The 70,071-nt window shown below is 40.7% G+C and overlaps 1 protein-coding gene across 1 annotated transcript; it reads left to right on the forward strand.

Annotated features, from left to right (window-relative positions):
* The first annotated feature begins 246 nt into the window (after nucleotides 1-246).
* Nucleotides 247-48,001, forward strand: impg2a (interphotoreceptor matrix proteoglycan 2a). Its single transcript, XM_061879844.1, has 22 exons — nucleotides 247-488; nucleotides 565-795; nucleotides 4,772-4,938; nucleotides 6,450-6,475; nucleotides 6,571-6,603; nucleotides 7,940-7,986; nucleotides 8,068-8,108; nucleotides 8,212-8,367; nucleotides 10,225-10,283; nucleotides 10,399-10,419; nucleotides 17,573-17,781; nucleotides 18,546-18,589; nucleotides 26,362-26,560; nucleotides 26,718-27,328; nucleotides 27,390-27,653; nucleotides 27,722-27,941; nucleotides 29,965-30,175; nucleotides 33,215-33,403; nucleotides 38,824-39,025; nucleotides 39,105-39,184; nucleotides 39,318-39,369; nucleotides 46,867-48,001. Exons 1-21 carry the CDS (start codon nucleotides 422-424, stop codon nucleotides 39,358-39,360), a joined length of 3,120 nt encoding a protein of 1,039 aa, XP_061735828.1. The 5' UTR covers nucleotides 247-421; the 3' UTR covers nucleotides 39,361-39,369; nucleotides 46,867-48,001.
* The last annotated feature ends 22,070 nt before the right edge of the window (nucleotides 48,002-70,071 follow it).

Genomic DNA, 70,071 nt, shown 5'->3' on the forward strand with positions numbered 1-70,071 from the left:
AAGTTTAGTGTAATACATATTTACATATTTGACAACAGTTTCAGGTTTGCACCCACTGCAAGAAGCTGGATGTATATGTCCACTGCAGAGGACGCTGGTTGTCAGGAGAACATGAATGGAGGACAAAGCAGTGAAAAAGCTTTTTGTCTAGGTTCACTTCCCTTGCTGGCGAGCTTGTCTAAAAGGCTTTACGGCTAAATGGGATTAGCGCGTTCAAAAATCCAGCCATCTGCCCGGGCAGCTTGACCCAGGAGGCGTCTTTTCAGCATCATGTCACAGGAGGGACTCTGTCTTCACAGGGCAAACTGGTCATCCTTTTGTTTTAGGGTTCCTCCTTGTTCTCCTGCACCTGGAGGGTTGTGAACTATGCACACTTGGAAGGTGTCTTTGCAAAGTTCAAGGATCTAAACAAGGATTTAAAATGTTGTCACGGAGATGTCTTCTATTCTTCTTTAGCGTGGTGGTCATCTTCTTGGAGCTGAGGACAGGTAAGGCCAGTTCTAGCCCAGACCTCTTCTGGTTCTCATCATCTGAAATGTTTTTGTTTCCGATCCGTCCTAATAGAAGCGACGCTGGAAGGGTCCTCCATGGGTCCGCTGGATCTCCCTCACAGCGAGGAAGCGGCGTCCTTCCGGCGAGTCGTCCGTTTGTCCGACATCAAAGTGTCCCGAGGAAGCCGCGTGGCGCTGACCCGACGCAAACGGAACGTCCTTTTCCCCAGCGGAGTCAAGCTGTGTGCGCAGGAGACTGCTAAGCAGGCCGTCGCCAACCATCTCAGCTTCTTCCATCTGAGAGGTCCGTTTGTTGCCATCATAATAACATATAACTTAGTAGGATAGATGTAAAACGTTACTTAATAGGGGTGTGGGAAAAAATTGATTCGGATACGTATCGAATTGAATACGTGGTGCAATTCAGAATCGATTCTCATTTAAAAAAAAAATATATATATATTTTTTTCATCAATCCAACAAATCACTACACAGCAATACCATAACAATGCAAACCAATTCCAAAACCAAACCTGACCCAGCAACACTCAGAACTGCAATAAACAGAGCAATTGAGAGGAGACACAAACACAACACAGAACAAACCAAAAGTATTTAAACAAAAATGAATATCATCAACAACAGTATAAATATTAGTTATAATTTCAGCACAGCAGTGACTAAAAATCTCTTATTTACATTATCATTAGACATTTGTAAAAATAAAAAAAAAGAACAATAGTGTCAGTGGCTTACACTTGCATCGCATCTCATAAGCTTGACAACACACTGTGTCCAATATTTTCACTAAGATAAAATAAGTCTTATTTTTGGTTTGTTTTATAGTTAAATCAAATTTACATTATTGCAATCAGTTGATAAAACATTGTCCTTTAAAATTATAATATATATATATTTTTTAAATTACCATTTTGCTAGCATTTTAGCAGACTGGGGTAGATCCTGCTGAAATCCTATGTATTGAATGAATACAGAATCGTTTTGAATCGGAAAAATATCGTTTGTGAATCGAGAATCGCGTTCAATCGGAAAAATCGATATATAATCTAATCGTGACCCCAAAAATCGATATTGAATCGAATCGTGGGACACCCAAAGATTCGCAGCCCTATTACTTAGTACAGATCAGTGATCCTCAAACTAGTACACGTACCACTGGTGGTACGCAAAAGAATCACTTAAATATTTCAACACAGTGTTACTGTTCAAACTGAGTGTAATGTTACAGTGGCCAACAATAGTAAATATAATTGTAAAATAAAAGCTCAGCCTTGTTTTAATGAATACTTAGGCCTGCTACACTACTGTATTTTAATGTTTGTCATTATTGTCGGAGAGTGTGTTTTATGAGGTGGTACTTGGTGAAAAAAAAGTTGAGAACCTCCGGGGTAGACATAAAACATAAAACTTCTTTTGGAATAAAACAGTAAAGTATACATTGATTTATAATAATAATCATAATACATAATATAAAAAAGAAAATAACAATATATTATAGACCTGATGGCATGGTGTCCTGAAGGGGACAATTCTAATTGACATGACATCCGTCTGCAAGTACAATTTAAAAAGTTACAATACAAGCAGAGCCCTCTTGTAATATAGAGGATCTTTGACTTGTGATTTTACAGCAGATCCTTAAAAACAGCAGATTACACTTGTCACTGTGTCACATACAGGGTCTTTGACTAGCTGTTTTAGCAGTAGGTCCCCAAAAACAGCAGAGCAAATCCTGTTTCATAGTGGATCTTTGACCTACATATTTGCAGTAGGTCTTCAAAAACAGCAAAGCAAACCCTGTCTCAAAAAGGATCTTTGACTCACAAATTTGCAGAAGGTGTTTAAAAACAGCAAAGCAAACCCTGTCTCATAGAGGATCTGTGACTCACAAATTTGCAGTAGGTCTTCAAAAACAGCAAAGCAACTCCTGTCTCTTAGAGGATCTTTGACTCACATATTTGCAGTAGGTCTTTAAAAACAGCAGGGCGCTCGTGTCGTTTCATCAGGAGAGTCCTAAAAACAGAGGAGTAATCGTGTCACATGTAGGATCTTTAAATCGCAAAAGATTCCTAATAAAAAGCACAAAGCTCCTGTCATGTCGAGGATCTTTGACTTGTGTTTTTGCAGCTGGTCCTTAAAACACGCCTTTTGCTTTTGTCTCATAAAGGATATTTGACTGGCGTTTTTGGAGTAAGTAATTTTTGCAATACATTTCCATGAACAACTGCGCACTTTTGCTAAATAGAAGATCTTTGACTAGCATTGTTGTAGTACATCCTAAAATACAGCAGAGTGCACCTTTCACATGCTGGGTCTTTGACTCGCTGTTTTAGAAGTAGGTTCCCCCCAAAAAGGCAAAAACACTAATCAAAAGCAGATAAAGGATCTTTGACTCACATATTTGCAGTAGGTCTTTAAAAACAGCAGCCTGTCATTTCATCAGAAGAATAATCCTGTCACAAGCAGGATCTTTGACTAGCATTTTTGCAATAGATTCTTAAAAACAGAAGAAAACTCCTGTCACATACAGGATCATTGACCTGAGTTTTTGCAGTAGATTTTTAAAAACAGAAGAAAGTTTCTGTCACATACATGATTTTTGACTTGTGTTTTTGCATTAGATTCTTAAAAACTGAAGAAAACTCCTGTCACATACAGGATCTTTGACTTGAGTTTTTGCATTAAATTCTTAAAAACAGAAGAAAGCTTCTGTCACATAGAGGATCTTTGACTAGCATTTTTGCAATAGGTTCTTAAAACAGTGGAATGATCTTGTCACATACAGGATCTTTGACTTGTGTTTTTGCAGTAGATTCTTAAAAACAGAAAAAAGCTCCCGATATTTGACTAGTGTTTTTGGAGTAAGTAGTTTTTGCAGTAAATTTCTAAAACGGCGCGCTCCTGTTTCTTAAAGGATCTTTGTCTAGCATTGTTGCAGTAGATCCTAAAAACAGCAGAATGCACCCGCCACATGCACAGTCTTTGACTTACTGTTTTTACAGTAGGTTTTCAATAACAGCAAATCATCCGTGTCTCATACCGAATCTTTGACTCACATGTTTGCAGTAGGTTTTTAAAAACAGCAGGGTGCTCCTGTCACTTCATCAGTCAATTTCTAAAACCAAAAGAATAATCCTTTCAAATCAATCTTTGACTAGAATTTTTGCATTAAATTCGTAAAAATAGAATAGTTATCTTGTTGTATACAGGATCTTTGAGTTCTGTGTTTGCAGATTGGTGCTTAAAAACAGCATTGTGCTTTTGTCACATACAGGATTTTCGACTGGCATTTTTGCAGGATGTCATTTTTCAGTAGATTTCTTAAAACAACAGCGCACCCCTGTTATGTATATTGTTGGAATATATCCTAAAAAACTGTAAGGCACCTGCCACATGCACAATCTTTGACTAGCTGCTTTAGCAATAGGTCCTTTAAAAATAGCATATAGGATCTTTGACGAGCGTTTTTTTGGGGTTCGTCTTGCCAAAAAGAGAGGAATGCCCCTGTCACATACAGGATCTTTGAATAGCACTTTCGCAGTATGTCCTTAAAAAAAGCCGGGTGCTCCTGTCGCATACATGGTCTTTGACTATTGTTTTTCTAGTAGGTCTTTAAAACCAGCAAGCACTCCTGTCTTATACAGGATCTTTGACTCACTTCTTTCCAGTAGGTCTTTAAAAACAGAAATATGCTCTAGTCACATACAGGATTTTCGACTAGTGTTTTTGGAATTAGTCATTTTCGCACTAGATTCTTAAAAAGGTCAGAAAGCTCCTGTCATATAGAGGACCTTTGACTGGTGTTTTTGCAGTAGGTCTTCCATCCATCCATCCATCCATCCATTTTCTATCGCTTGTCCCTTTTGGGGTGTCGGGGGTTGCTGGAGCCTATCTCAATTGCATTCGGGTGGAAGGCAGTGTACACCCTGGACAAGTCGCCACCTCATCACAGGGCCAACACAGATAGACAACATTCACACATTAACATTCACACACGAGGGCCAATTTAGTGTTGCCAATCATCCTATCCCCAGGTGCATGTTTTTTGGAGGGAACCCACGCAGTCACGGGGAGAACATGCAAACTCCTTACAGAAAGATCCCGAGCCCGGGATTAAACTCAGGACTACGCAGGACCTTCGTATTGTGAGGCACATGCACTAACCCCTGTGTCACACAGAGGATCTTTTACTGGTGTTTTTGCAATAGGTCCCAACAAACAGCAGATTTACCTGCCAACCTTTGACTCTTGGGTTCCAGTGTGCCAGGAGACCGTGTGGGAAGCTTTCAAAATTTTCTGGGAGCGCCTCCCTGAGCAAGAGGAGTACCAGAGCTGGATGAACCAATGCCAGGAGGGGGAGGTCACGGCACAAGACATCGGTACATACTTCAGCCAATCAGAGGAGCACCAGACGCTGGTCAAGAAGGTGTGTTATTGTTATTAAAAAAAATAACTCACCATCTACTATAAATGTTTGTGGAAATATTTGACCACTGTTTTGCGTTATTCTGCGGACTAATGAATGAAATCATAAACTGCCATCAACAACTTCAATGGTCTGTGCATATTTGACAAAGTCAGTCGGATGTGTCATTTTCTCGAAGCTAACTAAGAACGTGTCGTGGAAATCTTTCACACTGTTTTGCTGGATTTTGCTAAAGTGTTGACTAAAGTTTCGTGAAAATCTATTCTGAAGTTTTTACCTATTCTGCTGACTAACAAGCTAACCACAACAAAGTTCCATGGAAATCTTTGCGTGATTCCACTAAGTAAGTAATCAAACAGTTGAATCTGATCACATGACTTCACATTTTATTGGTCTGTGCATTTTTAAAAAGATACGTTGGCTCTGTTGATATTATTTAATCGTTCTGCTGAACAAATAACCAGCCCCTGTGAAGGTTTTTACTCACTAAATGGTTTCTTGAAAATCTATAATGAAGACATTGCACAATCCTTCTAAACCACAACAAGATGATTGGCAAATGGATGGATGGATGGATGTTTAACAATGTTTTTATAAATTTCATTCTAACATTTTTTGTGTGATTCTGGTAAGCACCCACCAAACTACTTATTAAATAGTTTTGGAAAAATCGGTTAAGTTGTTGTGGTTAACTAACCACAACAAAGTTTTTGTCTAATTCTGCTTACAGCTCATGACAAAAGTTATTTGACTTATGTGCTGAAGTTTTTAGTTACTTTGCGGAACTACGCAGGCCTACACTTTGTGTGAATCTGTTATGAAAATTTGGCATAAATATGCTAACTATAGACAATAAAACATGGGCATCTATTCCGAAGTGTTTGCCTATTTCTGCTAACAACCCATAACAAAATGTATTCGAATCTCTTTTGAAGTTTTGCGATTCTGCAAACTGACCAACGTTTTGCAGTATTTAATTTTAATGTTTTTGCTTAATTTGGTGTAAAAACCTAACCACACAAAATTTCATTACAATCAGTTTTTTCCCCAACCAAACTATGTATTACATGTAAAAAAAAGTGGTGTGCTAAAGTGCTTAGCAGACCAAGCAGGCAAACAGCCTATTAGACGGTCTAGCTGTCATGCATCTATCCTGCACCTCTGTTGTGTGTCCCTTTGGATGTTTCCTTGGACACCCTCTTGGATGTTTCCTTGGACATCCTCTTGGATGTTTCCTTGGACACCCTCTTGGATGTTTCCTTGGACATCCTCTTGGATGTTTCCTTGGACATCCTCTTGGATGTTTCCTTGGACATCCTCTTGGATGTTTCCTTGGACATCCTCTTGGATGTTTCCTTGGCATCCCCTTGGATGTCCCCTTGGACGTCCCCTTTGATTTCCCCTTGAACTAATTCAATCCTCTTGCTGCTTCATCTTGGCTCAAGCACAAAAGCCAACTCAGCGGGTGGCTAATGCCTGTGCTAACCTTTCTTTCTACTTTCTATTTGCAGAAAATGTCACTGCCAGGCTTGAAAGGGTAAACGATAGCCTTTATCAAACTCAATCTTGTGGTATTCGATAGTATCCAATCACCATCTGTTGATTTTTTTTGTACCCTCCAATGACGTATAGCGAGCCCACCAGGCCAGGGCAGCATACCTGCAGGTAAGGTCACATGACTTCTGCTTTGTGCCATACTGCTGTAGTTCCTCAAATAGTGGCCTTTGCTCTAATAGACCCCATACCTCAATTAATTTAGAAAAAAACAGACACCTCACCTCAAATAAATGCATAGACCCTCTATACCTTTACTATGGTCACATATTTCAAATTAATTTGTCCAAACAAACATGTGTATTGATTATCAGGTACTGATTAGAATATTTTTTTAAATTTAAACAAGTAGTTTTTAAACTGACATTTTAAAGCATTTTGACTTAAAAATATTGTATCCACCTCAGTGTCATTGAGTACTTAGGAAAGCACGATAGAAATGTAATTTATTAAAATTATCATTATACATCCATCCATTTTTCTACCGCTTATCCCTTTCGGGGTCGCGGGGTATGCTGGAGCTTATCTCAGCTTGTATTAAAAATGTAGTATGTAATGTTTTACTTTTGTAAAATGATAACTGTAACAATATTAACATTAGTCATTTCATCAAATCTAAAAACTGTCTAATTTTCAAATCACATAAGAAATATTTAATAATTAGATTTACTTTTGACTTTGTTTATAATAAATAATAAATGATAAATGGGTTGTACTTGTATAGCGCTTTTCTACCTTCAAAGGTACTCAAAGCGCTTTGACACTACTTCCACATTTACCCATTCACACACACATTCACACACTGATGTGCAAGGCGCTAACCAGCACCCATCAGGAGCAAGGGTGAAGTGTCTTGCTCAGGACACAATGGACGTGACGAGGTTGATACTAGTTATGGATTAAACCAGGGACACTCGGGGTGCGCACTGCCCCTCTACTACTGCGCCACGGCGTCCCGTTTATGCATTTTGTCTTTAAATATTTTTTATTTATAAAATTCCAGGTCTTTCAAGACAAGCGCTATAGAAATGGGATGTATTTGTATTACATTTTGACAAAATATGTATAATTTTCATATTTTATAAGTAGAAATATTAATTTAACAAATGTAATTTTTACCTTTATTTATACACTATATAATATAAAAGCTGTGAAATTATTAAATCAATTATTAAATAACTGTTATTTAATGATTAATAATGTATAATAGTATTATTAATAAATATATATTAATAAAATATATGTAATTCTTAAATGGAATTAAATATATATTTTTGACATTATTTGTGATTTTTTTTTAATTAATAGGATATTACATCATTACAAAAGTACAAATTATATTTAATTAATACCTGGTACACAAAACAAAAGTTAAGTAATTTTAAGTGGAACCCCCCCTGCAAAATGTTAGGTAATTAACAGTTTTTACATGTTTGTTGCTTTCCAGCACTTTAGCGCCGAGTACGACCAACACTTCCAAAGCTCCTAATGAAGGTGACTTCCATTCTAACTTATTAAATGTCCAATATTATATGTTAAAGATTAACACGTACATTTTATTGTGCCTAAACTCAGCAGAGAAAGTGGAGGAAGCGACTGTTGTTCCACAAGTTGAGGTGCGTCTACACACAACAAAAATATACTTTATTTTTAAAAATGTATTAGTAAACAAATGTATTAAATACTTCACTTTTTTTATGTTATCTGTGCAAACCACAGCTGGAGAACGACATTCCTGTTGAGCCTCTGACTCCGGCCATGTTGGAGCAGGTGGTGGAACTGAGCATCCTCCTGACGGGCGTCATGTACGACCGCGACCTCGACGACCCCGACTCGCTACGCCATCAGACGTTCAGCAGGCAGCTGGCACAGAAGGTTCTGCCACTTCACTCGTTTCTATATTGCCTGTATTCATTACGCCTTAAAATTGACGGTACAGTCTGTTAGTATGCCGTTATTAACACTCCCGACGAGCTAGCAAGGAAAAAGCTTGTGCTAACAGCAACATGGCAATAGCAACATTGACAATGGCACTGACATACTCCTATTTATCATCCAGTCAAATAACTATAATAAATAAATAATAAAATATGATAAAATACATTTGTTTTTATACATGTACATAAGAGGTGTGAAGCTCGTTTTAGATCGAGGCCACATGGAGAAAAATCTACTCCCAAGTGGGCCAGACTGGTAAAATCACGGCACGATAATTTCAAAATAAAGACAACTTCAGATTTTATTTGTTTAAAAATAGAACAAGTACATTCTGAAAATGTAGAAATCATAATGTTGTGTTGTTTTTTTTACACTTACATGTTGCGGTTAATAGTATTCTATCTTTATTTGTCGTTATTTATACTTTCTGAAAATATGATGCGATAATGTTAATCAATCTATCAAGATAAAAAAATAATATCAAAATCAAATTAGAGTATCTTATTTTTGTATTTTGCTCATTTTCCTCAACTGGCGCGCTAACAAGTAGTTTATTATTATTATTTTTCCCCTATATAGCATCATTTACACAGATACAAAGAATTGCCACTGCGACATCTAGTGGACACATTCACAACAGCAGTTTCTTTCATTCAAAAATTTTGGCTCATTTTCATACTTAGCAAACTCATCCCGCGGGCCGGGTAAAACCCTTTTCGCGGGCCTGATCCGGCCTGGGGCCTTACGTTTGACACTCCCTGATCTACTCATTAATATGAATCTGTTTCTTTACAACATCTCAAGCCTTATTTTATTAAGTAATTAAAGTTAAAAGTCAACAAATTTATGATTTTTTTTGAGACCATGAGTCAAAAGTAATATTAAAATATCAAATAATGATATAAATATACACAATTCCATAATTAAAGCATATTATGTAAAATGTTAAATATCTACAAGGAATATATTTTGATCCCCAAAAATTTAATACTACTCAGTGGCCTAGTGGTTAGGGTGTCCGCCCTGAGAACGGTAGGTTGTGAGTTCAAATCCTGGCTGAGTCATACCAAATACTATAAAAATGGGACCCATTGCCTCCCTGCGTGGCACTCAGCATCAAGGGTTGGAAATGGGGGTTAAATCTCCATAAATGATTCCCGGGTGCTGCACTGCTGCTGCCCACTGCTTTCCTCACTTCCCAGGGAGTGATCAAGGGGATGGGTCAAATGATGAGGACAAATTTCACCACAGCTAGTGTGTGTGTGACAATCATTGGTACTTTAACTTTAATACCTTTTTCTTTTTTAATAATATAATCATACAAGGTAGATTCAGAAAAAATACAATTAAATATAATAAAGACAATTGTCTTGTTAAAAAAATATAAACTATTTTAATCAACATAAAAGATGGATATATAAATACAAATTGTAATTATATTTGATTGTAAATAAAAAATAATACCTTATTTCATTTGAACTGTAAGATTGTCTTTTGTGTTCTATGTTAGTCAAGTTAATACATATGTTTTAAACTGTTTTCTTCAGAAAAATTCATATAATTATGATGTGATATTAGCTTAATATACTTGGATATATCTTTCATTGTCCGTTTCAAATGAGTGTCATCTAGCTGTAAAGTTCTCCTGATTTTTACTGCTCTACCCTGATTGGCGAAGAGAAACCCTTTTATTCTACCTTCCAGCTATGTAGCCATATTGGTCCTTTGACCTCTAAGTTGTCTGTTTTGTATGTCATTAAATGTACTAAATGAGTAATGAGTGTGTCTTTGCAGATTGAAGATGCACTAGCGGGACTTCCTGGATTTAAGAGTGTGTCTGTGACGGATTTCAGGTCAGTTTCTCTCACGTGGCTTAATTTAATCCTTTCCACTGGAAGTTTGCCATCTTTCTACTCAATACATACATACGTGACTAACTATCCCCTTCTTTTCTTTGTTTTTATGAAGGCCTCACAAGGATGGACAAGCGTGAGTTGCCCTTCTTTAACCTAAAATGCCTGTAAAGGAAAATGACTTGTTGTATTTATGCTTGTGTGTAGTTGTGAGGGCGGGCGGGCACGTGCCACAGGCGTCTCGCTTGCTGCCTGTGTTAATGGTGTTAGCAGGGGTCACTCACCTTTTAAGGTGGATCAGCAAGTGGGGGGTCTCGGGACTAGGATGATTACTGGAGCTTTGCAGGAGCTCACTGGGAGAAAGAAAAAAGTGGATGAGTTCAAAAAAGATGTGCTGCTTCATCAAAATAGCAACTTCTATTTTTTTCCCTTAGCGAGTAACGGAAATAATCTGTTCCAGGGTCAAACTGTGGTCATCGCAGAACCTTAAACTGAACAGCCAAATATTTTCTTATACTTATATATAGCATTTATAACCATACTTGCCAACGCTCCCGATTTTCCCGGGAGACTCACAAATTTCAGTGACCCTCCCGCAAATCTCCCGAGGCAACCATTCTCCCGATTTCCAACCAGACAACAATATTGGGGGCGTGCCTTAAAGGCACTGCCTTTTGCATCCTCTACAACTTGCCGTCACGTCTGCTTTTCCTCCATACAGACAGCCCAGTCACACAATATATGCGGCTTTGACACACAAAAGTGAATTCAAAGCATACTTGGTCAACAGCCATACAGGTCACACTGAGGGTGGCCATGTAATCAACTTTAACACTGTTACAAATATGCGCCACAATGTGAACCCACACCAAACAAGAATGACGAACACATTTCGGGAGAACATCTGCACCGTAACACAACAGAACAAAATACCAATATAAGATGATAGTTAATATGTGTTATTAACATACTTATCATCCTTGACATATCCGAATTCGGGAAATGGAGGGAAGCTGGGGTTGAGGTGGGTGGGGTATGGTGGTAGCAGTGGTGTATATTGTCGAGTCCCGGAAGAGATAGTGCTGCAAGGAGTTCTGGGTGTTTAGATAGATAGTACTTTATTGATTCCTTCAGGAGAGTTTCCTCAGGAAGATTTTAATTTGTTCTGTTGTTTTTATGTTGTGTTACGGTGTGGATGTTCTAGTTAAATGTGTTTTTTTCATTCTTGTTTAGTGTGGGTTCACAGTGTGCCGCTATATTTAATAGTGTTAAAGTTGTTAATACGGCCACCCTCAGTGTGACCTGTATGGCTGTTGACCAAGTATGCCTTGCATAGACATTAGGTGACTGGGCTGGCACGCAAAGGGAGTGCCTTTAAGATTTATTTTTTAATATATTAATTATTATTTTTATTTTTATTTTATTTTGTTATTATTATTTTTTTCCCCCCATCTCCCTCAGGGGGGTGGAAACTCGACAGGGTGGTTGCTGGTTGTTCCTTCTCTATCGTTAGGGTCCCTGCTGGTGGGGTTGGGTTGTGTCCGCGGCCCTGCACTGGGTGGTCCTGTGGCGGCCGACTTGGGTGGGGTGGCCTGGTGTGGGCCGCGCCGTGCTCTCCGGGGGTGGGGCCCTTGGTGCTGGTGGGCCGGGGGCGGTCTTCCCGTCCGGTTGCAGGGAGTTTTTGGTTCCCCCGGGCGGGGCGTCCCGCCCTTCTGCCCGTGTGGGAGTTGGTCTCAAGCTGGCTTGGGGTATGGCCATCCGCTGCTTCTCTCATGCCCTGTCCTCTGCCGGGCGCGTCTGTCTGCGGCCTGCTGCTGGTTCTTCCGGGCGGCACGGTGGGCTTCCCGTCGTTGGCCGGCCTGGCTGCGTGGGGCCGGTGGTCACTGGTTCCCTGGGCGCCTCACCTGCTGTCTGGGTTGGGCTCTCTGGGCGGCTGGGGCCGTACTCTGGCTCCCACGCACACTGGGAGTCAAATATATTGTACATACAAACACACAAATACTCACACACACACACCGTTATTCATACATACAAACATAGGTACCTACGCTTCCACATACATACACATTTGTACACGCACATTCACGGTAGAAACGTACACATACTGTACATAAACATTCACTGTACAAACATACATATACACATACTGTACATATACAAGTACATATACATACATACACTCATGCACATAATCACGTTTCATCAAACATATATTAACGTTGTTGCCCGAGGGGAAACTGGGTAACACATGGCACACTTACAAAGCTTAACCCATTGTTACTAAAACAATTTACAAGATTAATATAGGTTGCCTCTCTCTCTCGCCCGCCATCTTTTTTTTCTCTCTAGTTATCATTATGTATATGTATTGTTGCATTTGAACAACTGTATTGTTGATAATAGAGGTAAACTATTGGTATTGTTTATGATCAATAGCACTTTTTCTATTAGTATTTGTATTGCTCCAGTTGTAGTGTAAAAATGCTCATTGTCATTTCTACATTATTGTCATTTCTACATTATTATTTATTTCGCTCACTGCTTCTTTGCTATCACTTTTACGCTCATTTTTGTACATATCCTGTGTGCTGGTGTTGTTCTATAGTTTTTGTTTTTGTTGTTATTGTTGTTTTTGTCTATCCCCACATTTTCCCCTTCTGTCTTCCTTTTTTTCTTTTTCTATCCCCTCCTGCTCCGGTCCAGCTGCACCAAATGATAATATAAATACATTTAATAAAGTTAAATTCAAATAAGGCAACAAGAGAAGTATCCTACACTTCTCTTTTGTAAAGTAAATCTGAACAGCGGATATGGGCATCTACATCAACTATATGATTTGCCTGAGAAGCTGGACAGGATAAAAAAAAAGAAGAAAAAAAAAAAGGTTTATTGGCACTCTGTACTCGCTCTACGTCCATGTACACAGCAGCATTTTAAAAAGTCATACATTTTACATTTAAAATCCGACAATTCTCGATATTACATTTTAAAGCGTTTATCGGCCGATAATATTGGCAGTCCCTAGCGCTAACCTAGAAATCCCAAACTTCAGTTAAAAAAATATTGCCGGGGGCTGGGCTGTATGTAGATGTATGTGTATGTGTATATATATATATATATATATATATATATATATATATATATATATATATATATATATATATATATATATATATATATAATAAAATCCCCTGAAGAGCAGGGAAACCTGCGAATCAGGCTTGTGGGGATGAAATAGGTCAGGAAAAAACGCAGAGTATATTCCACTCTACCCCGGTATTGAGCACTGTATAACGGATAAACCACAGAAACTGTATACCGGGGTATATATATACAGTCATGGTCAAAAGTTTACATACACTTGTGAAGGACATAATGTCATGGCTGTCTTGAGTTTCACAAAAAAATAAGAGTTGTATAAATAATTGGAAACTCAAGACAGCCATGTTCTTCACAGGTGTATGTAAACTTTTGACCATGACTGTATATTCTGAGCGCGATGATGTCACAAGGCTAGGAGACACCGAGAGTAACAAGCGGTAGAAAATTGATTAGAAAGGATAGATTTAAAAAAAATAATAATTCAACTTGGGACTTTCTGTGGGCTGGATTTTGGAACCTGGTGGGCCGCAGTCAATCTACTAACCAGCTGACTTTAGCAGTGGCATAAAAATGCTCACAAATAACAAAGGGTTTACCAGTTTAGCTGCAACTAGTGCTAGCATTTAACGTCAAAAGCCGCTCCAAAATACTCCATCTCACACTTAATAGCGTGTTAGCCAGTCAATCTGCGGCTAGTGCTTGCAGCTAATGTTAGCATTGTATGACAACCCACTAGCCAGACAACCAGTCTAATTTTAGCATCGACACTGAAATACTCTTTTGCAAAGCTAACCTGTGTCTAGCGGTAGAAGATAACATTAGCATTGGTACTGAAATCTCACAGCTAACATCACACTACAATGAAGTGATTTAGGTGGACCCAGACTTAAAAAACTTGACAAACTTATTCGGGTGTTACCATTTAGTGGTCAATTGTACGAAAATGTACACAGTGGGACAGGAGTTAGTGCATGTGCCTCACAATACAAAGGTCCTGAGTAGTACTGGGTTCAACCCCGGACCCGGGATCTTTCTGCGTGGAGTTTGAATGTTCTCCCCGTGACTGCGTGGGTTCCCTCCGGGTACTCCGGGTTCATCCCACCTCCAAAGACATGCACCTGGGGATAGGTTGATTGGCAACACTTAATTGGCCCTAGTGTGTGAATGTGAGTGTGAATGTTGTCTGTCTATCTGTGTTGGCTCTGCAATGAGGTGGCGACTTGTCAGGGTGTACGCCGCCTTCCGGCCGAATGCAGTTGAGATAAGCGCCAGCACTCCCCGCGACCCCGAAAGGCACAAGCGGTATAACATAGATGGATGGATGGATGTACTTTACTGTACAATATACTAATAAAAGTTTCAATTATTCAAAAGAAAAAAATATATATATTTGCTGACTATTCACGATTCAGTCAGACTCTGCAGCATCACGTGGACATCGGAGGCGGTACCTCTGGATTGGCAGACCGGGGTGGTGCTTCCTCTCTATGAGAAGGGGGACCGGAGGGTGTGTTCCAACTATCGTGGGATCACACTCCTCAGCCTTCCCGGTAAGGTTTATTCAGGTGTACTGGAGAGGAGGCTACGCCGGATAGTCGAACCTCGGATTCAGGAGGAACAGTGTGGTTTTCGTCCTGGTCGTGGAACTGTGGACCAGCTCTATACTCTCGGCAGGGTTCTTGAGGGTGCATGGGAGTTTGCCCAACCAGTCTACATGTGCTTTGTGGACTTGGAGAAGGCATTCGACCGTGTCCCTCGGGAAGTCCTGTGGGGAGTGCTCAGAGAGTATGGGGTATCGGACTGTCTTATTGTGGCGGTCCGCTCCCTGTACGATCAGTGCCAGAGCTTGGTCCGCAATGCCGGCAGTAAGTTGAACACATTTCCAGTGAGGGTTGGACTCCGCCAAGGCTGTCCTTTGTCACCGATTCTGTTCATAACTTTTATGGACAGAATTTCTAGGCGCAGTCAAGGCGTTGAGGGGTTCCGGTTTGGTGACCGCAGGATTAGGTCTCTGCTTTTTGCAGATGATGTGGTCCTGATGGCTTCATCTGACCGGGATCTTCAGCCCTCACTGGATCGGTTCGCAGCCGAGTGTGAAGCGACCGGAATGAGAATCAGCACCTCCAAGTCCGAGTCCATGGTTCTCGCCCGGAAAAGGGTGGAATGCCATCTCCGGGTTGGGGAGGAGACCCTGCCCCAAGTGGAGGAGTTCAAGTACCTAGGAGTCTTGTTCACGAGTGAGGGAAGAGTGGATCGTGAGATCGACAGGCGGATCGGTGCGGCGTCTTCAGTAATGCGGACTTTGTACCGATCCGTTGTGGTGAAGAAGGAGCTGAGCCGGAAGGCAAAGCTCTCAATTTACCGGTCGATCTACGTTCCTATCCTCACCTATGGTCATGAGCTTTGGGTCATGACTGAAAGGATAAGATCACGGGTACAAGCGGCCGAGTTTCCTCCGCCGGGTGGCCGGGCTCTCCCTTAGAGATAGGGTGAGAAGCTCTGCCATCCGGGAGGAGCTCAAAGTAAAGCCGCTGCTCCTTCACATCGAGAGGAGCCAGATGAGGTTGTTCGGGCATCTGGTCAGGATGCCACCCGAACGCCTCCCTAGGGAGGTGTTAAGGGGACGTCCAACCGGTAGGAGGCCACGGGGAAGACCCAGGCTGGCCTGGGAACGCCTCGGGATCCCCCGGGAAGAGCTAGACGAAGTGGCTGGGGAGAGGGAAGTCTGGGTTTCCCTGCTTAGGCTGTTGCCCCCGCGACCCGACCTCGGATAAGCGGAAGAAGATGGATGGATGGATATTCACGATTCAATTTGATTCCCATTCTTGGAGTGACGATTTGATTCAGAATCGATTCTTGATTCAAACAGATTCTTGTGATATATATTTTTTTTAAATATTTTTTAAAAAACCTTTTGAAAACAGGTTCCAAAAACTCCTCTTGGTTGCTGATTTATGACATATACAGAAACCTATTTGTTTATTCAAACGCATGATTGTGGTTAGCAATAGCAGCTAATGTTAGTAGTAGCAGCAGTCGCTAACATTAGCACTAAAATAGTACATCTTACATCTCCTAAGGCACTAATCTGTAGAAATGTCAGTCTTACAACTCATGATTCAAATTGATTCAGATTCTTGGGATGACTATTTGAATAAGAATCAATTCTCAATTCACATCGGTTCTTGCAATACATTATTTGGCATACATAAGAAAAAAAACATTTGTCAAACAGGTTATTAAAGCTAATCTTGGATGCTGACATATGACATATACGCTTGGAGAGTATAAGCACACAGATGAAAAATGTCTTTTAAAAATCGATTATACATTTAAAAATGATTTATGATAAATTCCAATCTCAATTCAGATGTTAATAGATTTTTCCCTGCCACCCTACAAAACACTCATTCCGCCCAATTTTAGCAGTGACACAACTAACCTATCTTTAGCGGTAGCAGTTAACATTAGCTTCCATCCATCCATTTTCTACCGCTTGTCCTATTCGGGGTCGCGGGGGGTTGCTGGGGCCTATCTCAGCTGCATCCGGTCGGAAGGCGGGGTACACCCTGAACAAGTCACCACCTCAACGCAGGGCCAACACATATAGACAGACAACATTCACACACTGTAGCACCAAATTACTCATACCAAAAACAATGAGGTGCTAACCATTCAACCTGCCAAAAAATAAAATAAATCCCAGGTAACTTGTGATTAGTGTTAGCCGCTAACATTAGCATAGAAATAGTCTTAGTCTAGTCATAGTACTGCTATTGGCTGTAAAATGCCCCTAGCTAACATTGTTTCTAGCAGTTAACAATTCTTTTGGCAGTTAATGCCTCACGCTGAAAGTGTGCTAGCGGTTAGTGTTTCTTTTGGCAGGGAAATGCTCGAACGGTGAGCTAGCAGCTAACATTGCTACTGGCAGTGAAATGCTTACAGCTAAAACATACACACGGGGCGCAAAGACAAATATTTAACCTTCAGCTGTGGTGTTGTAATCTTACAGAGAAGAAAAGAGTGAAAAGTAGCTCTTAGTGCTTCCAAAATAATGCTTTTGTACTGTAATAAGTGCCCCCAGGGGGCAGCAGTGGCTCAGTCTGTAAGAGGCCTGGATGCAAGGAGGAGTTCTAAAAATCAAATTTAATTTCAGTAGCTTATCTTTGCACCTTTTGTTCCCCCAGGCTGGAAGGCATCATCGTGGACTACGCCGTCACTTTGGTGGTGGACAGCGCGGGCGTGAGCGGTGATCAACTGGACTACCTGACCCTCCAGTCCAACCAGGTGGAGAACTCCTACCGCGAGGTCAAAGAGCACCCGACTTTGGTCTACGCCATCAGCGAGCTGAAGACCTTTGTCACTGAGGACCTCCTGAAGGATGCCTTGGAGAGCGGTGTGTATTGTTGATGGTGACATCACCGTGTGGGCGTAGCGGCGGCAGCCTCCAACACAAACCTTCACGTGTCATCTCTCAGAGGCTCGGCAGACGCCGCCGTGACGACGCTTGAGAAAACATCTCTAATGCGCTCATCTGTTTCTTATTTGTCTGCTCTCGCACATTTTATTCAAAGAAAAGTGGGGCATATTTAATGAACAGTGGTTGGTTTGAGGACTGTGTGTGACCTAACTGCGGTTTTAGTCCCCGTCTTTGACCCAAGGACATGAAATTAGAGATTCTGATTTATTTTTGCATCTTCTATTTGACAGCAAGGTAGCACATCTGTCGGCTAAGTAGGTTTGCCTCCTCTCTTCGGCTCCGAGCCACGTCTTTTCATCAACTTTGACGGAAGCAATAACACCCAAGAGATTTATCCGTGACCTCGACTCAGGGGGAGAGAACCTGCGCGCTCAGTCGTATGCCCATGAGACGCTCGCATGAATTATAGGCTCGGACGTGCCGGATTAATAGCTATCATATGGTCTGACGAGCGGCTCAGAAGAGCGTAGGGTTTGGGCGGCGCGACGGCCTTGTCTCGCAGAGGCTGATGTGCTCTGCAGATTTTGCGGGTATTTCGAAGGTGACGCTGTCAGGACGGAGGGCTTTCCAGCGCCGTGACGTTAAACATGTCGTGTCGGTTCTGATTCGAAACGGCCACATTGGTGCTTTTTTTAAGTGTCAGCTTGTATTAATGATGGTTCCTCTTGCTGGTTCCACAGTGTCTGAGATCCCGGAGACGGTCCATGCTGCAGGAGAAACATCGGTGAGTGGTCACGAGCACACTACACTCATAACTATGTTGTGGCGCCCCCTGTGGTAGTCAAAATACTTTCTAAGCCATTTCCCCATACATTTAGGACAGAGGTGTCAAACTCATATTAGATCGGGGGCCACTTGGAGAAAAATCTACTCCCAAGTGTGCCTGACTGGTAAAATCACGGCACGATAACTTAAAAATAATGACAACTTCATTCTGAAAATGTACAAATCATAATGATATGTTTTTATTTTTTAAACTTAAATGTTGCGGTGAATTGTATTCTATCTTTATTTGTCGTTATTAATACTTTATGGATAAATTATGTGACGATGTTCATCAGTCAGTTGGTGTTCCTTATCAATCTATCAAGAAAAAAAAAAATACCAAAATCAAATTACAGGATGTTATTTATGTAGTTTGCTCAATTTCCTCAACTGGTACACTAACATCATGTAGTTTATTCATTTTTAACATATGTAGTATCATCTGTAAAGATACCAATAATTGCTATTGCAACATCTAGTGGACACATTTAGAACAGTAGTTTTGTACATTCAAAAATTTCGGCTCATTTTCATACATTTCAAACTCATTTAGCGGGCCGAATAAAACCTGTTCGTGGGCCGGATTACACCCCTGATTTAAGACAAATATCCTCCAATATTTGTTAGATAAATGGTCAATGACTTATGGAATGCTAATTTCTAAATTGTTTAGCTTGAAGGCGGCCATTTTTTTTGCTCAAACTGTACACACGTGTTTGTCAGTCCCCGAAATGTACGTGCCAAATTTGGTGGTGATTTGGATAAACACCATAAAGTTAAACTGTAGGTACATCAGGTTTATTTTTGGTACAGATTGAATCCCACTGGTCCTATTGGGCACAGATTCACATAATTCCTGGGTGGGGCGTGACATCACATACATTGGTTTTGCTAATGACATGCTACTGATTAGTATTTGCAATTTTACATGGCGATTTCAACACCTTCTAAATTGTTAATGAAAGCTACAAATAAACTGCGCGTTACAATCAAACAGCTAGTGCGAAATAAGTGCAATAATTACATTATTAACACTTTTTAGGGCGCAACAAAACAACAAAAATTTAACTGATTGGCCACCGAACCAGAAACTATTTTCTACTTCCGCCTAACATTTTGGACTTGCAACTGTAATCGACACTCAGCAATGTGATAATAATCAGCAAATTTTTAATTGTTGCAATAAAAAAAATGCTTTATTATCAAAAACAATTATAAACACACACAAAAATACCAAAAATTGATACTGTTTCCCCAGAACCGGGAATTGTTAGCGTATTGGTTCAAATGTCAAAGGTAACGAGGTTGTTTTGTAGAACATATTAAGTTGTGTAAGAAATTACAAGTCAACTACTGGAAAGTCAGAATTTCCAAGTTCCTAGTCAGAATTTCAACTGAAACGCCGCTTGAGGTTGGATTTCTGACATGGAAAATCAAAAGATTCTCACCAATACAGACTTTGCTTCAAATATAGGTACCCTGGATGTAAACAATGACATCTTCTATAATAACCGTTTGTCGCATTAAATCTGTCATATACAATGCATTGTTGTATATTTATATTTGGTGGCGTTACGTTAGTGTAAACTACACTTTTTTCATGTGGTATATACCTTCTACATCGCTATCAAAAGTGCCTGGGTTTTCTCTTCAGCCACCGTGTTTGAAGGCTGCATGTTTGCCTATAAGATGTTAGTATTTAAACAAGGCAAGCGTAAAAATATCTTTGGTGGATAAAAGATATTTTATCCACCATCCATTTTGATTTCCGACATCATAACCGGAACGCTCACAACTCAGCTGTGACGTCACTCCTCGCTCCGACTTCCCAGGTAAATGGAGTACAGAAGTAGACAAGTGGAGTCAAAACTTTTCCCACATTATTAATTTTTAATAAGGCAAAATATATGTGTATATAAATATATATATATATGTGTATATACATATATATGTATGTATATATATATATATATATGTATATATATATATATTTATATATATATATATATATATATATTTAAAGACAAAGCTTTGTATTTGTATTAGTTACTAGTGCAGCGTGTTATTGTTAAATTATGCCTTTTAGTTGTATGTTTACATTTTTGCTAAAGAAAAAAGCCCCAGGCTGTACTTGTCCACACTTTTGGACACCCTGAGCTTATACAAACAAAAAGATACAGCCAGTGTATTCACGAGTCATTTACCTGTCGCTTTGACTGATGTGTTGGTGGACAACGAAATGCATCAAAAGATGACTTATAAACACACGTGTCTACCCATAAAAACACAGATGTGGTAAATTATTAAAAATGCTGTGCCTTTTTTCCCTTCTCGCTGCTCATTGTGAAAAACGCAGATGAATTTCCGCAAAGCAGGGACGTGATTTATTTTATAATTCTTATTAATAACATTTGCATTTAACAAGTTTATAATCCATCTACACACTCTAATAAACACTTCCTATGTTCTTAAATCACCTTATACACTCTAACCACTAGGCCACCTACTCAGTGGCCTAGTGGTTAGTGTCCACCCTGAGAACGGTAGGTTGGGAGTTCAAACCCCGGCCGAGTCATACCAAAGACTAGAAAAAAATGAGACCCATTGCCTCCCTGCTGGCACTCAGCATCAAGGGTTGGAAGTGGGGGTTAAATCACCATAAATGATTCCCGGGCGCGGCATCCGTTCCTGCCCACTGCTCCCCTCACTTCCCAGGGGGTGATCAAGGGGATGGGTCAAATGCAGAGGACACATTTCACCACACCTAGTGTGTGTGTGTGATAATCTTTGGTACTTTAGTACTTTTACTTTAAAACCGCCATCATTTTGACATGAAACTTCACTTGGTATTCAATTGTACTTTAAAACTTCGCAATCCCCTGAGACTGTAGTAAGTGAACGTAACGTGACGAGGAAAGCATTTTGCAAGCTTTTTAATAACAGTATACCTTGTTAAGCTGCAGTTCTATAAAGGGAAACATGAATTTCAACATGAAGAACAAACTTGGCCGCATGGCAGTTTTTTTTTAATAAGGTGACTGAATGGACACTCTAATGCAGGGGTAGAGAACCTATGGCTCTAGAGCCAGATGTGGCTCTTTTGATGACTGCACCTGGTTCTCAGATAAATCTTAGCTGACATTGCTTAACACGATAAGTAATGAATAATTCCACTGGTAATCACAGTGTCAAAAATAACGTTCAAATTATAAAACATGCTCATGCATTTTCATCCATCCATCCGGTTTCTACCGCACCTGTTCAAAAAGTCGCATTAATGGTAAGAAGTATTTTATTTATTTTTGGTTAGCCTCAGAATAACAATGTTATTAAAAATAATAAGAGATGTTTTATACTCTAAAAATGTTGGTGTTTCTTAAAAATGCACGCATATAGTTGTATTCAGTGTTATAAAAAAAATATATAAATTATATCGCTCTCACGGAAATACTTTTATAAATATTTGGCTTGTATGGCTCTCTCAACCAAAAAGGTTCCCGACCCCTGCTCTAATGGGAGTAGTATACTCAATTTTGGGAGATACTTTAATGTTTCTGAACTGGTTTAAAACTTATTGAAAAACCATGATTTTGATATCCTCACAGACGGACGAGCGCTCGCTAGCTTAAATGTTAACATGAAAAAAGAGACATTTACTGTATGTCTTTCCTTATTTAGAAATTACATATCCCATACCAAACTTATATAAACACATTAGTGTCTGACAAATAAGCTATTCAGTTGTACACAAGCTGTGCTCTTTCAGAACCGAGTGATCGTTCTATACACGGAGGTGTTTCCAAGGAGCGTTTAAGGACCACTGAACAGAGTATGTCCTACTCTCAACGTCCGAAACACAAAACAAGTAAACTAGTGGGCTTTCCGAGAGTGTTTATTTATTTCAGTTATTTAAGACAATCTAGTATTTCAGTGTTTTTACAAAACCAGTCAAGTTGGCACGTTGTGTCATTTGTAATTAAAAACAGAATGCAATGATTTTGGCAAATTCTTTTCAACTTATATTCACTTGAATACACAATTAAATTCTGAATACACAAAAAATAATGACAGCAACACATTGCAAAAAGTTGTCACAGAGGCATTTTTACCACTGTTGCCTTTCCTTTCAACAACACTGGGAACTGAGGAGACCAATTTTTGAAGCTTTTTAGGTGGAATTATTTCACATTCTTGCTTAATGTACAGCTTAAGTTGTTCAACAGTCAGGGGTCTCCGTTGTCGTATTTCACGCTTCGTAATGTGCCACACAATTTCAATGAGAGACAGGTCTGATTGCGAAAATAAGAAGATGCGTCCATGATAACGTTGCTTGGATGGCAACATATGTTGCTCCAAAACCTATACAGTATGTACCTTTCAGCATTAATGATGCCTTCACAGATGTGCAAGTTTACCCATACCATCAAAGATGCTGGCTTTTAAACTTTGCGCCTATAAAAATTTGAATGGTTCTTTTCCTCTTTGTTTCGGAGAACACAACGTCCACAGTTTCCAAAGTGGACTCGTCAGACCACTTTTTAGATGAGCGAAGGCCCAGCAAAGCCGGCGGCGTTTCTGGGTGTTGTTGATAAATGGGTTTGGCTTTGCAAAGTAGAGTTTTAACTTGCACTTACAGATGTAGCGATGAACTGACAGTGGTTTTCTGAAGTGTTCCTGATGTTGGTTTCTGATACAGTACTGCCTGAGGGATCGAAGGTCACGGGCTTAACTATTTACGTGCAGTGATTTCTCCATATTCTCTGAACCTTTTGATGATATTACGGACCATAGACGGTAAAATCCCTAAATTCCTTGCAACAGCTCGTTGAGACATGTTGTTCTTAAACTGTTCGACAATTTGCTCACACATTTGTTCACAAAGTGGTGACCCTTGCCCCATCCTTGTTTGTGAATGACTGAGCATTTCATAGAAGCTGCTTTTATACTTAATCATGGCACCCACCTGTTTTTAATTAGCCTGTTCACCTGTGGATGCTCCAAATAACTGTTTGATGAGCATTCCTCAACTTTCTCAGTCTTTTTTGCCGCTTGTGCCAGCTTTTTTGAAACATGTTGCAGCCATCAAATTCCAAATGAGCTAATATTTTCAAAAAATAAAGTTTACAAGTTCGAAAGATAAGTATCTTGTCTTTGCAGTCTATTCAATTGAATATAAATTGAAAATAATTTGCAAATCATTGTGTTCTGTTTTTATTTACCATTTACACATCGTCCCACCCTTCACTGGTTTTCGGCTTAAGTACTTTTTTAATACAGTAACATAGTTATTTCTGGTGTTGACAGACAAGCATTATGGATTACTAGATTACTAAATAGACAAATGCAAAGCCAGGCCTGAAGAACTAGTTCAATAAACCCAATAGGGGAGGTGGCAGAGTATGACTGTGACGTTTGTGTTAACCTGTTGCACCAGTGCAGGTAACAAAGATGAGCTCACTGGCAAAAGGATGAAGCGGATTTGTTTGGCTCTTTGCTGTAATAATCCGCCAACGCACTTTATAGCACCGTCTGTTCAGACCGAGACGATAGCATCTCACAAAGTCTGACTTTTATTTTGTGCGGCAAAGTCCCTTCAGGGCTGCTCTAAATATGTCTGGTGGTTAACTTAATTGAAAACCAGATTGGGAGGTAAATAAAAGCTGAAAGCAAATCCTTGATTCCGCTGATTGCAGCGCTTTTTCAGACATTCTTTGGAAAATATAATTTGGATGGCGATATCATGTTCCAAAAACTTTGGGCAGGGGACGCAAATTTTTTTGGGGTGGAATGTCAAGAAAAAAGGGCTGATGGAAACATAATGGACGGTAGATAAGCACAGTGATTGTATCGTAATATTAGAAGACATCCCTAATGGCGCACTAGCCCATAGGCTACATAAGCTTCTTTCACACAGAAATCCCACACAATTACTACACAGTAGATCTCTGTCGTTCATACAACACTGATGAAAACAGGACATTCCCAATTTCACACAGCAACACGGAATCCTGATATCAGATAATTAGATGGATTGGTGCCACATTTGACATAAAAAGCATTTGTAGGACAGCAACAGTTGCTTTCAACACAACAGGGCAGGAGTGTCTTTCACATGTCTTTCCAACTCTGAAAGAGGAACACTAAAAAAAATTGACTCACTGATGTTTGATGTTTCCCTCTTACACACATGTGAGAGGGATGTGTATATGGCTACGAGTTGTTGTTTTTTCCCTTGGCCTCAGTCTGGACCCCCTCTCCAGGGCCCAGGCTTAGACCGATATTTTTTTATTATATTTTATTTTATTTTAATCTTCTATTTTTTTTCTCCCATTCCCCCCACTTGTTTACCTGTATCTCACCTTTTTTTGTAAGGGGCGCTGGAAGCCGGCAGACCCGTCAGCGATCCTGTTCTGTCTCCCTGTAACGTTTGTCTGATCTTGAATGGGAATGTGCTGAAAATTTAAATTTTCCTGAAGGAATAAATAAAGTACTATCTAATCTATTCTAATCCAATCTAATCTAATCTAATGTAATTTAATCTAATCTAATATAATGTTAAAACTTTCTTTGCGATACTTGATATAAATACTCAAACTGTCATGCGCACTACCCTGGTAGTGCGCATGTGCCATCAGGTGGTATACTAAGTGTTAGGGCGTGGACTTTGAGGTTTGTTTTCCTGGAAGGCAAAGGAAAGTTGGCGCGGGCAAGGCGTGAAGGTAAGGACATATTTATTAATTGCTATAAAAAAAAGGAACAAAAGGCGCGCACAAGGCGGAAGTACAAAAACTTGGCTAATGAACAAAAACTTGCACAAAGGCAGAAACTATGAACATGAAATAAAACTCGATAACTGTGGCATGAAGAAACAAAAACTTACATGGCATGGCAAGAAGCATAACTATGGAGTGTATCAGAGGTAACGTCGCCAGGTTGACTTCCTAGCAACTTTCGGTTTAAATAATAGTTACATGATTAGTGAAAACAGGTGCGTGACTTTGGGACAGGTGAAAACTAATGGGTAGACATGGAAACAAAGCAAACAAGGAAGTGCAAAAACAGGAAACTATGGAGTCTTAAGCAAAACAGAACATAACTAAACAAAACATGATCACAAGACATGACACTAAGGACCAAAAATAAAAAAAAAGCTATTTATCTACTTGACAGATAAAATGTAGTTCAATTGGTTCAATAATTCACATGGGCTACTTTGACTGAGCCCTGTGAATTCTGCCTAGTAATAAGCAGAAAAAACATTAAAGAAAACAATTTTTAAAAAATTGATATTCTGCAGTCAAAATAAATATTAAAAACTATATTCATGGGTGTTTTGAACAATGCTGAAAGGCTCATCAGGACATTATTGGACACATGGATGACTTTGACAGCAATGTTCTACACAGCCAGAATAGTGTCAACATTAACATTTACGACCAATTAATACATTGCCGTGAATAAATGATCCTAATCAAAGCGGCAATTATTATTTCCAGTTAATGGTCCAGTCTTTAAATAAAGAGCATGTTGAAGCCGTTATGTGATCTGTTGACATCCCCTGGATTTGATTACAGGAGCGCACATGTGTTCAGCAGCGACGTTTATGCTACTTTAGTTTCTTTTAATTGAAATCTTCAAAGAGGTTCCCTGATTCAACTTGACGCAGGTTGGAGGCAAAAACGGGTTATTTTGATGGCCTCGCATCATTTTGACATGGTGTTTGCGATGCAGGTCCGCCCTGAGAATGAACCAGAGCCAGAACTCCCAATCCCAGAAGACGTCATGGAAGACGTCAGGAGGGACGAATTCCTCCCCGAGGTGGCTGAAGACGACACGGTGGTCACTATGGAAAGCGATGTGGTCATCCTGGAGGAGAGCGTTGATATATCTTCCCCTCCCGTCGCCACCACGTCGGCACCTGACACCGGCAGTAAGTGTTTATCCATGTGATGTTTATCTTCATATCAGTAAATGTTGGACTTTAGCATAAAAACAAACAATACCGCAAACTGGTCTTCAAAGACAGTTGAGCTTTTAGTGTAGTTGGCTGTCTTTTTCCACGCCAAGTCTGACTTTGTTTAACCCAGGCATTAAGGAGGAGGGTTTGCTGCTGGAGAACACTGTGCAAACTACAGCGGCAGAAGAAGAGGACCACCACCAGCAGACACAGGAGGACGCCCCCCCGTTTGAGAGTCAAGAAGAAGGAATAACGTTGCCTGAACCCCCAGTATTGGTGGAGGCCTCGGGCACCGGTGACATTGACAACCTGCTGTGGTGGCCTGATACCACAACTTTGGCGGCAGCAGAGGCGGAAGATGTGGTCGTTCTGGACGAGGAGGATCTGGACAGTGGCGTCATCACAGAGGAGCTCCTAGCAAGTGAAACAGCAGAAGAGGGCTTTTTTCCTGGTGCTGCAGATGTAGCTAGTGAGGCTGGTCAACAAAGTGAATCCAAGCATTCTGAAGAGGCTGAAACAGCCGCTCCAGAAGAAGCGTCGCCTTCAGTGGAAGGACCTCCAGAAGCTTCAGAGATCGCAACAGATGAACTTGCTGATAACGATATCTTGCTGGTCAACCAGGACACACCAGAACCAACTGCAGCGTCTGCAGAAGAGGAGTCACCCTTTGCAAATGTACCTGAGGTTAAACCAGCTTTGGAGGAGCAACCTGACCTTGTCATCCCTTCACTTGTGGAGGAGGTAAGTATTAATGTCAAGCAGGAAGTAAGAACAAAGACAACTTTCTACCATTTTCCGCTAGATCCAGACTACAGATGAAGATGGCGACCCCAGCTACGAAGTGATCCACTACGGCTTGATCAACCACACGGAGGAGGGCAGCACGGGATTCCCACTCAGCGTGTCACATGGTACTGACCCGGCAAGCATCGCCATGCCGGCTAACCCAGGTCGAGCGCTGATGGTCTTCTTTAGCTTGCGGGTGACCAACATGATCTTCTCGGAGGATCTGTTTAACAAGAGCTCGCCAGAGTACAAAGCGTTGGAGCAGCGCTTCCTAGAACTGGTACATTGTAATTGATTGACTTCAATTATAGAGCCTGCAACAACTTTTACAATCCTTGTTGTCCTCAGCTTGTGCCCTACCTCCAGTCCAACCTGAGTAACTTTGAGAACCTTGAAATCCTCAACTTCCGCAACGGAAGTATCGTGGTCAATAGCCGGATGAAATTCGGCAAGCCTGTGGCTCAGGGCGTCACCTCCACAGTCTACTTGATCCTGGAGGACTTCTGCAACACGGCCTACCAGACTATGAACCTGGCCATCGATAAGTACTCCCTGGATGTCGAGTCAGGTTAGTTTATTTGCTCAATCCTGACGTCAAACTGAAATTGCCACTAGACTTCAAAGGGTGTCCTGCTGCTGTTACACCCATTAAATCACCTTTGGAAAAAACATGTTCTTATGTAATATGAGACCATGAGTCACTTTCTAATAACTGTCCCTGAAAATAGTGAATCATGTTTATGTTTAACTGTCAAAGTCACTCCAAATCACACGCTTTGCAGACTGCTGAGCTCACATAAAATCATGACTGAGGTATTTTTGTTCCTTCGCGTTAATGTATGATGAACTTTTTTGTTGTTAGAGTACCTACAGTTTTCTAAATAAAGCTAATAAAAATATGCTAAGCTCCCCAGCTTGTACAGGCAGACAGTCCACACTTACAGACGTAAATAATTGCTAAAGTAGCTAACAGTTACGCTTTCCATCAAGTGGTACAGTCAAGGTTGGAGGGTTTGGAATGGTAAACTTAAATGAAGCACTTGTTTTTAGCTCTATCAGCCTGCAGTGTAACAGTCAGACCAACAGATCATTGAAAAATATTATGTACTGTAACAAGGATTTCTTATCCAAACAGAAGCAGCTCAGTTTGGGCTGTGTCCTCCATCTTAGAACAGACACCCAACACAACCGCTGTATGTGGAACTCTGGGTCCGTCCCTCAACTGACCTTGAGGGACAGAGGAGGGGGTCACAATGTCAATCAATCAATCAATCAATGTTTACTTATATAGCCCTAAATCACTAGTGTCTCAAAGGGCTGCACAAACCACTACGACATCCTCGGTAGGCCCACATAAGGGCAAGGAAAACTCACACCCAGTGGGACATCGGTGACAATAATGACCCAGTGGGACGTCGGTGACAATGATGACTATGAGAACATGATACTGTGATACTGATGATACTGATGACTATGAGAACATATGAGAACATGATACTGTGAAAGATCAATCCATAATGGATCCAACACAGTCGCGAGAGTCCAATGTGCAATGATTCAACCGCAAGGTTGATGGTTCGATCAGAATCTTCCAAACCGAATAGTTGAATATTTTAGGACAACCCTAGTGCTAACATTAAATGTATTTGGCGACAAAGACTCCTTTTGTTGTAAACCACAGTATACTGTTGACCAATGGAGTTTAGCACCACCTTAGACAGGCACCACAAAAAGGGTGCTAACAGCAGTGGGATCATAGATATTCAAAATACCACTGCTAAGTAATGTGCCTATGTGCTGGCTATTTTAGCGGAGGCTACTTTCCAATTTAAGGTAATGCAATACAATGAAATGCAGAACCCTGACACTGTGCCCACTATTAGGCTCGCTGTAGGCACACAGCTCAAGGGGTGTTGTATCTTGTTATATCATGTTATTTTGGCATGTTTTGCAATGGAAACGAGGGAAAAGGGTTGCCATACTTTTTGTTTCCAAACTGTTCTGCTTTCAACCAAACAGATGAGTGAAATGTAATTTGCCGAAGTTAGTTTGTATCGGTAAACTCAACCAAGCTTTCGTTTTCGGCGCCATGACTTGGTTTCTATGATAGTAAATTAAACAGGTTGGCCAGTTTGGCACTCATAATATTGGAGACAGCAAAAAAAAAGTGTACCAAATTGAAACCGTTGCCTGGTTACTATAATAATAACTGGTGTCAGTAAGCCTGATTATCTGTACCGTGGTTAACCAAATCCAAAATGGAAATGCGGCTAAAATGCCTTTGGGTGAAAAATGTGCCTACAAGAGACAGAGCGAGAGTTTGCTTATGATATCAGCTTGTCTGGCTCTATTCTAGTGAAATATACCATACAATGACCAGTACCTTAACAATATTGGTCAGACATCTTGGGACCCTTAACATTAGAACTGCCAAAAATGGCCAAACAGATGGATTGGAATAGCATGGTACAGGTGGCTGGACAAGAACTATCCCCATGATATCAAACTGTTCCAGTAAGATTTTTCACTGTCAAACCAACACCACTGCAGAGACATCCGTCATAACATACTTGCGGTTCTGTGATTTCCAGGCGTACAGGCGGACCCGTGCAAGTTCCAAGCGTGCAACGACTATGCCGAGTGTAAGGTGAACAAATGGTCTGGGGAGGCTGAGTGTGTGTGTAACGCCGGCTACTTCAGCATAGACGGCCTGCCTTGTCAGAGCATCTGCGAGCTGCGCACCGACTTTTGCCTCAACGACGGTAAATGTGACATCATACCCGGCCAAGGAGCCATCTGCAGGTGCGTGGGGATTAAAGGAAAGTGATCTGGGTATGTGTGTGTGTGTGTATGAAAGTGAGCATATTTTGATTTTGAGGCTTAAATCACAGAGGGCATGTCTCGGTTTTTGCATTGAAACTTGCAGGAGAACAGAGCACCTCCCGCTGTTTTTACAGTGGTTTTACTGGACTGCACTCCTTTTTTCAGACATTGCATAGACAATAGATGAGTTGAGTCAGTCCAACTCTTCCATCTCATACTGAGAAAGCATGACGATCACATACAACATAATATATTTGAACTCAGGGCGCAGTGTTCCCTTACAGACAATGACAGTATTTATATCCGAACATGTAATAACAAATGGTATGCATTTAACCTTTCACAGTTGGTTACATTTTAACAACTGAAAAGGATTTTATTCTTTTTTTTCTCCAGAAAGCATTTTTAGTACATTGTATTAATAATAATTATCTTATTTGGCTATACTTTCTAAATGTACTTACATTTAGCACTTGAAAATTCAGAAATGTATATCAGTGGTACTTTTATATGAGACATTTAAAAAAAATCATATTAGGAATACATTTTAACCACAATAATATATTTATTTAATTATGTTTCATTGAAGTACTGGAACATAGAAAATGTTCATCCTAAAAGTTATCGTCATATATTGCAATATTTAAAACAAAAAGTAGCACTTGAAGAAATGTAGTCAGTAAAATCATAATAATGACCATAAATGATTTACTATTTTTAATTACATTTACACTTATTGATTCTTCCATCCATCCATTTTCTACCACTTGGGTTTGAATTACATTTAAAATATTATTAATAGAAGTATTTAAGTTTAAAAAATATTTTTTTTACACTTGTAAAAATAACATTTATAATAATACCAATACCAATAAAGTAGTTATTTACACAGATTGGTGTATGTGGAAATGCTGAATAATAACCCTATACAAATAATGATACTAACATTTTTGTACTTTCTATCCCCCCCTAAATAACTATCAGTAAAATTTGGAAATTATTTTGATTCCAAAAAATTATTGTAGTTCATAAAATGTTTCCAGAGATATTCACTAATAATAATAATAAAAATAATATAAGTATATTTACAAATACATGTTTAATTTTGATCCTTAACATCATTTGTTGGTGGCTTAGATAAGTTGTGTAGTTCTACGACCTTGTATCTATAAAAGACTAAATTGATTATAATATTAACATTATATATTCAGGAATGACTTATATATTTTGTTTGTTGTTTTATGCATCCGTGGGTAACTTGCAAACATTTAGAACATGTATGAGTTGTTGTTTACAGCATTTTAAGACATTTTTTTTTTTTGACCCAAATAATTAGAAGCAGACACGCTGGGGGCCAAGACAACTTTTATTTCACACCAATGACACATCGTCAAGCCGTTTCTGAATTCCATCTTGTTGTTTTACTACATACACAAATGGAAAAACAAAGGTCAAACTTTATGATGAAATACATTCTAGTGCTTATGAAGCATTAGTTTGGCTAGCGTTCTTGGTTGCTTCCAAGCCTGATGATCAAATGGATCAGTCTTTACAAAACCCAAACCAGTGAAGTTGGCATGTTATCTAAATGGTAAATAAAAACAGAATACAATGATTTGCAAATCCTCTTCAACGTATATTCACTTGAATAGACTGCAAAGACAAAATATTTAATGTTCAAACTGAGAAACTTCATTTTGTTTGCAAATAATCATTAACTCACTCTTTAATGGCAGTAACACATTGCACGTGCAGAACGTGTCTCGGCAAGCTGGAAAAGACATTGTTTGGATGGCAATATATGTTGCTCCAAAACCAGTATGGACCAGCATTACCCATGCCTTGGGCACCAATACACTCCCATATCGTCACAGATGCTGGCTTTTGAACTTTGCACTTAAAACAATCCGGATGGTTCTTTTCCTCTTTGACGTCCACAGTTTCCAAAAACAATTTGAAATGTGGACTCCTCATACTACAGAACACTTTTACACTTTGCATTAGTCCATCTTAGATCAGCTCGGACCCAGCCAAGCCGGCGGGGTTTCTGGTTATTGAATAAATGTGGTGATAAATGGCTTTGCTTTGCATAGTAGAGTTTTAACTTGCACTTACAGATATAGTGACAAACTGTAGTTACTGACAGTGGTTTTCTGAAGTGTTCCTGAGCTCATGTGGTGATATCCTTTACACACTGATGTCGTTTTTCTTAATGCAGTACCGCCTAAGGGACACAGGCATTCAATGTTGATTTTCGGCCTTGTCACTTAGGTGCAGTGATTTTTTTTCCAGATTCTCTGAACCTTTTGATGATATTACCGACCATAGATGGTGAAATTCCTAAATTCCTTGCAACAGCTCGTTCAGAAATGTTGTTCTGAAACTGTTGGACATTTTGCTCACGCATTTGTTCACAAAGTTGGACAATTTGCTCACGCATTTGTTCATAAAGTGGTGACCCTCGCCCCATCCTTCTTTGTGAATGACTGAGCATTGCATGGAAGCTGCTTTTATACCCAATCATGGCACCTACCTGTTCCCAATTCGCCTGTTCACCTGTGGCATGTTCCAAATAAGTGTTTAATGAGCATTCATTAACTTTGTCAGTAATTTTTGCCGCTTGAGCCAGCTTTTTTGAGACATGTTGCAGGAATCAAATTCCAAAGGAGCTAATATTTGCAAAAAATAAAGTTTTCCAGAAAGTTTTCCAGCTTGAACATTAAATATTTTATTTTTGCAATTGAAAAGGATTTTCAAATCATTGTATTCTGTTTTTATTTAAGATTCACACAACGTGCCAACTTCACTGGTATTGGGTTTCTTTCTTTGTAATTGGCTTTAAACAACACCAAGTTGGATTGCAAAAAGTAGTTAAATACATTTGAATGACATTAAAGCAGACTAAGCACAAATGTGAGCAGGGCTGAATTTGGTTGGCATTTGTGGTCATAGTTTTGACTGTGAAGAGAAATACTTTAATCTTCAGTTTTTTCCTGAGATCTTGTCGTCTTTTTCTAGGTGTCGCGTTGGAGAGAACTGGTGGTACCGAGGAGAGCATTGCGAGGAATACGTATCGGAGCCGCTAGTGGTGGGCATAGCGGTGGCCTCTGTGGCCGGCTTCCTACTGGTGGCGTCTGGTGTCATCTTCTTCCTCGCCAGGACGCTACGAGATCAATACGATAAGGACGAGTCTGAGGACCCCATACGGTGAGGCGTTCAAAATAATCACAGACTTCCGAAATAGCAAAACTTTTTTTTAGTAAGGAATCAGATCATTTCTAGATTACACAAACAGGCAATCTGGACCGTGCTTGGGGACACTTGACACCAACAAAAGTCAGCCCATTTCCTAGCATTCTTGGAGAGGTGTATGTATGGTTGCTCGTGCAGAAGCAAGGATAGCAACATAGAACCATCCAGTACTCCCTCTCAAGCGTGCCAGACCATGGGACCTACCTTCAGTGACTGTGATTTAAATGCTCAAAAATAAGAACAAAGACTTCACAATATTTTTAATAACCACATAGTTAGGACATAATGAGCAAATACATCTCAGAGTTAAACATGCCACTTGTCCACCATATGTAAAATCTTAATCTTCCACCCAATCTCAGTCTCCTTCATTATGTTATTTTATAGCAGTCACTCAAAAGCAGGTCACATACTTAGCCGTCCATCCACAAAGTGATGTGTCTGGGGTTTGTTGCCTGTGGAGAAAACATGCTAATCTCAGCCGATTAACTGATCCCATAGGGTGTAAATGTACTGCTCTTTACGCAATTGTCTTTCTGATCTTCTACTTAAAGAGAATTATTCTGCATTACTAAAGAGGAATTAAAGGTATTACAGGTTATTAAGTTCACGTCTTGATTCCTGGACTATTTGTGTTTTCATACAAGTAGTTCCAATAGAGATATACAAGTTTCAAATATTTGTAAAAAATGCAAAATTTAACATTTTCTCTTATTGGTGAGCAAGGAACACAAGGATGGAAACTGGAACCTCTTTTGTTGATGATATTGCAGGCTGCGGTGCACTAATCTTTAACAAGACATCTTGAGAAAATAAACTAATTACATGGTGAAAAGAAGACATGGGAACCACAGAAATGTTAAAGTGAAGTTGGAAGGTGACCAGTTTCATCCATTTGCATGCTCCTTGTAGTCACAAAGCCATTAAAATGAAAACTAACTTGGACTGTCGATTAGGTTTAGGGTTTCACACACAAGTTTTAAACCAGGAATACAAACTAGGGTCGGCGTTTCAAAACAGAAATAGGGTTTCAAATTTGATGTTAAGGCTCTGTTTTTCTGTACCACAAAAAATGCTCCCCACTTGTTAGATTTAAACACATTGATATGCTTGTCCTCATCTATGAGCAATTCCACTTTGACAAAGTACACTTCTACCTGTAAAAGGGGCACAAGGATGCTAATGGTTACAATTTGTATTTATTTGCACAAAAGTTTGATATAACGAGGCTCAATACAATACGATATTTTAACACGATCGTGCCATGGACCCCGAATTTTACCCCTTTACATTGCGGTGTGGTCACCAGTAGACTTGGGTCTGGGTGACAAGCTAACGAGCTAAATCTGTTATGTGTCTTAGTGGGCTCACCGTAGCTTGTTACCAGTAAACTGGGCTAGTTAGCTCAACACGGTTAACGCTTGCATGCGTGTCCACGACATCTAAAGGTATGAAAGTACTCTGCTCTAACTGGCAGGAACAACCTCTCCAAGAGAAGGGTGCAAGGCCACCAAGAGGGCATACTCACCATTTTTCCTGTCTTCGGAGTGGGGAGCTTCAGACCGAGACTAGCTTAATTCTGCTAGTTTAGGAGCTATCTTTTGAAAGTAAAGCGGTGAAACAAAGAGGGCAAGTGCTTTGTCAATTCAATAACACTACAAAATGTGTTGGAGAAGGACTAAAGCTAAACTTTATAGCGTATACATTTTATAGCCTATAAACATTTTTTTTCTTTGTCAGAAAAAAACAAGAATTTCTATATAAAGCAATGTGGGGAATAACGCAATCGGTATGGACCCCAATGACCACATAATCTCAAACTTTGGAGTGTTTGGACTGGCAAAAAAAAAAAAAAAAAATCAGACCTGTGTCACTTGAGGGCAAAAAAATCCGATTTAGCGTTCAGTGTAAAAGGTTGCGCTCATGATACAGGGAGGAAAATGATGTGGACACAATTGTTACTGGATACGTTCTAATACACCTTTACCTTGAATACTTTGTATCTATGATGCAACTATAATTATTTGATACTGGTTACAACGGGAAAAGCCGAAAGTGGATACAGTATATACATTTGTTAAGTTTGTGTGCACTTTTAAATCATTTAAATCAGGGGTCCCCAAAGTTTTTGACTCGGGGGATGCATTGGGTTAAAAAAATTTTACCGGGTGCCGGGTATGTGTGTGTATATATATATATATATGTATATATATATATATGTGTGTGTGTGTGTGTATATATATATATATATATGTATATATATATATATACACACACATACATTTATATATATATATATATATATATACACACACACATACATATATATATATATATATATATATATATATAAATATATACACACACATATATATATATATATATATATACACACACACATATATATATATATATATATATATATATATATATATATATATATATATATATATATATATATATATATATACGGCAATTCAAGGAAATGTATACACCATATTTCCTTGAATTGCCGCAAGGCACATAGTATGCGCCCACCTTGAATTACTGCCGGGTCAAATTTGCTTCCCAAAATAATTAACGCATGCTTAGTATTACCACCTGGTCAAACTCGTGACGTCACGAATGACACTTCCCCTGTCATCATTTTCAAAATGGAGGAGGCTTATTTCAATACTGGTAATTTGAAATCGCATAAAGGGAAGAAGATTAAGAGCTATTCAGTAGGATTTAAGGTCCAAGCTTGCATTACACTCAAAGATTTACTGCATAGCTTTGGAGTGAGAAGAGGTTTTAAAATAATTGGGGCATGCTTACTTTTACCGTATGCCTTTGGTAAGCACAGGAGTGAGAAGAGGTTTTATAGCTCGGTTGGTAGAGTGGCCGTGTCAGCAACTTGAGGGTTGCAGGTTCAATTCCCGCTTGTGCCATCCTATTTACTGCCGTTGTGTCCTTTGACAAGACACTTTACCCACCTTCTCCCAGTGCCACCCACACTGGTTTAAATGTAACCTAGATATTGGGTGTCACTATGTAAAGCGCTTTGAGTCACTTGAGAAAAGCGCTACATAAATATAATTCACTTCACTTTAAATTAATTAGCGCCCCGGCGGCAATTCAAGGAAATACGTAAATATAAACGGAATACAATGATTTGCAAATCATTTTCAACCCATATTCAATTGAATATGCTAGAAAGACAACATATTTGATGTTCAGCCTGATAAACATTTTTTTTTGCAAATAATCGTTAACTTTAGAATTCGATGCCAGCAACACGTGACAAAGAAGTTGGGAAAGGTGGCAATGAATACTGATAAAGTTGAGGAATGCTCATTAAACACTTATATGGAACATCCCACAGGTGTGCCGGCTAATTGGGAACAGTTGGGTGCCATGATTGAGTATAAAAGCAGCTTCCATGAAATGCTAAGTAATTCACAAACAAGGATGGAGTGAGGGTCACCAATTTGTGACCCTCACTGTGGCGAATAGTTTTAGAACAACATTTCTCAACGAGCTATTGCAAGGAATTTAGGGATTTTACCATCTACGTTCCGTAAAATCATCAAAAAGTTCAGAGAATCTGGAGAAATCACTGCACGTATGCGATGATATTACGGACTTTTGATCCCTCAGGTGGTACTGCATCAAAAACCGACATCAGTGTGTAAAGGATATCACCACATGGGCTCGGTAACACTTCATAAAACCACTGTCAGTAACGGCAGTTGGTCGCTACATCTGTAAGTGCAAGTTACAACTGTACTATGCAAAGCCAAACCCATTTATCAACAATATCCTGAAACGCCGCCGGCTTGGCCGGGCCCGAGCTCACCTAAGATGGACTGATGCAAAGTGGAAATGTGTTCTGTGGTCGGAAGAGTCCACATTTCAAATTATATTTGGAAACAGAGGATGTGGTGTCCTCCGGAACAAAGAGGAAAATAACCATGCGGATTGTTATAGGCGCAAAGTTCAAAAGCCAGCATCTGTGATGGTATGGGGGTGTATTAGTGCCCAAGGCATGGGTAACTTATACATCTGTGAAGGCATCATTAATGCTGAAAGGTCCATACAGGTTTTGGAGCAACATATGTTGTCATCATAGCAAAGTTATCATGGACGCCCCTGCTTATTTTAGCAAGACAAGTGTTACAACAGCGTGGCTTCGTAAAAAAAAGAGTGCGGGTACTTTCCTGGCCCGCCTTCTATCCAGACCTGTCTCCCATCGAAAATGTGTGGCGCATTATGAAGTGTAAAATACGACTGTTGAACGACGGACGCTCTCCATAAAAAAGAATGTGAAAGAATTCCACTTTCAAAGCTTCAACAATTAGTTTTTTCAGTTCCCAAATGTTTATTGAGTGTTGTTAAAAGAAAAGGTGATGTAACACAGTGGTGAACATGTCCTTTCCCAACTACTTTGGCACGTGTTGCAGCCACAAAATTTTAAGTTAGTTTTTATTTCTAAAAAAAAATAAAGTTTATGAGTTTCAACATCAAATATCTTGTCTTTGTAGTGCATTTGCAAATCATTGTCTTCCGTTTATATTTCCATCTAACACAATTTCCCAACTCATATGGAAACGGGGTTTGTATATACACACACACACACATATATATATATATATATATAGTGGGGCAGAAAAGTATTTAGTCAGCCACCGATTGTGCAAGTTCTCCCACTTAAAATGATGACAGAGGTCTGTAATTTTCATCATAGGTACACTTCAACTGTGAGAGACAGAATGTGAAAAAAAAATCCAGGAATTCACATTGTAGGAATTTTAAAGAATTTATTTGTAAATGATGGTGGAAAATAAGTATTTGGTCAACCATTCAAAGCTCTCACTGATGGAAGGAAGTTTTGGCTCAAAATCTCACGATACATGGCCCCATTCATTCTTTTCCCTTACACGGATCAATCGTCCTGTCCCCTTAGCAGGAAAACAGCCCCAAAGCATGATGTTTCGACCCCCATGCTTCACAGTAGGTCTGGTGTTCTTGGGATGCAACTCAGTATTCTTCTTTCTCCAAACACGACGAGTTGCGTTTATACCAAAATGGATGATACAGCAGAGGATTGGGAGAATGTCATGTGGTCAGATTAAACCAAAATAGAACTATAAAAAAATATATATTACAAAAAAAATCTATTTTTTTATCTTGGGAATCCCTGCGGGCCGGATTTTTGACGCTGGCGGTGGTATCCCGGCCTGCGTGACCCCTGATTTCGATATTAACAGGTTGTCCAATTTTGATTGTATCCGAGACTTTAGATGCAAGCTGATACTTGTTTTGAGGATATCAGGCCAATATCCAATATCAACATTGGATCGAAACTCACTTAAGCCTGATTTTATTCTCCAAAGGCGGGCGGAGAGCATTCCATCGCTGGAGCGGGCGACCAAGTACAACCCCATGTACGAGAGCGAGGCCACCACGGGCTACAGCCACTATTACCGCCGCTACCCTGAGGCTGCCATCTACAGCAGCGCCAGCGCCGAGGCCTCCACTGACTTCAGCAGCGAGGAGATCCGACACATCTACGAGAACAGCGAACTGACCAAGGAGGTGAGTTGGTGGCGCGCCACTTATGAGGGTGTTCAGTGGATAGTTTATCCCCATGTGATGTCATGCTTCTTCCTGACAGGAAATCCAAGACAGGATACGCATCATCGAGCTATACGCCAAGGACCGCCAGTTTGCAGATTTTGTGCGGCAGCATCAAGCGTAAGCACCCTTCTGCAAATGTTTGTCACGTGTCCACCAGAGACTCTATGGTCTTGTTGACACTTAAATCTCATGAACTACTTTTTATTATGTAAAAAGTAAGTAACTTATTTGGACAAATGTTTGTGTACAGAGTCCTGGACACAAGAAGAGAAAGTTCTTCTGCACAGACATGAAAAAAGAAGGTATATATTTTATTAATAAATCCATTGAAACCTTTGTCATGAGATACTGAAAACATGTCACGCAAACATTGTACATCGTGTAACATCATAATATAACAATTATGTAACACTTATTTAAAAAATCATCAGGTGTAGTACATTCTGTATAAAGTATATTTAACATTTGTAACATTTGTTATATTTTTACCCCAAAAAACCCCAGCATAATTTTTGTGTGTTTCAGATAAAATGTGGACAATAATGCTTTTCATAGTTCCGTGGCCAAATATCATGTTTATAATCTGTATTTAACTCTAATTCAATGTGTTTATGAAGTTTTTTTTACAGCTGAATGCTTCAAATGAGAAATACGAACTCGCCAAAATGATTAAACGGGACGGCGTAGCGTAGTGGAAGAGTGGCCATGCGCAACCCGAGGGTCCCTGGTTCAATGCCTACCTAGTACCAACCTCGTCACGTCCGTTGTGTCCTGAGCAAGACACTTCACCCTTGCTCCTGATGGGTGCTGGTTAGCGCCTTGCATGGCAGCTCCCTCCATCAGTGTGTGAATGTGTGTGTGAATGGGTAAATGTGGAAGTAGTGTCAAAGCGCTTTGAGTACCTTCAAGGTGGAAAAGCGCTATACAAGTACAACCCATTTATCATTTATTATATAATTTAAACATTTCTGATTGGTGAAGATATTAATAATAACAGCAAATGTCGTAAAAGTAAAACATGTCGTGAATAATTTTCCAATTAGTGTATATTTTCAGTACCAGGGATGGAAACTGAAAAAAATAATTTATCATCCTATATTACGCGCAATGTAACACATATATATAACACATAATTATATTGCGATAGTGATTGTCAATTGCAGTAAACATTTGTTTTTACTGTAAAATATCACCTTATTAATAAGCAAGTAGACATTTTCCACCATCGCGACAGGTAGTTCTTTAAGATTAACTTTAATTTAGAAAAAAATAATACTTTTGCAGTTAATACCATATGTTTAATATTTTGCAATGTTAAGATATGAAATATGTAACAAAACATGTTTTTACAAGTTGTTTTAAACCCCCCATGGGTTGTCCCTACTTTTTTTACGACCAAATATTTTTTATGCTCACTCTTCTACTTCTGCCATTTGTCAAAACTTTGTTGCCTGTGCTGTCATTTACAAGTCACCATCAAATACACCACATGGTGGCGCAGTTATTAAACCCCAATGTTTGACGCAGATGTCAGATAGACTCATAATTTCCCCACCATCAAGCAAATGTCTGCACTTAGCAACTACTTGTCCATAAATCATTGACAATTTGTCTAAAAATCATAAAACATTGAAGATAAATCTATTAAATGTTTGCAGAGCTGCTAAATCTCACACAATTTAACTCTCATGCCACACCTGACATTTATATTATATACTTATATTTCCCCATTCACTACATGCTCTATTTATTTTTTATATAACAATAAACATATGAGCCCTGGGATGAGGTGGCGACTTGTCCAGGGTGTACCCCGTCTTCCGCCCGATTGTAGCAGAGATAGGCGCCAGAAGGGAATAAGCGGTAGATGATGGATGGATGGATGGATGGATAAACATATGATAATAAACTTTTTTCCTCGCAGCTCGCTGTAGTTTAAGTAATTCTGATTGACTGGCTGGCTTAATTTCCAAACAGAAATTAATTGAAAATGGTTTCCTCTGCTGGAAAACCATTTTCAATTCATTTCTAACCAGAAATGAATTGAAAATGGCTTTCTCTGCTCGCTCTTCTGTCTCATACTTTGCATTTGTGTTCTCAATTTGTATCTTTTCTACAAACCCCGTTTCCATATGAGTTGGGAAATTGTGTTAGATGTAAATATAACTGGAAGACAATGATTTGCAAATCCCTTTCAACCCATATTCAATTGAATGCACTACAAAGACAATATATTTGATGTTCAAACTCATAAACTTTATTTTTTTTGCAAATAATTATTAACTTAGAATTTCATGGCTGCAACATGTGCCAAAGTAGTTGGGAAAGGACATGTTCACCACTGTGTTACATCACCTTTTCTTTTAACAACACTCAATAAACATTTGGGAACTGAAAAAACTAATTGTTGAAGCTTTGAAAGTGGAATTCTTTCACACTCTTTTTTATGGAGAGCGTCCGTCGTTCAACAGTCGTATTTTACACTTAATAATGCGCCACACATTTCCGATGGGAGACATGTCCGGACAGAAGGCGGGCCAGGAAAGTACCCGCACTCTTTTTTTACGAAGCCACGCTGTTGTAACACTTGTCTTGCTGAAATAAGCAGGGGCGTCCATGATAACCTTGCTATGATGACAACATATGTTGCTGCAAAACCTGTATGGACCTTTCAGCATTAATGGTGCCTTCACATATGTGTAAGTTACCCATGCCTTGGGCACTAATACACCCCCATACCATCACAGAAGCTGGCTTTTGAACATTGCGCCTATAACAATCCGGATGGTTCTTTTCCTCTTTGTTCCGTAGGACACCACGTCCACAGTTTCCAAATATAATTTGAAATGTGGACTCGTCAGACCACAGAACACTTTTCCACTTTGCATCAGTCCATCTTAGATGAGCTCGGGCCCAGCGAAGGCAGCGGCGTTCCTTAGTGTTGTTGATAAATGGGTTTTGCTTTGCATAGTAGAGTTTTAACTTGCACTTACAGATGTAGTAACCGACTGTAGTTACTGACAGTGGTTTTATGAAGTGTTCCTGAGCCCATGTTGTGATATCCTTTACACACTGATGTCGGTTTTTGATGCAGTACCGCCTGAGGGATCCAAAGTCCTTAATATCATCGCTTACGTGCAGTGATTTCTCCAGATTCTCTGAACGTTTTGATGATTTTACGGACCGTAGATGGTAAAATCCCTAAATTCCTTGCAGTAGCTCGTTGAGAAATGTTGTTCTAAAACTGTTCGACAATTTGCTTACAAATTGGTGACCCTCGCCCCATCCTTGTTTGTGAATTACTTAACATTTCATAGAAGCTGCTTTTATACCCAGTCATGGCACCCACCTGTTCTCAATTAGCCTGCACACCTGTGGATTGTTCCAAACAAGTGTTTGATGAGCATTTCTCAACTTGATCAGTATTTATTGCCACCTTTCCCAACTTCTTTGTCACGTGTTGCTGACATCAAATGATTAGCAATTAATGATTATTTTTAAAAAAAATGTTTATCAGTTTCAACATCAAATATGTTATCTTTGTAGCATATTCAACTGAATAAGGGTTGAAAATTATTTGCAAATCATAATATTCAGTTTATATTTACATCTAACACAATTTCCCAACTCATATGGAAACGGGGTTTGTACATCTTTGTCCTCAATCTTTGTGTTGCCAACTCCTCAGTATTTAAGATTTGCATTAGAAGGCCACAGTGCAGCTGTGGGAGCTGATGACATCAGTCCTAAAGTAAAAATGCAACTCAAAACTGGCCAAACCGGTGTTAAAAAGGGAAAATTGTTTTCGAATGCTTCATGCCACGAAGGTCTCACTCTTGTAATTTTCTGAAAATTGAGAGCCCTGCATGTATGCTAGCCACAACCCACAGGGGGCACCACTGTGCAACACAATGAACAAATCAGGACAGCGCAAACAATACAATACACTTGTATTGTGTTGTTTGTGCTGTCCTGATTTGGATACTTACATCCCATTAAGGACCGTAAAGATCCATAAAAAGCAAGCCTGACTGATCAAATGTAGAAGTCATCCATCTTCCTGCAGCTCCACAGCACCGCTTCCACCACGTTGTTTGCTCAGTCAAAGTGGTGTAGTATAAATTAAGTGGGAGTCATGTGCCAGGCCACCACTTGGCTGTGAGATTGCCTCCACAGTCAACAAGCTGTAACACAACTCCACTGAAATTGTGTTGTTTTTACTGGGCTCCTCGCTGGGATTTTGTAGTTCTGCCACTGACAAACTTGCTTCACATTTCCAGAACAGTTAAAAGCGCCTCTAATGCTTTACAAAAAGGGTATATTGCAATTGCATTCCTGCGACAACACGACATGCCCAACTCGATGAGACCTCCTTCCAGGCATAACAATTCAAGCCAGTCAGACGCTTCCATTCCACTTTCAAACAAGGGGTTGAAGTTTACAGTGAGGGGTTTAAACTAGGGGTAGCTTTTCAAACTTAAATTGTATTTCATTCAGGGATGTTCTGATCATCCATGAGTGTTACCATCACATGTATTAACTGAAAATGGGTCAATTTATAATATCAACTAGAGATGTCTGATAATATCGGACTGCTGAAAATATCGGTCTGCCGATATTATCGGCCGATAAATGCTTTAAAATGTGATATCGGAAAATATCGGTATCGGTTTCAAAAAGTAAAATTTTGGACTTTTTAAAGTGCCGCTGTGTGGAGTGGTACACGGACGTAGGGAGAAGTACAGAGCGCCAATTAAAGGCGTGCCGGCCCAATCACTTGGCTTTTCACACACACAAGTGAATGCAATTAATAATTGGTCAACAGCCATACAGGTCACACTGAGGGTGGCCGTATAAACAACTTTAACAGTGTCCCAAATATGCGCCACACTGTGAACCCACACCAAACAAGAATGACAAACACATTTCGGGAGAACATCCGCACCGTAACACAATATAAACACAACAGAAAAAATACCCAGAAGCCCTTGCAGCTTTAACTCTTCCGGGACGTTACAATATACACCCCCCCCCCCCCCCCCCACCTCAACCCCGCCCCCCCAACCCTGCCCAAATTCCAATGCACTTTGTGACTTCAATAATAAATATGGCAGTGCCATGTTGGCATTTTTTTTCCCGTAACTTGAGTTGATTTATTTTAGAAAACCTTGTTGCATTGTTTAATGCATCCAGCGGGGCATCACAATAATATTCTGGCATAATAATGTGTTAATTCCACAACTGTATATATCGATATCGGTTGACATCGATATCGGTAATTAAGAGTTGGACAATATCAGAATATCGGCAAAAAAGCCATTATCGGACATCTCTAATATCAACACAACATTTAAACTATTTTCTTACTTTATTCGTGACAATTATTTGATCAAAACACAGTCAATAGTACACAATAACTAAAACAAAAGCCAAAACTACCACCTTCCACTATCCATCCATTTTATACCGCTTTTCCCTCTCGGGCGGAAGGCGGGTACTACTATTGAAATCCTTTGGTTTTTGCTCTCATTTCCTGTACACATGAAATGTGTACAGGAAATAAGCCCTGAATCAGACAACACAATTTAAAAACACAACAGAAAGTGAAAATATTCACATCTTTAGTACCGATCACATATTTTTACTGCCCTTTGTTTCGACACCACCAATTGATGGATTGATCCGTCCTCTTCTTACATGTCATGTACTGACTGATACAATGCCGACACATTATCCTCTCTACCCATTCTTATTAATCGACTTGTTCATTTCTCCAAAATGTTTTCATCTACACTTCTTAAACTTTACTAACCACTTATTTCTTGCGTTTTTTTAAAGCTAGGTTATCGGTATGCCTGCACCTGGCTTGTAACATCTTTAGCCCTGTCCTACAATGATAATAGTAATTAAAATGCAGTTTATTTGCCACAATAGAGTTAATTATTATTAGCTTCATGGAGCTGCTCCACACTGACTATAGAGATAACTGTGAGCCTCTCTTTAGCAGAGGGACTAAAAAACAAGTGTCCGCCAGAGGGGACTGCCTTTTTTTAGTCGGAATTAATCAGCAACGGCAAATACATAGTTTTTCTGAAAAATCGTCCAATACTGATCTGCAATACTGACCATGGTTTGAAAAACTAACCCAGATATGCTAAAAAGTTAGGGGATTGAAGTGGAAAGAGAGAATTTGACTTTTCTGGAACTTTTGTTCCCCACATCAATCATTACAATCATTCAAAAACCAGTTAAAAACTAACCTCTTCAAACAAACTTTTAAACTCCATAAACCTGAACTTTTAAATGTTCTTTATTATCCATCCATCCATCCATCTTCTTCTGCTTATCCGAGGTCGGCCCGCGGGGGCAACAGCCTAAGCAGGGAAACCCAGACTTCCCTCTCCCCAGCCACTTCGTCAGGCTCTTCTCGGGGGATCCCGAGGCGTTCCCAGGCCAGCCGGGAGTCTTCTTAACGTGTCCTGGGTCTTCCCCGTGGCCCATAGAGCTGGTCCACAGTTCCACGATCAGGACGAAAACCACACTGTTCCTCCTGAATCCGAGGTTGGACGTGCCCTAAACACCTCCCTAGGGAGGCGTTCGGGTGGCATCCTGACCAGATGCCCGAACCACCTCATCTGGCTCCTCTCGATGTGGAGGAGCAGCGGCTTTACATTGAGTTCCTCCCGGATGGCAGAGCTTCTCACCCTTTCTCCAAGGGAGAGCCCCGCCACACGGCGGAGGAAACTCATTTGGGCCGTTTGTACCCGTGATCTTATCCTTTCGGTCATGACCCAAAGCTCATGACCATAGGTGAGGATGGGAACGTAGATCGACCCGTAAATTGAGAGCTTTGCCTTCCGGCTCAGCTCCTTCTTCACCACAACGGATCGGTACAACGTCCACATTACTGAAGACGCCGCACCGATCCGCCTGTCGATCTCACGATCCACTCTTCCCTCACTCGTGAACAAGACTCCTAGGTACTTGAACTCCTCCACTTGGGGCAGGGTCTCCTCCCCAACCCGGAGATAGCATTCCACCCTTTTCCAGGCGAGAACCATGGACTCGGACTTGGAGGTGCTGATTCTCATTCCGGTCGCTTCACACTCGGCTGCGAACCGATCCAGTGAGAGCTGAAGATCCCGGTCAGATGAAGCCATCAGGACTACATCATCTGCAAAAAGTAGATACCTAATCCTGCGGTCACCAAACCGGAACCCCTCAACGCCTTGACAGCGCCTAGAAATTCTGTCCATAAAAGTTATGAACAGAATCGGTGACAAAGGACAGCCTTGGCGGAGTCCAACCCTCACTGGAAAAGTGTCCGACTTACTGCCGGCAATGCAGACCAAGCTCTGACACTGATCGTACAGGGAGCGGACCGCCACAATAAGACAGTCCGATACCCCATACTCTCTGAGCACTCTCCACAGGACTTCCCGAGGGACACGGTCGAAGGCCTTCTCCAAGTCCACAAAGCACATGTAGACTGGTTGGGCAAACTCCCATGCGCCCTCAAGAACCCTGCTGAGAGTATAGAGCTGGTCCACAGTTCCACGACCAGGACGAAAACCACACTGTTCCTCCTGAATCCGAGGTTCGACTATCCGGCGTAGCCTCCTCTCCAGTACACCTGAATAAACCTTACCGGGAAGGCTGAGGAGTGTGATCCCACGATAGTTGGAACTATTCTTTATTATTTATTGATTTATTTTTTTTAAAGCGTGTATGAGTTTTGATACAAGCAATATAAAAAAATTATTCATATCTTAAATGATGTCTGTTTTCTCTCCTTACAGGACAACATCAGGAATCCAAAAGACTGCACTAAAAATCACTGACTTATCTTTTTTTCTTATGGTCTTCATCCTGTCTTCATGTAAGCAGGCGGTGGCTGCATACCGTCCATCTTTCTTCCTTCCTTCCTCGGTGCCTTCTGCTGGACATGTCTCTCTGTGGAAAAATGGACATCATTTAACAATCATGTCCATTCCTGATGAAAAGTATTGCTTGTGTACTGTAGTACAGCCACATAGTGCTAGCAGTGGACGGTGCTATGTTTTACTGACGTTTTCAATGTAGTAATATAAAAGTCACATTTGACGTTTAAAAGACAAACAACGCTTCACATCAAGATGTCCAAATGTTTGTGTTTTGGCATCCCAAAGTTCGACCAATCAGACGCTTGTTGACACACTAGAGAGCGGTAGAAGCAGCAGACGAGGAGAACCCGTTTCAGCATCCAGAAGTAAATGAAAACACATTGTATCTTTTACATGCCATTTGTAGAAAAGATGCACAAATGGACATAAACATGAAAGGTTAGCAGTATGTTCTTTAAATGAGACTACCGTTTGGCTCAGACGCCATGTGTGTGTTTTCAATTGGTACTTGCTTACATTCCACGATTTGGACACGTTATGCTCCATCATTGTTGTCCTGCTGAGCAGTAAATCGTAGCTGTCCTACCTCGTTATGTGCAATCTTTAGCTCCCGTTAAACACACACACAAGGCTTCTGCAGTTCTAATACAGGGGAACCTCTACAATCCAGCGAAACTTTTTCACACATTTCTTACAAACGAAAGCAGCTTCAAAATGCCAAGTGAAATGATAATGACAGCTTGATCTTGGACCATAATTCTATGTCCATTATTTGTTCGGGGATTTCATATGCAAAAGTTGTTACTAAATACAAACAAATCATTAAATGTTAGACTTTAGAAGTTCCACTGTATATTTAATATGTTAATGAAATTACAGCCAAGCACTGACGTTATGTCATGTAAATATGATTGAATATTAGGATGCATATCACTGATGTTCCATTTAATAACCATATACATTTTTTATACTCTCTCACCACCTGTGTTTCCATACTGTGCAGCTGTTTCAATTCCTTGTCATCTGTCCGCAATAAAAAACATTTGTACAAGAGCCAATTTACAATGTGACTCTTTGGCTTCATCCATGCTGCCAGGCGATTACCGCCTCAATCCCTCAAGAAGATTAGCCTCACAGGTGCGGCCGTGACATCGACGCTAATCAGCCTACGTCGCGTGCATGCACACGTGTGACGCAGGAGTCGGACCCTGTTACTGGTTAAGACAATAGAGCCTCTGCTGGTGGAAAAGAAGAAAACAAGTAGAGCACTCACGCACACACACACACACACACACACACACACACACACACACACACACACACACACACACACACACACACACACACACAAACACACGCACACGCACACGCACACGCACAGACACAAACACACACACACACACACACACACACATATATGTGTAAATATATATACAATGAAGAAAATAAGTATTTGAACACCCTGCTATTTTGCAAGTTCTCCCACTTAGAAATCATGTAGGGTTCTGAAATTTTCCTTCCATCCTGAAGCTGGATTTAAATGGAAGACGTGAGTCTACTAGTCTGGGTGAGGAGTCAGTTAAGTTAGAACAAGTTTTTTCTGGTGTGACTGTGTCAGAGTTGGACATGCGTTCTACTGAGGTGGCAAATTATGATGCGTTCAGTTTATCGCAGCACCAAGCAAATAATCGGAAAATTCCTGTCATATCAATTCCTAGATATGGTCATAATTATTTTAAGTGCACTACGCATAATAAATGTAACATTATTTATATTGCTACTACGGATAATTTGATCAAAAACTCCTTAAAACAGCCCACTACCTATAATATAGGCTTTTCAAACACAAGATCATTGTCTCCCTAAACGTTATTAGTTAATGAGGTCATTAGAGACATCAATCTTAACGTCATCGGTCTCAGCGAAACCTGGCTTAAACCAGACGACTTTTTTGCACTAAATGAGGCATCTTTTCCGAACTATACGAATGCGCATATTGCCAGTCTCCTTAAAAGGGGTGGGGGGGGTAGGGGAGGGGTCGCACAAATACACAACGAAAACTTTAACCTTGGTCCTAACCTAAATAATAAATATAAATCGTTTTAGGTGCTTACTATGAGGTCTGTCACACCGCTGCCTTTATACCTGGCTGTTATCTATCTAAGTTAGACACTTAGCGTCTAACAATCTATGTGAAACCTTTCAATCCAGGGCCCTATTCGGACTTTATCAATGAATTTTCAGAGTTCGTTGCTGATCTAGTGATGCACGTCGATAATATAATTATGGGTTGTACTTGTATAGCGCTTTTCTACCTTCAAGGTACTCAAAGCGCTTTGACAGTACTTCCACATTTACCCATTCACACCCTGATGGAGGGAGCTGCCATGCAAGGCGCTAACCAGCACCCATCAGGAGAAAGGGTGACGTGTCTTGCTCAGGACACAACGGACGTGACGAGGTTGGTACTAGGTGGGAATTGAACCAGGGACCCTCGGGTTGCGCACGGCCACTCTCCCACCGCTCCACGCCGTCCCCACTTTTAATGGGGGACTTTAATATCCTTATGAATACCCCATCGGACCCACAGTGCGTGACGCTCCAGACTATAATTGATAGCTGTGGTCTTACACAAATAATAAATGAACCCACGCATCGCAACAGTAATATGTTAGACCTAGTGCTTGTCAGGGGTATCACGGTTTCCAAAGTTATGATACTCCCGTAAACTAAAGTAATGTCCGATCAGTACCTTATAAAATTCCAGGTTCAGACTCAGGTTAGTTAAGCTAATAATAATAATAATAATAACTGCTATAGCAACATTAATGCTGCCACAACGACAACCTTTGCTGGCCTACTGACCTCGGTAATGGCACCGTTCCCAAATTATGTGGGCTTTATTGATAACCTCACTAACAACTTTAACGACGCCCTGCGTGAAACCATTGATAGTATAGCACCGCTGAAGATAAAAAAGGCGTACCCCATGGTTTACAGAAGAAACTAGAGCTCAGAAATGATCATGTAGAAAGCTGGAACGCAAATGGCGCGCGACTAAACTTGAAGTTTACCATCAAGCGTGGAGAAATAGTTTAATAACTTATAAACGCATGCTTACCTTAGCTAAAGCTAAATATTACTAAAATCTCATCCGCCTTAATAAAAACGATCCAAAATTTTTGTTTAGTACGGTAGCATCGCTAACCCAACAAGAGACTCCTTCCAGTAGCTACACCCACTTGGCAGATGACTTTATGAAATACTTTAATAAGAAAACTGAACTCATTAGAAGGGAGATTAAAGAAATGCGTCCCAGCTACAACTGGGTTCTATTAACACAGATACGATTGTATATACGGCGGATACTGCCCTCCAAAATAGTTTCTCTCGTTTGGATGAAATAACATTAGAAGAATTGTTACGTGTAAATGGAATAAAACAAACAACATGTTTACTTGACCCTCTTCCTGTGAAACTTATCAAGGAACTTTTTGTATTATTAGGTCCATCAGTGCTAAATATTATAAACTTATCACTTTCCTCGTGCACTGTTCCCCTCCTTAAAAGACCTAACCTCGATCCTGACCTAATTGGAAAACTACCGACCGGTGTCTCACCTTCCCTTTACTTAAAAAATCCTCCCAAAAATTGTTGCGCAGCAGCTAAATGAACACTTAGCGTCTAACAATCTATGTGAAACCTTTCAATCCTTTCAATCCGGTTTCAGGGCAAATCACTCCACGGAGACAGCCCTCGCAAAAATGACTAATGATCTATTGCTAACGATGGATTCTGATTCGTCATCTATGTTGCTGCTCCTCGATCTTAGCGCTGCTTTCGATACCGTCGTTATTAGAGCGTATCAAAACACAAATTTGTATGGCAGACTTAGCCCTGTCTTGGTTTAACTCTTATCTTACTGACAGGATGCAGTGCGTCTCCCATTACAATGTGACCTCGGACTATGTTAAGGTAACGTGTGGAGTTCCCCAGGGTTCGGTCCTTGGCCCTGCACTCTTCAGCATCTACATGCTGCCGCTAGGTGACATCATACGCAAATACGGTGTTAGCTTTCACTGTTATGCTGATGACACCCAACTCTACATGCCCCTAAAGCTGACCAACACGCCGGATTGTAGTCAGCTGGAGACGTGTCTTAATGAAATTAAACAATGAATGTTCGCTAACTTTTTGCAACTCAACGCCAAAAAAACGGAAATTCTGATTATCGGTCCTGCTAGACACCGACCTCTATTTAATAATACAACTTTAACATTTGACAACCAAACACTTAAACAAGGCGACTCGGTAAAGAATCTGGGTATCGTCCTCAACCCAACTCTCTCGTTTGAGTGTAACACAATAAGAGCGTTACTAAAACGGCCTTCTTTCATCTCCGTAATATCGCTAAAATTCGCTCCATTCTGTCCACTAAAGACGCTGAGATCATTATCCATGCGTTTGTTACGTCTCGTCTCGATTACTGTAACGTATCATTTTCGGGTCTCCCCATGTCTAGCATTAAAAGATTACAGTTGGTACAAAATGCGGCTGCTAGACTTTTGACAAGAACAAGAAAGTTTGATCACATTACGCCTATACTGGTTCACCTGCACTGGCTTCCTGTGCAATTAAGATGTGACTTTAAGGTTTTACTACTTACGTATGAAATACTACACGGTCTAGCTCCAGCCTATCTTATCGATTGTATTGTACCATATGTCCCGGCAAGAAATCTGCGTTCAAAGGACTCTGGCTTATTAGTGATTCCCAGAGCCCAAAAAAAGTCTGCGGGCGTTTTCCGCTTGGGCTCCAGTACTCTGGAATGCCCTCCAGTTCGAGATGCCACCTCAGTAGAAGCATTTAAGTCTCACCTTAAAACTCATTTGTATACTCTAGCCTTTAAATAGACCCCCCTTTTAGACGAGTTGATCTGCCGTTTCTTTTCTTTTTCTCCTATGTCCCACTCTCCCTTGTGGAGGGGGTCAGGTCTGGTGGCCATGGATGAAGTACTGGCTGTCTAGAGTCGGGACCCAGGATGGACCGCTCGTCCAGAGTCGGGACCCAGGATGGACCGCTCGCCTGTGTATCGGTTGGGGACATCTCTGCGCTGCTGATCCGCCTCCGCTTGGGATGGTTTCCTATGGACGGGACTCTCGCCACTGTGTTGGATCCACTTTGGACGGGACTCTCACGGTTATGTTGGATCCACTATGGATCGAACTTTCACAGTATCACGTTAGACCCGCTCGACATTCATTGCTTTCGGTCCCCTGGGGGTGGGGGGGTTGCCCACATATGCGGTCCTCTCCAAGGTTTCTCATCGTCATCATTGTCACTGTCACCGACATCCCACTGGGGTGAGTTTTCCTTGCCCTTATGTGGGCTCTACCGAGGATGTCGTTGTGGTTTGTGTTGTGCTTTGTGCAGCCCTTTGAGACACTAGTGATTTAGGGCTATACAAATAAACATTGATTGATTGATTGATTGACATTCACACACTAGGGACCATTTAGTGTTGCCAATCAACCTATCCCCAGGTGCATGTTTTTGGCAGTGGGAGGAAGCCGGAGTACCCGGAGGGAACCCACGCAGTCACGGTGAGAACATGCAAACTCCACACAGAATGATCCCAAGCACGGGATTGAACCCAGTACTACTCTGGAATTTCGTATTGTGAGGCAGATGCAGTAACCGCTCTTCCACCGTGCTGCCCTTTTTTTATTAATTTTTTCCCCACATTCACCCATTCACACACTGATGGCGGGAGCTGCCATGCAAGGTGCTAATCAGGATCCATCAGGAGCAAGGGTGAAGTGTCTTACTCAAGGACACAAAGGACGTGACTAGGATGGTAGAAGGTGGGGATTGAACCAGTAACCCTCAGATTGCTGGCTCGGCCACTCCCAACTTTGCCATGCCGTCCCAAAATAGAAATACATACATATATGTATGTACCATATTTCCTTGAATTGCCGCCGGGGCGCTAATTAATTTAAAACCTCTTCTCACTCCTGCGCTTACCAAAGGCATGCGATAAAAGTAAGCATGCGCTAATTATTTTAAAACCTCTTCTCACTCCGGCACTTACCAAAGGTATGCAGTAAAAATTTGAGTGTGATGTAAGCTTGGACCTTAAATCCTACTGAATAGCTCTGAATTTTTTTCCCTTTATGTGATTTCAAATTACCGGTATTGAAATCAGCCTCCTCCATTTTGAAAATGATGACAGGGGAAGTGTCACTCGTGGTGTCACGAGTTTGACCAGGCGGTAATACTAAGCATGCGCTAATTATTTTGGGAAGCGAGTTTGACCCGGCAGTAATTCAAGGCAGGCGCATACTGCATAGCGCTCAGCACCCGCTTTTGTAGTGGCTGTAGGGCGGCTCGAGTTTTCATTCCAGTGCAGCCCAGCAAGCAGGTTCCTAGGTGTGGTAACAGAATAATGTAATAATTAGACATTGTGAACTTTACTCAGCAGGGAGAACAGATACATTTGAACGTGTGTGTTTAATTATATCATATATGTATCCATCCATCCATTTTCTACCGCTTATTCCCTTTGGGGTCGCGGGGGGCGCTGGTGCCTATCTCAGCTACAATCGGGCGGAAGGCGGCGTACACCCTGGACAAGTCGTCACCTCATCGCAGGGCCAACACAGATAACGGACAACATTCACACTCACATTCACACACTAGGGACCATTTAGTGTTGCCAATCAATCTGTTATATGCAAAAGTACGGCACACACTAGTGACACTTAGATTAGAGTGGAAACATACCTGCACAGCATTCCGAGGTATGAGAAGACATTCATTTTCGGTGCGAACTGTAAAGGATAAAAGACACTTTATTCAGTCATGCGTCCACACAATGTGTGTGTAAATTTATAAATTGTTTGTAGATTTGAATTAAAATGTTTGTTTATTAAACTGTTTATTAAAGATTGATCTCCTGCAATAATGAAGCTGTTTTGTATCAACAATTCAAAAATCCTTTATAAATATTTTAATCGAATAATACTTCAACAACATGTGAATGTGCGTTCATAAACTTTGAAAAGAAATGCAACAATGCAATATTCAGTGTTGACAGTTTGATTTTTTTGTGGACATCTTCCAGAAATATTGATGTTAAAGATTTCTTTTTTTGTGAAGAAATTTTTAGAATTAAGTTCATGAATCCAGATGGATCTCTATTACAATCCCCAAAGAGGGCACTTTAAGTTGATGATTACTTCCTTGTCTAGAAATCTTGATTTAGAATTGAATCACTAGTTATTTTATATCTTTTTTCCAAATAGTTAAAGAAAGACCAGAGCAATAGTTTACACTGTTATACAATTTAATAAATCAGGAACTGATGACATAGTGCTGTATTTTACTTCTTTATCTCTTTTTTTCAACCAAAAATGCTTTGCTCTGATTAGGGGGTACTTGAATTAAAAAAATGTTTACAGGGGGTACATCACTAAAAAAAGGTTGAGAACCACTGCTGTAGTATTTTGCTCCCTGGTGGCAGGTGGTAACCATCGACGCCACCGACGGGCGATCAGCCTAATTCTTACCTGTATGATAAGGCTATGGAACGCCTCCACCTTGGAAGTCTGGTGTTCACCCGACATCATGGCGATATCTTTCAGCAGGGACTTGTTGTTGACAACCTCCTCCAGTTTCACTGCTGAGAGTGAACCTAAAAATGAATTTAAAATAGAACAATGTTTATACAAAAATGTTGCAGTCAACTTGAAAACTGGTTATTTATTTACAAGTTTATCTGAATTTTTTGACTTTCAAAAGATCCATCTATCCATTTTCTACCGCTTATTCCCTTTGGGGTCGCGGGGGGCGCTGGTGCCTACCTCAGCTACAATCGGGCGGAAGGCGGGGTACATCCTGGACAAGTCGCCACCTCATCGCAAGGCCCTTTCAAAAGATGTGCAGGAAAATAATGCTATTCCCTCACTGCTTTCGGGCAATTTATTTGCCTACTTACTTGGTTTGAGCCATTTCTTTTGCATACTTCTACCGTGCAGTTGTCCACGAGCACAAATTGGGAAGAGGTCGCCATGGTCCTTGTGGATGTTCTGAATGTGTCGCTCCACAGACTTCCACTTGGCAACCAGAAGTTCCCCCTCTCCAGGCGGTGTAGACGCTGCTGCCCAGCAGAGGTGGTTAATTATACTTAGCACCCAGGGCTTCAGGTCTTCACAGTCTTTCAGCTTGACGATGGCCTTCAGTTTCTTCCCGATGGTTACAAACAGAAAAAAGCTGAAATTTGTGGATTAAATACAATATGGCATTCATCTGATCACTAATATGTACACACTACTTCACAACTTGTCATGCATACAAATAATCCAACTAACATTTTCCAACATGCCAGATGTCATATCAGTGCCGTGTATTGGGCATGTTTTCGCGAATCCATTTAGCGATCTGTGTGCGTCTGTCTGTCACCAGCACCCCGACATCCTGGTCCCGGCTGATCAGCAGCTCCACCATCCTCTTCAGCCCTTCCATCTCCATATGGTTGCTGCCATGACATTCGTTGCTCTGAAATATATAAAACATAAAAGGAATGTGCAAAGAAAAAAATGAAAAAGAGGTTTAGTATAAACTTAATGCAAGCTTGTGATTCATTGAAATTAGATACATTTACCAGGATAATTCTGGGAAATCCTCTATCTGATTATACTGTTACGAGTTTTTTAGTGAGATTATATGGTCGTATCTGTACAACCTGAAGGTCGAGAACCACACTGGCCTTTAGCTCCATTGTGGTGTAGGTACCGAACTTGGCGCTGTGTCCCGGACTGTCTGCTCGCCCATCACCCCCAAGGACGAGGGGTCGGCCTTCCACCTGCAGCATGGTGAGGTGCGGACGCTGCTGTTCCTCCCACACCTTTTTGATGGCTGGCTGCAGGATGAGCTCTTGGTGGGTGAAAAATGTTCTCTTCACATGTGTAACCACTCTGATGCTGTTCAGACCTTGCAACAACTTGCCAGAAGATAGCAGGTTGTTGCCCGCGGCATAAGGGCCAATGTTTGGCTGGCTGCTTCACCTACTCCTCTGGTCACATGATGCACATTGTATGGTCATGATCAGCTGTGTACCGTTCGAATCCCAAGAAGGGCTTATGTCCTGGCTGCCACAGGCTGGACAATGACACCACTTGACGAGACTCTGGAGGCACGACTCAAAGATGATGTACTTCGGTTCCTCGTGGCAGCCCTCTTCCCGCATCTTGGGAGTACGTGTGGGATTTGGCGGCCCTTCAGATTAACACGGATCCGATGTCGATGACCCACTCGGCACATACCTGACATCGGAAGGCCATCCTTCATCAAACAACACAGGAGGGGGTCGTAGCTTAGCTTGCATTCCAGATGCACCTGGAGTTGCTATGGTGGGCTGCATCTCGGGGCTGTCAGATGGAGCTGCTGCACTTGACGATGGGCTGGCTGAGCTCTAACCCTCTCGAGGATCTCTGGGGTTACCTGGTGTCCTAGCAATAAAATAAAACAAATTGTTTTATATAATCTGTTAAAATTAAACTACGATCACATACTAATTATTGTCTTTGAATCACCTAATGTGTCTGTCTACTCTACTCTGCACAGGCAGCTGTGCAATGTGTACTGTGATGTGCTGAATCATGTTCATCACCGAAATAGACATACCCTTTGATCTATGATGTATTTTCCCTGTTTGGGTGCTCTTGCCACTACCAGTCATTGCCGTTGGTGCTGTCCCAACGGTACCTAGTCCGTCTGGCATCCTTGTTCTCTTGTATTTCCCTGGAAATGGAGAAACAGCTACATGTAATATGGATACCTCATTTACATAAATTATGAATACTTTTTCTATTGGGCTTGAACTGTAATCCATTTGAACATTAATCTGGAAAACAAATCGAACCTGATCTTGATCGCCCTCCTCATCAGGCAAATCTAGTGCTATTGCCATTGGTTCATCCACCGCATCCGCCACTGAGTCGTACTGGCCATGATCTGATCTATTCTGTAAATGTACAAATATACAATACTTTATATTATTGTCAATTGCAGTGGTTCTCAACATGTTTTCAGTGATGTACGCCTTGTGAACATTTTTTTAATTCAAGTACCCCCTAATCAGAGCAAAGCCTTTTTTGTTAAAAAAAAGTGAAAAAAAAGTTAAAAGTCATCAGTTTCTAATTTATTAAATTATAAACAGTGTAAAAATATTGCTCATTTGTTATGGTCTTTCTTGAACTATTTGTAAAAAAAAAATATATATATATAAAAATAACTAAAAACTTGTTGAAAAATAAACAAGTGATTCAATTATAAATCAAGGTTTCTACACATGGAAGTAATCATCAACTTAAAGTGCCCTCTTTGGGGATTGTAAAAGAGATCCATCTGGATTCATGAACTTAATTCTAAACATTTCTTCACAAAAAAAAAAAAATCTTTTACATCAATATTTATGGAATATGTCCACCAAAAAATCTAGCTGTCAACACTGAATATTGCATTGTTGCATTTCTTTTCACAGTTTATGAACTTACATTCGTATTTTGTTGAAGGATTATTCAATAAATATATTTATAAAGGATTTTTAAATTGTTGCTATTTTTACAATATTTAAAAAAAACCTCACGTACCTCTTGGCATACCTTCAAGTACCCCCAGGGGTACGCGTACCCCCATTTGAAAACCACTGGTCTTTTGTAATCTATTGACAGTATTGACAGTATTGTCAGTAAATGTACGATACTTTATACTGCAGAAGAACTTGACTAGAACTTGGAGCAATAATTATATGTAGACTATTTTATTGTTAATTTATTTCATTGTTCATGGAGTAGTCTATGACTATGTCTGTGAGTATGACTATGGAAACTGGAAGTCAAGATCCTTACCCTCTTCCTTTCCCTTTTGGCAAATGCAGACCTCATGTGCATGGTCTGTCTACTTGTGGACGGCGTGGGATGATCTGAACTTGTCGAAGCACTGCCACTAATGGCTGGTTGTGGTGTCTTGAAAATAGTAGGCGCCGCACCTTTCTTTAGCACTAGTTGACGGGTGGTGGGGATGCCCATCTCTGCCCTTAAAAAGGGACCCTCTTCGAAACACGATGTTTCGAAATGATCGCTGCATAGTACACTGTACTTTGTGTGTGTGGTCCAATCCAACCGCGTTCGCTTGACCTTTCTGTTCCATATTAAAGCTTCACCGCTAAACACTAAACATAGATTGCAATACACCGCTTTTCACCAACAACTTTCTTCTTCGTAGTGTCCATTATTAATTGAACGAATTGCAAAAGATTCAGCAACACAGATGTCCAAAATACTGTGTAGTTACGCGATGAAAAGAGATGACTTTTGGCTGTGTGTTGTGCTGGGCTAATATGTCCTCTACAACCAATAACGTCATCATTCCGCAACGTTTTCAACAGGAAACTCCGCGGGAAATTAAAAATTGTAATTTAGTAAACTAAACCGGCCGTATTGGCGTGTGTTGCAATGTTAAGATTTCATCATTGATATATAAACTATCAAACTGTGTGGTTTGTAGTAGTGGGTTTCAATAGGCCTTTAAAGGCCTACTGAAATGAGATTTTCTTATTTAAACGGGTATAGCAGGTCCATTCTATGTGTCATACTCGATCATTTCGCAATATTGCCATATTTTTGCTGAAAGGATTTAGTAGAGAAAATCGACGATAAAGTTTGCCACTTTTGGTACTTCCTGAAAAAGCCTCGCCTTTACCGGAAATCGCAGACGATGACGTCGCAAGTGTGGGGGCTCCTCACATATTCACATTGATTTTAATGGGAGCCTCCAACAAAAACAGTTATTTGGACCGATACAATTTCCCCATTAATTTGAGCGAGGATGAAAGATTCGTGTTTGAGGATATTGATAGCGACGGACTAGGAAAAAAACAACAAAAAAAAAAACGCGATAGCATTGGGATGTATTCCGATGTTTTTAAACACATTTACTAGGATAATTCTGGGAAATCTCTTATCTTTCTATTGTGTTGCAAGTGTTTTAGTGAGTTTAATATTACCTGATAGTCGGAGGTTTTTGTCCACGGGTGTCTTGACGCCATGTCTCACGGGTGTCGACGGCAGCTGTAGGACGACACAAGCTCAGCTGATATTCGGTAAGTGCCGACTTTTTAACCACAATTTTCTCACCGAAACCTGCTGGTTGACATTCGGTTGGGATCCATGTCTGCTTGACCGCGCTCTGATCCATAGTAAAGTTTCAGCTCTGGGAATTTTTAACAAGGAATCACCATGTGTTTGTGTGACTGAAGGCTAAAGCTTCTCAACTCCATCTTTCTACTGTGACTTCTCCAATATTAATTGAACAAATTGCAAAAGATTCAGCAACACGGATCTCCAAAATACTGTGTAATTAGCAGACAACTTTTACCTGTGTGTGTGCGTAGCGCTCATACTTCCTAAAAACGCGTGACGTCCTGTGTACACGTCTTCATTACACGACGTTTCCAAGACGAAACTCCCGGAAAATTTAAAATTGTAATTTAGTAAACTAAAAAAGCCGCATTGGCATGTGTTGCAGTGTTAATATTTCATCATTGATGTATAAACTATCAGACTGCGTGGTGGGTAGTAGTAGGTTTCAGTAGGCCTTTAAATAAAATAAAGGCTTTTAAAGGCAGTATTCCAAGTTTTAAATAAAGCAGCAAACAGGAAAAATAAAATTATGGTACCAAGTACCAACCATCAAAACAATAATACCGCAGCAAACACAACCCCAAATGCAACTCAAACCCACTCATCATCCTCCTCCTCCTCCCCTTATCCTCCCCCTCTTCCTCCCCCTCCTCTCCCTCACACCCCTCATCATCCTCCTCCTCTTCAAACACAAGTTCATTGAGGAACTGCTGTTCCTCATCACGCTCCTCCTCTTCCTGAACCACAGCAGCACCCTGCTGTCTAGCCCTCAACAGCATCTCTCTGCCTGCCTGACATGGCTGTCCCTCCTTGAGGCAGTAAATGAGCTGGTCCTCACTCCCATCAGCTGCCACCGTCAGCCCACACACCTTGTAGGATACCAGAAAGCGACAATCAGCTATGGCTACTGTTTGCAACACACACATACACACAGCCAGCCAGCCTACGTTGAATGTGTTGATGAGAGTGTCCCGATCCAGAGCATCCCAGGCTCCCAGGACCCAGTCAACCAGGAGGCGGCGGGAAGGGGCTCTCAGGTTCCCTGACTTGGTGTAGGTCTTGTCTTTATCACCAGCCATCTAGTTGTCATAGTAGTCACGGAGCTTCGCTTTGAAAGGGCCATTCCACACAACATCGTGGGCCTGCAGATACTTTGTGCAACCTCCAGATATAACAGCCATGAGATGCTTTTGAGCCCTGCCCCTCGTGGCCTCGCTGATATGGCATCGGTACGAGTCCCATGCAAGTAGCCTGGGTCCGAAGTGAAATTTCCCCACTGCCCTCTGGAGCCAATCCTTTGTCAGGTCATCATTAAACCAGCCATTCTTGGAGGAAGCTATGATCACCCCGGGGATGCTCTGCATAGCCTTTACATCACGGACAGCACCTTCAAAAGCAATGTAAGGCTTCAGCTTTGTCCTGTCTGCTTTGGCTGCAAGATCCACCGTGACGCGTGCCTTCTCGTGGCCGGTGGTTTTCAGGCAGATGGAGCAGGCGGCCCTCGGCTTGACCGTACTTAAACCAAGCATGTCAAACCAGATGGCTGTTTCATCCATGGCGATGATATTCTTGGGCTGGATATTCTTGGCCTCTATCTGTTTAGTAGAGAAAACGAGGAAGTTGACAATATTCTCGACGGGTGCGTCGTTCTGTGCAACAGTTGTTCTCCTCCTGAGGGTAAAGTTGTTCCGATGCAGGAATCGATTAAGCCAGCCACTTGTCGCACCAAACACCACCCCGGTGTCTCTCGTGTCACTCGCTGTGGCATACAACTCCTTGGCCTTAATGCGGATCATTTTGCGGGACACACGGTGGTTCTGTCCACGAACGTGATGTATCCACTGACACAAATAAGCATCAAGCTCGTCGCTCACTTTCTTCCTACCTCCGCCAGATAAGCGAGCCCGTTTTCCATTGATTGCCGACTGAGATAGTAGTTCTCCCTTTTTTTGTTTCCATTCGCATACACTTTTCGGGTTTTTGGCCGCTGCCAAACCAGAATTCTGCTCAGCAAACATCACAACTGCTAGCTTGAACTTTAAGTCAAACTTTCTGTTCTTCTTCCCCCCTAAAGGGGAACATTATCAACAGACCTGTGTAAGCGTCAATATATACCTTGATGTTGCAGAAAAAAGACCATATGTTTTTTTAACCGATTTCCGAACTCTAAAAGGGTGAATTTGGCGATTTAAACGCCTTTCAATCGATAGCCTGTCGGAGCGATGACCTTTCACCCGTGACGTCACAACGTGAAGCGACTCGCCATTTTCTCAATCTCATTACACGCACCAAGTCAAATCAGCTCTGTTATTTTCCGTTTTTTCAATTGTTTTCTTGTACCTTGGAGACATCATGCCTCGTCCGTGTGTTGTCAGAGGGTGTAACAAAACGAACAGAGACGGATTCAAGTTGCACCAGTGGCCAAAAGATGCGAAAGTCCCTCAATTGTATAGCACACTTTACCGACGACAGCTATGCTACGACAGAGATGGCAAGAATGTGTGGATATCCTGCGACACTCAAAGCAGATGCATTTCCAACGATAAAGTCAAAGAAATCTGCAATATTGGAAAATAGAATACCACTGAATCTGACGGAGTGCGTGAGCTATTCAGGGACAACAGACCTCGGGAGCACGGCAAGCGATGATGTCAGTCTGTTCCCGCAGACGAGGGAGGTAAACCCCCTGGCGTGGCGCAGTGGGAGAGTAGCCGTGCGCAACCCGAGGGTCCTTGGTTCAATCCCCACCTAGTACCAACCTCATCATGTCTGTTGTGTCCTGAGCAAGACACTTCACCCTTGCTCCTGATGGGTGCTGGTTAGCGCCTTGCATGGCAGCTCCCTCCATCAGTGTGTGAATGTGTGTGTGAATGGGTAAATGTGGAAATAGTGTCAAAGCGCTTTGAGTACCTTGAAGGTAGAAAAGCGCTATACAAGTACAACCCATTTATCTTAGCTAAGAAGTGATTTATGCCACTTCTTTTTCGGTCTCATTTTGTCCACCAAACTTATAACGTTGTGAATGAATGCACAAAGGTGAGTTTTGTTGATGTTATTGACTTATGTGGAGTGTGCTAATCAGTCATATTTGGTCACGGCATGACTGCAAGCTAATCGATGCTAACATGCTATTTAGGCTAGCTGTATGTACATATTGCATCATTATTTGCATCATTATTGCATCTTTCCCTCCCCGCACATTTAATGCCAAACAAACACATACCAATTGTTGGTTAGAAGGCGATCACCGAATTCGTCCTCGCTTCCTCCTGTGTCGCTGTCTGTCGTGTCGTTTTCGTCGTTTTCGCTTGTATACGGTTCGAAACGATATGGCTCAATAGCTTCAGTTTTCTTCTTCAATTTAATTTTCGCTACCTGCCTCCACACTCCAACCATCCATTTCAATACATGCGTAATCTGTTGAATCGCTTACCCCGCTGAAATCCGAGTCTGAATTCGAGCTACTATCGCTATACCTTTCTGTGCTATCCGCCATGTTTGTTTCTAGTGGTTTCAAGCTGTGACGTCACAGGGTAATGGACGGGTTGATATACCGATGGTGAAAATCAGGCACTTTGAAGCCGTTTTTCGGGATATTGCGTGATGGCTAAAATTTTGAGAAAAACTTCAAAAAATAAAATAATAATAACGTAGATTTATATCGCGCTTTTCTAAACACTCAAAGCGCTCACAGAGATGTGGGACTCATCATTCATTCACACCTGGTGGTGGTAAGCTACATCAGTAGCCACAGCTGCCCTGGTGTAGACTGATGGAAGCGTGGCTGCCAGTTTGCGCCTACGGCCCCTCCGACCACCACCTGTCATTCATTCACCAGTGTGAGCGGCACCGGGGGCAAAGGGTGAAGTGTCCTGCCCAAGGACACAAAGGCAGCGATTTTTGGATGTCAATAGGTGGGAAGTGAACCTACAACCCTCAGGTTTCTGGCCGGCCGCTCTACCCACTACTCCGTGCCGCCCCAAGCCACTGGGAACTGATTTTTATTGGTTTTAACCCTTCAGAAATTGTGATAATGTTCCCCTTTAAAGTATTCCCGTCCATGCTAATCAAATATCCTTATTAGGAAGAGGCGTTTAACTCACAAAATGGGCTCAGACCCTGGGTGGGTATTAGGACTCGGGCGGTTATTTGCCCAAGGGCGTTTACGGTATATATATATATACATATGTATGTATACGGTATATACAAGGGCTACCAATTTTAGCGAGTTAACTCTAGTATTAATCACAAAATATTATCGCATTAAACATGTATAAACTTAAATCAGACATTGTATTTTGACCGTCTAAGCTCTTTCACCTTAAAAAAATGAGCGAGGAGACTCACTCGCTAGCAAATTTCACTCCAAAATACAGTCTGAAAGAACTTTATATGGTTACCAAGTTTTGTGCAAATAAATGACATGCATTCAGGTAAAATGTTTAAAAATGTCCCTGTATGATATTTTGACAATAAAATTGCATTTGTGTACAAATATTGGGGTCTAAATTTAATTATGCAAGCGAATAATCTCCTGGTGGTCTGCTATTCAGGTAAAATGTTTAAAAATGTCCCTGGATGACATTTTGCCAATAAAATTGCACTTGTGTACAAATATTGGGGTTTAAATCTAATTATGCAAGCGAATAATCTCCTGGTGGTCTGCTTTGACATCAGCTGCCCGGAGACTTTCGACAGCATTATTTAAAAGGGACAAGCGGTAGAAAATGGATGGATAGAAAATGGATGGATGGATTATAATCCAAAATGGGATTTATCTGATTTCGAAAAATTAATAATTTAAAAGCTCTAATATACTGCTGTACATTTAATTGAGCCCCAATGCGCTGCGATTGGCCCATCTATTTTGGGGTACAATAGAGGCGTGCTTTTTAAGAGTATGAGCTAAGCTAAATCTTCCGGGCACTCACAGCGAGGACTCCAAAAGCGGCGGCAGAGAGTCGGTCATCAATTTGACTGAAGGCCTCATTAATCTCCAACATCCATTTTTCATTCCGCCTCTGACAAACGCTTAAAGACGGGCAGTTTGAGACTCAAACGCGTGTTTGTGAAGTATCCATGGCAACGGGTGGCCTGAATAAAATATGCAGCAGCATAAAGGATGGTGCGGGTCCTGCGGTTGCGCTCCACTGACAGTAATTACAGCTTTGGGCCTGCAGGGGACCGAGTGGACGACTCAATAAGCCTGCAGCAACTTTCACCACGCTATGTCCTTGCATTCTGCTTAACTGCTCTATAAAACTCACAATTTATGACACATCCGTGAGATGATTTATGAGCACATACTGTAAATAAACTACACACGTGCATCCTGGAACACAGGATTTAGTGACACCAAAAACACACTGAACGCTCCAACAAAACCCCCCAAAATTGGACATTTTGGAATTGTCTGGAAAAATATGCCTAATGCTAATCAAATATCCTTCATAAGTTATGAACAGTTTTTAAGGACCTACTGAAAAAAATGTCAAAGATACTTTACAGTATATGGAAGGAGTGATGTGCTTTTTGGGGGGAATCTATAGTATACAGTCTAAAACAGGGGTAGGGAACCTATGGCTCTAGAGCCAGATGTGGCTCTTTTGATGACTGCACCTGGCTCTCAGATAAATCTTAGCTGACATTGCTTAACACGATAAGTAATGAATAATTCCACTGGTAATCACAGTGTCAAAAATAACGTTTAAAATATAAAACATTCTTATGCATTTTCATCCATCCATCCGGTTTCTACCGCACCTGTTCAAGAAGTCGCATTAATGGTAAGAAGTATTTTATTTATTTTTGGTTAGCCTCAGAATAACAATGTTATTAAAAAGAATAGGAGACTTATTTTACTCTAAAAATGTTGATCTTTCTTAAAAATGCATGCATAATGTTGAATTCAGTGTTAAAAAAAAATAAATTATATTGCTCTCACGGAAATACTTAGAAAAATATTTGGCTTGTATGGCTCTCTCAGCCAAAAAGTTCCCGACCCCTGGTCTAAAAGGTCGTCTGTGGGAGGAAAGCTCTACTGCATAAACACTAGTCACAGATCCTCTGTTGTTTTTAGGGCCACCTGTGCAAACGCTAGTCAAAGATCCTATACAATACAGGAATGCTTTACTGTTTTTAAAAATCGACTGCAAAAATACAATAGAAAATCCTCAATGTGACAGGCATGCCCTCCTGTTTTAAACTATCTACCGCAAAAATGCAAGCCAAGGACTCTCTTCATAGGAGAGGCTCTTTGCTGTTTTTAAAAACTGTCCTGCGGTAAAAACACCAAAAATAACAATCATCTATATGACAGAAGTTAGATGGTGAAGGAAGTACTACAAACATACTAATCTAGTAAAACCCTAAGTTTTCTTCCGTTTTACGCTCTCTCCTGTTTTTAAGGACGTACTGCAAAAAACACTTGTCAAAGATCCTCTATTGTGTCTACATTGTTCAGCAGACATAACACTCCGAATACATAATCAATGTGTTAAACAAATTGCGGTTATTAAGGACCTCCTCCAAAAATGCTCATCAAAGATAGTCTAAGAGCTGATTTTAGGAATGTTCTGCAATAATTATTTAAAAATAATTTATATGACAGAAATGCTTTTCTGTTTGATGATCTAGTGCAGCAACGCAAATCAGAGATCCTCAATGGCAGAAGTGTTCTGCTGTTTATAATGACCTACCGTAAAAACACTACACAAAAATCCTCTATCAAACAAGCATACATTTGCTGTTTTTAGGAGTCAACTGCAAAAACGCTATTCAAAGATGCTCTAAGTAACAGGAATTATGTAACACAAATAATTTATTGCAAAAATACAAGTCAGGGATTTTCTTATGTCAGGAACACCCTACTGTTTTTAAAAGACCATTTTCTCAAACACTATCTACAAACCCCGTTTCCATATGAGTTGGGAAATTGTGTTAGATGTAAATATAAACAGAATACAATGATTTGCAAATCCTTTACAACCCATATTCAATTGAATGCACTACAAAGACAAGATATTTCATGTTCAAACTCATAAACTTTATTTTTATTTTGCAAATATTACTTAACTTAGAATTTCATGGCTGCAACACGTGCCAAAGTAGTTGGGAAAGGGCATGTTCACCACTGTGTTACATCACCTTTTCTTTTAACAACACTCAATAAACGTTTGAGAACTGAGGAAACTAATTGTTGAAGCTTTGAAAGTGGAATTCTTTCCCGTTCTTGTTTTATGTAGAGTTTCAGTCGTTCAACAGTCCGGGGTCTCCGTTGTCGTATCTTACGCTTCATAATGCGCCACACATTTTCGATGGGGGAGACAGGTCTGGACTGCAGGCGGTCCAGGAAAGTACCCGCACTCTTTTTTTTACAAAACTACGCTGTTGTAAAACTTGTCTTGCTGAAATAAGCAGGGGCGTCCATGGTTGGATGTCAACCATTGTTGCTCCAAAACCTGTATGGACCTTTCAGATTTAATGGTGCCTTCACAGTTACCCATGCCTTGGGCACTAATACACCCCCATACCATCACAGATGCTGGCTTTTGAACTATGCGCCTATGACAATCCGAAAGGTTATTTTCCTCTTTGTTCTGGAGGACACCACGTCCTCTGTTTCCAAATATAATTTGAAATGTGGACTCGTCAGACCACAGAACACCTTTCCACTTTGCGTCAGTCCATCTTAGGTGAGCTCGGGCCCAGCCAAGCCGGCGGCCTTTCAGGATATTGTTGATAAATGGGTTTGGCTTTGCATAGTGGCATTTTAACTTGCACTTACAGATGTAGCGACCAACTGTAGTTACTGACAGTGCATATGAAGTGTTCCTGGGCCCATGTGGTGATATCCTTTACACACTGATGTTGGTTTTTGTTGCAGATCAAAAGTCCGTAATATCATCACTTACGTGCAGGGATTTCTCCAGATTCTCTGAACTTTTTGTTGATTTTTCGGACCGTAGATTGTAAAATCCCTAAATTCCTTGCAATAGCTCATTGAGAAATATTTTTCTAAAACTGCTCGACAATTTGCTTACAAAGTGGTGACCCTCACCCCATCCTTGTTTGTGAATTACTTAGCATTTCATGGAAGCTGCTTTTATACTCAATCATGGCACCCAACTGTTCCCAATTAGCCTGCACACCTGTGGGATGTTCCATACAAGTGTTTGATGAACATTTCTCAACTTTATCAGTATTAATTGCCACCTTTCCCAACTTCTTTGTCACGTGCTGCTGGCATCAAATTCTAAAGTTAATAATTATTTGCAAAAGAAAAAAAAAGTTTATCAGTTTGAACATCAAATGTGTTGTCTTTGTAGCATATTCAATTGAATATGGGTTGAAAATGATTTGCAAATCATTGTATTCCGTTTATATTTACATCTAACACAATTTCCCAACTCATATGGAAACAGTGTTTATAAATATTCTCCATATGACAGTAGCACTCTACTGTTTTCAAGAATCTACTGCAAAAAGGCCAGTCAAAGATCCTCTATTTGACAGGTAAGAAAGCAAAAAACATCACCAAAGACAGCACACACCCTGGCTTCCACCTGTTCCACCTGCTACCATCAGGCAGGCGCTACAGGTGCATCAGAGCCAGAACAAACAGGCTCAGAGACTGCTTTTTTTTCCAGAGCTGTCACCATGTTGAACTCTAACTTATAATAATAATAATTCACCCCTATGCAATATCCTGCCCTAATACCCTACTGTACAATACTACCATTCGAGTGCAATGCGTCCGACACTGATTGTTATTTATTACTTCGGTATTCTTGTCTTGTATATTGTACAGTATTTTGTATTTCTATAGTGTTTTGTATATTGTACAGGATTGCTTGTTATTTTTATTGGATAGTAGTCTGTTTATTTCAATTGTTAGTTTTTCCTTTATTACCTCTTGTGTTATTTATTTTCCCCATATCTGTTCCCCACAACCGCACCTTAAGTTGGAGTCTTTAATCTCGTTATATGTAAATATAATGACTATAAAGTCTATTCTGTTCTATTCTAATATATGAGTTCAGAGATGCTTCGTCTTAAACATGACTCAGGTGCTTTGGGCTGAGTCAGGACTGGTGAACACGAGTTGAACGTGGAGCGAACTTGAACTTTGTGTGAGGAAACGACCTTGTGTTAAAGTTTCCTGGAAATGAGACAGTTAAAAGTCAAGCTAGGTTAGGCGAAAAGGTCATTTTTAATTAGTCTGACGTTTTTAGTCATTTGAAAAAGCTGTAAAGATACGAGGAGCATTCCACCAGTTAAGGTGCATTTCTGAGGGTTTTTCTTTTTGCTCCCGATCCTTGACATAGAGAGGCCCCGTCTGGACGTGATTAGCGAGACATCCAGCTCTAATTGGAAACAGGTGACCTGCCGTGGACAAACTGGAAAAATGTAAAGCACTCTTCAAAAAAGTGCCAAAGTCGCACAAACTGGCTTTTCTCCAGCAGAGGTCTTTAAGAACTTTCCACATCATTCCATAATCCACCTGGTGTGCGCACACACTCCAGCATTGACTCCTGCACTGTAGGAAGTGTAGGCCAGAGCATTTTAGAAAATACAAAAATAAATAGGAATTGGCCTTTGGCACATTTTGGAGAGAAAAAAAAAATGCTAACTTTTAAAAAACAAGATTAAAAGGCAAAATGTTAAGAAAAATATGAAAATGTTTATATCATAATACACAATATACAACTTTAAATATTTAGTTTTATTACTCTTTAAGTTTATTATTTACTTTCAATTGTATTTTCTTCCTACTTGTTTCTTATCATCATCATCATCACTTTTCATCCATATATATACCCTGAATAAACTGCACTTTGAAAGGTTAGTGTTCGGTTTAGGTTATTTAGATAACCTAAACGGTTAAATAGTTAAGGTTTAGAGACCTACTAAAACCCACTACTACCGACCACGCAGTCTGATAGTTTATATATCAATGATGAAATATTAACATTGCAACACATGCCAATACGGCCGGGTTAGTTGACTAAATTGCAGTTTTAAATTTCGCACGAATTATCCTGCTGAAAACGTTGCGTAGGATGATGCGTATGATCTCATAATTACACAGTATTCTGGACATCTGTGTTGCTGAATCTTTTGCAATTTGTTCAATGTACAATGGAGACTACAAAGAAGAAAAATGTAGGTGGAAAGCGGTGTATTGCGGCCGGCTGTAGCAACACAAACACAGCCGGTGTTTCTTTGTTTACATTCCCTAAAGATGACGGTGAAGCTATACTATGGAACAGAGCGGTCAAGCGAACACGGTTCACTACCACATGTCAACCAGCAGGTTTCGGTGAGAAAATGGTGGCAATAAGTCGGCTCTTACCGTAGACATGAGCGGAGAGTTTGCGTCGTTCTTTCTGCAGCTGCGGATTCTCTTGCTTCCTCCCAACGGCCGCCGCCGACCGTCGGATGCTTACACCGTGGAGGAGGGGAAAAAAAAAATCTCAGCCAGGCTGCCTTGCCTCGTCGAGAAATATGGCTTCCCACGGAGACACTGGCGGTCACCACACCTGTGGCCACACCCCTCCGACTTTCAGGTACCACCATAAAATCTCACTAAAACACTTGTAACACAATAAGCAGATAAGGGATTTTCCAAAATCATCCTTGTGTAACAAACAGCTGAGGTGTTCCAAGTTAACAGACAGTTTAAGGAGAAGGAGGAGGAGTTTTGTCCTTTCAGAGTTGACGTGGGGCTGTGACGTAGGGTGTGGAGAGAGAGGTGTAAAGGAGTTCACATTAGAGAAGCGGTGGCTACCGGACCTGCTCTAATTCTCCCGTTTATTATTTTATTTTATCTTATTTATCTTTTTATTTTATTTATTATTTTATCATGTTAGACCCGCTCGACATCCATTGCTTTCCTACTCTCCAAGGTTCTCAT

The sequence above is a fragment of the Nerophis ophidion genome, linkage group LG19 (genome assembly GCF_033978795.1).
Source record: "Nerophis ophidion isolate RoL-2023_Sa linkage group LG19, RoL_Noph_v1.0, whole genome shotgun sequence".
In the NCBI taxonomy this organism is placed as follows: domain Eukaryota; kingdom Metazoa; phylum Chordata; class Actinopteri; order Syngnathiformes; family Syngnathidae; genus Nerophis; species Nerophis ophidion.

Bases quoted from the DNA above. Each gene is read 5' to 3' on its own strand.
- impg2a (XM_061879844.1), top strand. From the start codon at position 422: ATGTTGTCACGGAGATGTCTTCTATTCTTCTTTAGCGTGGTGGTCATC. The intron at 6,476-6,570 runs GTAAACGATAGC...AATGACGTATAG, and splicing joins TCACTGCCAGGCTTGAAAGG to CGAGCCCACCAGGCCAGGGC. The intron at 39,185-39,317 runs GTAAGCACCCTT...GTTTGTGTACAG, and splicing joins TTTGTGCGGCAGCATCAAGC to AGTCCTGGACACAAGAAGAG.